Source organism: Nicotiana tabacum, chromosome 22 (assembly GCF_000715075.1).
Source record: "Nicotiana tabacum cultivar K326 chromosome 22, ASM71507v2, whole genome shotgun sequence".
Lineage (NCBI taxonomy): Eukaryota > Viridiplantae > Streptophyta > Magnoliopsida > Solanales > Solanaceae > Nicotiana > Nicotiana tabacum.
In genome coordinates, this window is record NC_134101.1 from 210,722,389 (window position 1) to 210,794,477 (window position 72,089).

Genomic DNA, 72,089 nt, shown 5'->3' on the forward strand with positions numbered 1-72,089 from the left:
TGTATAAATCACCTAGGAAGTGCGAGTAAAAACAGAGAACAACCAATAACTCAAATTCATAAAGTATTTGTACATCTTAAGACAACACGAACCTCGACAAGTCATTATCGCAAGAAGAGCCGATGGCTCACACAACCGAATATAACATAATAAGGTGCAACAAATAACAAGTAAAGACAATAAAGGCCAGCAAAAGCATGAAATAGTAAATACGTTCATTTAACAGGTGTGAAAGCATATAGCAGGTAAAATTAAATAATGTTCAAGAAAGGAACAAATAGAATCATGTAACAATTAATAGCAGGTAACAAGCAAGAGCTTAACTAGCAAGTAAAAACATGTAGCAATTAAATCATGTTACAAGATATAACATGGAATGAATGATGGCATGATGATAATAGCCCACCCCTCATGCTTGAACTCATGACAACGCATATACACTTGTCACCTTGTATATATGCCACTCCTCAACAAAAATCACATAGCAAATAGACCAATCAAGTCTCAATTTTTCTAGCTTTTACCCGGCTGCAGGTATCGCAATTGCAAACTCTTATTAAAAATTGTGATGCCCACAAATACGAACAACTGATCGCAAATGCGAACAATGGCACAATGCATAGATATCGCAAATGCGAAGGACCCTTCTTCGCAAATACGGCCAAAGCTTCGTATTTGCGAAGCTGCTTGCCCAATGTAATTGTTGCAATTTCGACTCTAAGGTTGCAAATTCGACCTCCCACCAGTTCGCAAATGCGATGATTTCTTTGCAAAGAAAAGACCCAACCCCTAGTTCCCGCTTCGCATTTGCGATCCTGACATCGCAAATGTGAGGCTCTCAATTGCAATCAGGTTCTTGCAAATGCAAGCCCTGCAACTTCACACCAGCAACTGCCATATTTCCGCAATTCCAAAAGCAACCAAAACACATCTGAAACTCACCCGTGACCCTTAGGATCCAATACGAACATTCACACAAGTGTAATAACATCATACAAACTAGTCACTACCACAAATCATTAAAACAACATCAAATATCAATAATCGATCATCAAAACTTAGGATTTTAAACTTGAAACTCAAATTTTGTCAATTTTCACATTATGCGCCGAAATGTCCTTGGGTCACTCGGGACTCCAACCGAACATACGTACAAGTCCAAAAAATATCATACGAACCTACCGAAATTGTTAAAATACCGATTCGAAGTGGATTACCAAGAACGTTAACCGTGGTCAATGCAAGCCAAATTATAAGTCAAAAATTGTATTTTCTTCAAAATTCCACATAAAAACTTTCCCAAAAAATGACACCGACTATGCACGCAAGTCATAAATCATCAAATAAAGCTACGAGAGGTCTCGAAACACAGAAGAAGGAGCTAGTACACAAAACGACCGATCGGGTCATCACAATTATTAGCCACGAATTTGGAAGAAATCAGTTGAATCTCTGATTATGTGTGATTGGTTATAATCACTTCAATCGTTACAAATCACCCGCGTAATGGATAATAAATACTAGCAACATGAAGGAATTAAATAGGACAAGTGGTTATGAATGGTACCCTTATATAAACCCCTTTCTGTATCTTGTATCCCAATTGAAAAAGCTACAAAGTCATACTATCAATTGTCAATATTATTACTACTCTCAGCCATAGGAAGATCTTGTTAGTTCTTGTTGGAAGAAAGCAACATCATTAATACGATTTCTATTTCTTTATTCTCTCAGTCTTATTTTCCATTACTGTTATTCTTTTATATTTGCAAAAGTGAAGTAAAATTAGTTGTTAGAAATTCGAATTATTCTTTTGTTTGCATTGACTACAAAACTATTTTTTGATTAAACAACGACATACATATCTTCCTAATTCCTTATAGTTTGAAGAGCATATTTGGCTTTTTATCGTTTTGAAAATATTTATATGTATCTCCAAGGTCTTAATCCATGTATTTCCTAGGGGATTATTAGGTTCATGTATTAACTTTGCGGGAATTATTTATGCGATAAATATTAATAATGAATGAACTGATATGCGATGATTAAAATTGAGAAAGTTATTGCATATGAATTATTTACTTTAAAAGTATATATTTATCTTTAAACAATTTAATCTTGCCTTGCTAATACACATATTTCTATTTTATATTCAATCCGGTATAAAATAATACTATATAGATATACCGCATAACTTAACCAAAAATTACATAAATTTTATGACGCAAAATTATATTTTCTTATATGACTGACTGAGTACTTTATTATCTTATGCAAGATTTTGTTTTTTCTTGCATAGTCTGTACGCTGCTTTACTATGTATCATTCATGGTGCTACCACAGAAAAAAACTTTATTTGCAAACGACAATGGTGCAAATACACTCTATTTAAGGTGACGCAGGAAAACTTGAGTAATAATATTTATGGTTTGCAATGTATATGTAATGACTCAAAAGGTCATCACTTGTTTTGGAAATAAATTCTGTGTTCCGAAGCCTTAAAACCTTCTTTTTATCTTACCTCGATTTGCATGCGCAGTCCGGACGTGTATCCGGGAAGCCATTATGTGAAAATCTGTGAAAAATGATAAAAGTTGCTTTTAAAATGAATTTAAGTTGACTTCCGTCAACATTTTGGGTAAACAAACCCGGACCCATCATTTGATGGTCCCGGAGGGTCCGTAGAAAAATATGGGACTTGGGCGTATGCCCGGAATCGAATTCTGAGGTCCCAAGCCCTAGAAATGAATTTTTAAAGAATATTGTTTAACTAAAATTTTAAGAGTTTTTGGAAATTTGAATGTATTGGAATTTGATGGTATTGGGTTCGTATTTTGGTTCCAGAGACCGGTATAGGTCTTATATGGTATTTAAGTTGAGCCTGTAAAAATTGGTAAGAAACGGACTAGATATGACGTGAATCGGACCATCGATTGTTAAAAATGGAACTTAAGAGTTCATGAGATTTTTCTTTGATTTTGGTGCTAAATTCATAGTTATTGATGTTATTTTGATGATTTGATCGCACGAGCAAGTCCGTTTGATATTTTTGGACTTGCGTGTATGTTTGGTTTGGAGCCCCGAGGACTCAGATAAGTTTTAGATAGGACACAGAGTGAAGTTAGACTTAGGGAAAATAGTTGCAGGTTGCAGGTCTGGTGCTGGCCTCTGATCTCGTAATTGCGAGATCAGGGAATCGCAAATGCGAAGTCTGTGAACTTGGGAATTGCGAGGGGCTCTTCGAAATTGCGAAGTAAGCTCTGGCCAACCTTGCTCGCAAATGCGAATACCCCAGAAATCCCCAGCTGTCACAAATGCGACAATCCCTTTACAAATGCGAGTTTGCAATTGCGAACATCTGATCGCAAATGCGGGGATATCAGGTCCTGAATGGGGTTTGCAATTGCGACATCTGCGACCTGCTAAATCATAACTTAGCCGAAAATCTTTCATTTTTCAAACTTTCTCAAAACCTAAACTCTCTTGGGCGATTTTCTAAAGAAAAGTTCTTCTCCGAATCAATTGTAAGTCATTTCTAACTCATTTCCTTCAATTTATAACATTTTTTTACATGATTTCAACTCAAAATCAAGGGTTTTCATGGGGGAAATTGGGTGTTTTGGGTAGAACTTAGGTTTTTCAAATTTTGGGGATTTAGACCTCAATTTGAGGTCCGATTTCAAAACAAATTATATATTTGGATTCGTGGCTGAATGGGTAATCAGGTTTTGGTTCGAACCTCGGGTTTGACCATGTGGGCCCAGGGTCGACTTTTGACTTTTTGGAGAAATCTTTATAAAACTTATTTTCATGCATTAGAATTGATTCATTTAGCATTTATTGATACCGTTAAGTAAATTGTGGCTAGATACAAGTGAATTGGTGGTGGAAACAAGAGGTAAAGCGGTAGTTGAGGCTTGAATTGTGTTCGTGGCATCGAGGTAAACGTTTGGTCTAACCTTAGCTTGAGAGATTAGGAGTTGTGTCTTATTTGCTATGTGTTAATTGTGGAGTACGACGTATAGACATGGTGACGCGTATCTATACGTCGGTGTCAAGAATGCCCGTGAGTCTCGTATTGTAATTGTTGTGACTCCGTTGTGATCTGTTCATACTTAACATGTTGATTATCATTGTTGGTTCCTTTGTCGGGACATTATTATTTATGATATTGTCTCCCTTGCCGGGATGTTATTGTTTATAATATTATTTCCCTTGTCGGGATGTTATGGTTTATGATATTGTCTCCCTTGCCGGGATGTTATTGTTATACTCTTGTTCCCTTGCCGGGATTCCTTTATGATTGATGTTGAATTAGAAATGGGATCGGGTGGCACGCCGCCACGGTATTACATGAAATGGGATCAGGTGGCATGCCGCCACAATAATATATGAAATGGGATTGGGTGGCACGCTGCCACGATATTACATGAAATGGGATCGGGTGGCGCGCCGCAACGGTAATATATGAAATGGGATCGGGTGGCACGCTGCCACGGTAATATATGAAATGGGATCGGGTGGCACGCCGCCACAGTAATATATGAAATGGGATCGGATGGCACGCCACCATGGTAACATATGAGATGGGATCGGGTTGCATGCTGCAACGATATTACATGATTTGGGATTGGGTTGCACGCCTGCAACAAGAAAGAAATGAAAGTGAATACTGTGTTTGTTTTCCTTATTCTTATTAGCAATTGAATTTTGGTTTCTTTACATTCCTCTTTTTGTATTCTATTGTTATCTGATACTCCGTGCAGCATGCTTTCCCCCTCCCATCTTTAACTGTGAATATAAATTTTTATTTTTCCGTTGTATATGATTTAACTGCACAGGTTAATTTGGTAGTCTGATCCTAGCCTCGTCACTACTTCGCCGAGGTTAGGCTAGGCACTTACTAGCATATGGGGTCGATTGTGCTGATACTATACTCTACACTATGTGCAGATCCCGGTGTTGCAGCTTTTGGACCGCAGTGAAGTTGCTGCCTTCAGTCCATTCAGGCGACCCGAGGTAGTCTTGCAGGCGTCCGCAGGACCTGGCGTCCCCTTCTATTTTTTCCTTCTGTTTCTTTTATGTACTTCTGATACAATGTCGTATTTATCTTTCGGACCCTTATTTGTAGTAATCTTAGACAGTCTGTGAAATTGTGACACCAATTTTGGGTAGTTTTGTTATGGATCTGTATCGAGATTTTTATTAAATTGTTACATTTCGTTCTTTCGCTTATCTATTTTCGCTGCTTATACAATGTTAAATCACAATTGTTAAAGGATTTAAAAAATAGAAAAAGCTAAATAACTGTAGTGGTTGGCTTGCCTAGCTTTCACTAGTAGGCGTCATTACGACTCCCGAGGGGTGGGGAATTCGGGTTGTAGCAAGTTGGTATCAGAGCTCTAGATTGCTTAAGTCTCATAATTCATAGACAAGCTTAGTAGAGTCTGAGGGATCGGTACGGAGACGTGTGTATTTATCCCCTAGAGGCTACAGAGTTAGGAAAAAACTTCACATCTATTCTTTCATGTTGTGTGGTTTGGTTTCTCAATGCTAATTGAATTTCTACTTTGTTCTTTCGCAGATGGCGAGAACACGCGCTTTCTCATCTATTGATCGATAGCCCGAGCCCCCAGCATCAACTCCCACGAAGGACAGAGGGCGAGGCCGTGCTAGAGGCTGAGGCAGGGATAGAGCTCAGCCCAGAGCAGCAGCATCAGCGGCGGAGCCTCAGGTTGAGTTTGATGATGAGGTTCCGGCCCAGGCAGTTTTGGTGGGCCCAGCTCAGGTCCCAGAGGGGTTCATTGCTCCCCCAGTACTCCAGGATGCTTTGATCCATCTAGTGGGCCTTATGGAGAGTGTTACCCGGGCAGGCTTACTTCCTGTAGCACCAGCCGTCTCTCAGGATGGAGGAAGAGCCCAGACTCATGCTACTCGCACTCCGGAGCAGATGGCTCCCCAGTTTCCGACTCTAGTAGCTCAGCCAATTGAGGTAGTTCATCTTGGTGTTGTGGTAGCTCAGACCGGTGATGGAGCAGCTATGTCTGCTGATGCCTTGTGGATTTTGGATAGGTTTACCAAGATCTTCATTACCACTTTCAGCGGTGCATCTTCTGAGGATCCCCAGGATTATTTAGACAGCTGTCATGAGGTTCTTAGGAACATCGGGATAGTGGAGACCAATGGGGTCGACATTGCTGCTTTTCGTTTGTCTGGATCCGCCAAGACTTGGTGGAGAGATTATTGCTTGGCTAGACCAGCTGGGTCACCAGCTTTGACTTGGGATCAGTTCTCTTAGCTATTTCTGGAGAAGTTTCCTCCTATCACTCAGATGGAGAACTATCGGAGGTAGTTTGAGCATCTCCAGCTGGGTTCTATGATTGTTACTCAGTACGAGACCAGATTTATTGACTTAGCCCGTCATGCTCTTCTTATACTTCCCACTAAGGGAGAAAGAGTGAGGAGGTTCATTGATGGACTCGTTCAGCCTATTTAATTGCAGATGGCTAAGGAGACAGGGAGCGAGATTTCTTTTCAGGATGCAGCCAATGTGGCCAGGAGAGTTGAGATGGTTCTATCACAGGGGGGTGGTCACATTCTGGTAGGTTCGGTGGTTCCGGAAAGTTCAGTGGTACCTCATCTGGAGGCAGGGATTCTTTTGGTAGGGGCCATCCTCCCAGGCCGTTTCATTTAGCACTTCAGACTTCACATGGTGCTTCAGGTAGCCGTGGTTCTCACATGCAATATTCTGATCAGCAGTCTAATAGTGCATCATCATTTCCTATCAGTGCACCTTCGCTTCAGAGTTTTCAGGGTCATCAATTCCAGTAGCCGAGAGCTTGTTTTACTTGTGGCGACACAAGGCATATTGCTAGATTTTTCCCTTGAGCACCGAGTAGTTCTCAACACCAAGGTTTCCGTGCCATGGTCCAAGCATCGAGTGTTCCACCGCCCGTTTAGCCAGCTAGAGGTGAAGGTAGGGGTGTTAGAGGTGGAGGTAAAGGTATTAGAGGTGAAGCTCAAGCCAGCTAGAGGTGGAGGCCAGCCAACAGTAGGTCGTCCTAGAGATGTAGTTCAGGGTGGTGTGGCCCAGCCCCGATGTTATGCTCTTCTAGCCAGGCCTGAGGCTGAGACTTCCGATGCAGTTATCACAGGTACTGTTCTGGTTTGTAATAGAGATGCTTCAGTCTTATTTGATCCAGGGTCTACATACTCCTATGTGTCATCTTATTTTGCACCGTATCTGGTCATGCCTAGTGATTCCTTGAGTGCTCTTGTATATATGTCTACACTGGTGGGTGATTCTATTGTGGTAGATCGTGTCCATCGTTCATGTATAGTTATGATTGAGGGTCTTGAGACTCAAGTAGATTTGTTACTTTTGGATATGGTTGATTTTGATGTCATATTGGGGATGGACTGGTTATCACCTTACCACGATATCTTGGACTGTCATGCTAAGACTGTGACCTTACCCTTGCCGGGGTTGCCTCGTTTAGAGTGGAGAGGGATTCCTGATCATTTTACCCATAGTGTTATTTCATATATGAAGGCTCGGCGTATGGTCGAGAAGGGGTATTTAGCTTATTTGGCATATGTTGGTGATTCTAGTACTGAGGTTCCTTCTATGGATTATGTTCCTGTAGTTCGTGAGTTTCCGGAGGTATTTCGTTCAAACCTGTCGAGTATGCCACCCGATAGGGATATTGAATTCTGCATTGATTCTGGCTTTGGGCACTCAGCCCATTTATATCCCACCGTATTGTATAGCCCTGCCTGAGTTGAAAGAATTGAAGGAGTAGTTGCAAGACTTGCTTGATAAGGGCTTTATTAGACCTAGTGTCTCGCCTTGAGGTGCGCTAGTGTTGTTTGTTAAGAAGAAGGACGGATCGATGAGGATGTGTATAGATTATCAGCAGTTGAACAAGGTTACAATAAAGTATAAGTATCCACTGCCGAGGATTGATGATTTGTTTGATCAACTTCAGGGTGCCAAGGTATTTTTGAAGATTGACTTGAGATCTGGCTACAATCAGTTGAGGATTAGGGCATCTGATGTCCCTAAGACAGCTTTCCGCACTCGGTACGAGCATTATGAGTTCTTGGTGATGTCATTCGGGTTGACAAATGCCCCAACAGCTTTTATGGATTTGATGAACTGAGTGTTCAAGCCTTACTTGGATTCATTCGTGATAGTCTTCATTGATGATATTTTGATCTATTCCCGCAGCCGGGAGGAGCATGAGCAGCATCTAAGAGTGGTTCTTCAGACTTTGAGAGATAGTCAGTTGTATGCTAAGTTTTCAAAGTGTGAGTTCTAGTTGAGTTCAGTTGCATTCTTAGGTCATGTTGTATCAGCAGAGGGTATTCAGGTAGATTCGAAGAAGATAGAGGCACTCAAGAACTGGCCTAGACTCGTATCAGCTACAAAGATCCGGAGTTTCTTGGGTTTGGCTGGATATTACCGTCGGTTTGTGGAGGGGTTTTCATTTATTGCAACCCCGATGACTAGGTTGACCCAGAAGGGTGCCCAGTTCAGGTGGTCAGACGAATGTGAAGCGAGCTTTCAGAAGCTCAAGACAGCTTTGACTACGACGCCGGTGTTGGTTTTTGCCCACAGGTTCACAGCCATATACAGTCTATTGTGATGCATCTCGTATTGGACTTGGTGAGGTGTTGATGCAGGATACCAAGGTCATTGCTTATTCTTCACGTCAGTTGAAGATTCATTAGAAGAACTATCCGGTTCATGATCTGGAGTTAGCAGCCATTGTTCACGCGTTGAAGATTTGGAGGCATTATCTGTATGGCGTGTCATGTGAGGTATTCACGGATCACAAGAGTCTGCAGTATTTGTTCAAACATAAGAAGCTAAATTTGAGGTAGAGAAGGTGGTTGGAGCTATTGAAAGACTATGATATCACCATTTTATATCATCCGGGGAAGGCCAATGTAGTGGCCGATGCTTTGAGTAGAAAGTCAGTCAGTATAGGCAGTCTTGCATATATTCTGGTCGGTGAGAGACTGCTTGCTTTGGATGTTCAGGCTTTGGCCAATCAGTTCGTGAGATTGGATGTTTCTGAGCCTAGACGTGTGTTATCTTGCACAGTCGCTCGTTCTTCTTTATTGGAGCGTATCCGAGATCGGCAATATGATGATCTTCATTTATGTGTCCTTAGGGACACGGTGCAGCACGGTGGTGCCAAGCAGGTTACATTAGGAGATGATGGAGTTTTGAGGCTGGAGGGTCGAGTTTGTATGCCTAATGTGGATGGGCTTCGAGAGTTGATTCTAGAAGAGGCCCATAGTTCCCAGTACTCTATTCATCTGGGCACCGCTAAGATGTATCATGATTTGCGGCAACATTATTGGTGGAGGAGGATGAAGAAGGATATTGTTGCATATGTGGCTCGGTGCTTGAATTGTCAGCAGGTAAAGTACGAGCACCAGAGACATGGTGGTTTATTCTAGAAGATTGAGATTCCTGAGTGGAAATGGGAGCGTATCACTAAGGACTTCGTTGTTGGACTCCCACGGACTCAGAGAAAGTTCGATGCAATGTGGGTTATTATTGATAGGCTGACTAAGTCAGCACATTTCATTCCTGTGGCAATCTCCTATTCTTCCGAGAGGTTAGCTGAGATCTATATCCGGGAGATTGTTCGTCTTCATGATGTTCTCGTGTCTATCATTTCAGACCGAGGTATGCAGTTTACCTCGCATTTCTGGAGGGTAGTTTAGCGTGAGTTGTGCATACGGGTTGAGTTGAGCACAACGTTTCATCCTCAGACGGACAGGCAGTCTGAGCGTACTATTCAAATTTTGGAGGATATGCTCCGAGGTTGTGTCATTGACTTTGGAGGCTCGTGGGATCAGTTCTTGCCTTTAGCGGAGTTTGCCTACAATAACAGCTACCAATCGAGCATCCAGATGGCTCCTTATGAGGCTTTATATGGTAGGCGGTATCGGTCGCCGGTTGGATGGTTTGAGCCGGGAGAAGCTCGGTTGTTGGGTATGGATCTAGTACAGGATGCCTTGGACAAGGTCAGGATCATTCAGGATAGGCTTTGTACAGCTCAGTCCAGGCAAAAGAGTTATGTCGACCGTAAGGTTCGTGATGTGGCATTCATGGTCGGCAAACGCGTGTTACTTCGGATGTCGCCTATGAAGGGAGTGATGAGATTTGGGAAGAGGGGCAAGCTTAACCCTAGGTTCGTTGGTCCTTTTGAAATTCTTGATCGAGTGGGAGAGGTGGCTTACAAACTTGCGTTGCCGCCGAGTTTATCAGCCGTGCATCCAGTGTTTCATGTGTCCATGCTTCGGAAGTATCACGGCGATCCATCCCACGTGTTAGACTACAACGTTGTCCAGTTGGACAAGGACTTGTCCTATGAGGAGGAGCCGACAGCTATTCTAAATCGGCAGGTTCGTCGGTTCATATGAAGAGTTTCCTTTCTGTTCATGTTCAGTGGAGAGGTCAGCCTGTTGAGGCAGCGACCTGGGATTCCGAGTCCGATATGCTGAGCTGATATCCCCATTTTTTCTCCGACTCAGGTACTTCCTTTTATGTCTATTCGAAGACGAACGGTTGTTTTAGAGGTGGAGAATGTGATGACCTAAAAGGTCATCACTTGTTTTGGAAACAAATTATGTGTTCCGAGGCCTTAAAACTTCCTTTTTGTCTCACCTCGATTTGTGTACGTAGTCCGACCGTGTATCTGGGAAGCCATTATGTCAAAATCTATGAAAAATGGTAAAAGTTGCTTTTAAAATAAATTTAAGTTGACTTCGGTCAACATTTTGGGTAAACGGACCCGGACCCATAATTTGACGGTCCTGGAGGGTCCGTAGGAAAATGTGGGACTTGGGCGTATGCCCGGAATCGAATTTCGAGGTCCTAAGCCCGAGAAATGAATTTTTGAAAAAAATTATTTAACTGAAATTTTAAGAGTTTTTGGAAATTTGAATGTATTGGAATTTGATGGCATCGGGCCCGTATTTTAGTTCCGAAGCCCGGTATAGATCTTATATGATATTTAAGTTGAGCCTGTAAAATTTTGTAAGAAATGGACTTGATATGACATGAATCGGACCATCGGTTATTAAAAATGGAACTTAAGAGTTCATGAGATTTTTCTTTGATTTTGGTGCTAAATTCATAGTTATTGATGTTATTTTGATGATTTGATCATACGAGCAAGTCCGTATGATATTTTTGGACTTGCGTGCATGTTTGATTTGGCTCTGAGGGCTCGGATGAGTTTTGGATAGGCTACAGAGTCAGGGGATCGCAAATGCAAAGTCTGTGAACTTAGGAATTGCGAGGGGCTCTTCGCATTTGCGAAGTAAGCCCTGGCCAGCTTTGCTCGCAATTGCGAGCATTTCTTCGCAAATACAAATACCCAGATATCCCCAGCTATCGAAAATGCGACAATCCCTTCGCAAATGCGAGTTCGCAATTGCGAACATCTGATCGCAAATGCGAGGATAGCAGGTCCTGAATGGGATTTGCAATTGCGAACCCTGGTCGTAATTGCGACATCTGCGACCTGCTAAATCATAACTTAGCCGAAAATCTTTCATTTTTCAAACTTTCTCAAAACCTAAACTCTCTTGGGCGATTTCCTAAAGAAAAGTTCTTCTCCAAATCAATTGTAAGTCATTTCTAACTCATTTCCTTTAATCTATAACATCTTTTTACATGATTTCAACTCAAAATCAAGGGGTTTCATGGGGGAAATTGTGTGTTTTGGGTAGAACTTAGGTTTTCCAAATTTTGGGGATTTAGACCTCGATTTGAGGTCCGATTTCAAAATAAATTATATATTTGGGCTCGTAGGTGAATGGATAATCGGGTTTGGGTTCGAACCTTGGGTTTTGACCATGTGGGCCTGGGGTCGACTTTTTGACTTTTTGACTTTTTGGGGAAATCTTTATAAAACCTATTTTCATGCATTAAAATTGATTCATTTAGCATTTATTGATACCGTTAAGTAAATTGTGGCTAGATACAAGCGAATTGGTGGTGAAAATAAGAGGTAAAGTAGTAGTTGAGGCTTGAATTGTGTTCGTGGCATCAAGATAAGTGTTTGGTCTAACCTTAGCTTGAGGGATTAAGAGTTGTGTCTTATTTTCTATGTGTTAATTGTGGAGTACGGCATATAGGCATGGTGATGAGTATCTATACTCCGGTGTCAAGCATCCACGTGAGTCTCGTATTGTAATTGTTGTGACTCTGTTGTGATATGGTGATACTTAACATGTTGATTATCATTGTTGGTTCCCTTACCGGGACGTTATTGTTTATGATATTGTCTCTCTTGCCGGGATTATTGTTATACTTTTGTTCCCTTACCGGGATTCCTTTATGATTGATGTTTAATTGGAAATGGGATCGGGTGGCATGTCGCCACGGTATTACATGAAATGGGATCAGGTGGCATGCCTCCACAGTAATATATGAAATGGGATCGGGTGGCACGCCGCCACGGTATTACATGAAATGGGATCGAGTGGCACGCCGCCATGGTAATATATAAAATAGGATCGGGTGGCATGCTGCCACGGTAATATATGAAATGGGATCGGGTGGCACGCCGCCACAGTAATATATGAGATGGGATCGGGTTGCACGCCGCAACGGTATTATATGATTTGGGATCGTGTTGCACGCCTGCAACTAGAAAGAAATGAAAGTGAATACTGTGTTTGTTTTCCTTATTTTTGTTAGCAATTGAATTTTGGTTTCTTTACATTCCTCTTTTGGTATTTTGTTGTTATCTGATACTCCACGCAGTATGTTTTCCCCCTCCTAACTTTAACTGTGAATATCTGCTTTTATTTTTCCGTTGTATATGATTTAACTGCACAGGTTTATTTGGTAGTCTGGTCCTAGCCTCGTCACTACTTCGCCGAGGTTAGGCTAGGCACTTACCAGCACATGGGGTCGGTTGTGTTGATATTATATTCTGCACTTTGTGCAGATCCCGGTGCTGCAGCTTTTGGACCGCAGTGAGGTTGCTGCCTTCAGTCCATTCAGGCGACCCGAGGTAGTCCTGCAGGCGTCCGCAGGACCTGACATCCCCTTCTATTTTTCCTTTCTGTTTATTTTATGTACTTCAGAGATAGTGTTGTATTTATCTTTCGGACCCTTATTTGTAGTAATCTTAGGCAGTCTCTGATTGTGACACCAATTCTGGGTAGTTTTGTTATGGATCTGTATCAGGATTTTTATTAAATTGTTATATTTCGTTCTTTCGCTTATCTATTTCCGCTACTTATACAATGTTAAATAACAAATGTTAAAGGATTTAAAAAAGGAAAAAGCTAAATAACTATAGTGGTTGGCTTGCCTAGCTTTCATTAGTAGGCGCCATCATGACTTCCGAGGGTGGGGAATCCGGGTTGTGATAGTATATCGAGTTAATTATATGGATAGCAACTCAACTTATGGAAATACCCTACAAAAGTTACTTTTCTTTGATTTAGGACAACATAAAGTCACTCAATTATTACCTTTTGATTTAAAAAATAAAAGGCACATATGTTGACATGCCATTAAAATTCTGATGAACTTTAGTGGTTGCGTGATTTTGATGAACTTTCTATGAAGAATTCTACTTACTACCCGGCAGAAGGTCGAGTACACGATTTTGGCTGATAATTCGGGATGTTTTATGAAGAGTTTTGATGTGTGGCTATAATTCATGGTTTAGCACATTATGTGCCTTGCATTTTACATGCTTTAATGGTAAATTACACTTTATTTGCGCGTAATGGAGTCTATTTTGTGTGTAAGTGAATTGGAGATAAAAGTAGAGCAAAAGGGATACTTAAATGTGAAAAGTGTGAGTGAGAATAGTGAAAAGGCGAGGCCAGCCAAAGGCCAGGCTGAATCAGGCTTTCACCTGGCGAGGCCAGCCAAAGGCCAGGCTGAACCAGGCTTTAGCCTGGCGAGACCAGCCAAAAGGTCAGGTCCTGTCCGAGTTTTGAAGACTTTATTTATTTTCCGGCTTGACTAGGATTTGACCTACACGTTTAGGTCTTGTCCTAAACATATAAATAGACCCAAAAATGCCACTTTGAAAGAGTTTTTGCGATCGGAATCAAGAACATCACGTGAACAAATTTTGGAGGAGAAAATCATAGAGTTCTTCATCCCTTTTTCTTTTCTTTGTAAGTTATTTATACAAAATACTTGGAAAATTGTTACTACGAACATGAGTGGCTAAGCACTCTATGTTCTAGGTTTTGGTTGACATGATTATTAACGTTTAATAATTACATCTTCATTAATTCGGATTATCATCTTGTGGTTGTTTCTCTAGTTCTGTGCATAATTGCTTAATTGTCTGGCCAGCAGTTGAGTTCTATTTACTATCTATGCTATGCTTGGGAAAGTCGTATTTAGATTAGAGTAGAATTAGAGAGAGCTTGTTTCTGAACCCGTGGCTCGGAGGAAGATTTTGCGGTTAGGATAGAAATATACCTAACATTCTTGCTTAATTAAATATCGTATTATATTCATTAATGATAGACTCAATGCCATAGGAACATATGATTGATATATTGTGAGCAGACGAGTATTATTGTGGGAACATGCTATTCATATAAAAAAATCTAGTTAATTAGCAACCATAGATTATCTGGATTAACGAGTGTGATTATTGAACTAAGTAGGATTGATAAACCAACCACAACCCTGGAATTTCCATCTCCTCTGAAGTAAAATCTCGTCATACAAAATCGCATTCTTGATAATTTAGTTGTTATTTGTTTAATTTCTGCAATAGTAGATTAATAGAAAAATATCACGCTTAAATATCTTGGACAATTAATTGATTTTAGTTTACTTAGTTGACGATCAATTTAATTTTTGTGGGTTTGACATCCAACTTTCGAGTTACTTTATTACTTGACAACCACGTATACTTGCGTGTGTGTTTGGTCCCAACAAGTTTTTGTATTGTTTAGTTAAGTTAAGCTTTTATTTGTTATTTGTTCAAGTTTTATTTTTTTTAGTTTGCTTTATTTGTGATAACGCAGGCTCTTCTCTTGGATGCGGAGGAGTAAAAGCGCAAACAATCTCCTTCCTCTTGATCCTTAAATCGAGAGAACACTTCATAGAGTGAGGAGGGAAGTTGAAGCTATAACTAGAATTGAAAGAGAGTCGGACATCGTATTTCAACCACAGCCAATAGAGATGGCAGGTAATGAAGAGTGTCCTATGATAGAAGCTGCAAGGCCTAATCTAGCTCTTACGACTCCGGTGATTGTGAAGCCTGACATCACGGGTCACTTTGAACTCAAACAGTACATGGTACGGCTGATTCAATTCACATGGCAATATGTTGGCTTATCTCATGAAGACCCGCATAGGCACATTCAGAACTTCTTGGAAATTATAGACACTTACAATTATCTGAATATTTCCAAGGACTATGTCAGGCTAACATTGTTTCCCTTTTCACTGTTGGGAGAAGCTAAGGAATGGTTACAAAAAGAGCCCGCGAACTCAATCCACAATTGGGATGATCTAGCAAGAAAATTCTTAATCAAGTTTTTTCCCACGAAGAAGACAAAGTCGCTGAGGAGCCAGATTCTTAGGTTTCAACAACGAGATGGCAAGACTCTTTGACAAGATTGGGAAAGATACAAGAAGCTACTCAAAGACTACCCACACCATTGTCAAACTGATGAGGTATTGGGTCACAATTTCGTTGATGGGTTGGACGAGGCGTCAAAGATGAATCTTGACTCAGCATGTGGGGGTAGTTGCATGGCAAGACCGTATAGTGAGATCCATATCCTGCTAAACAATTTCACTGCTAATGATAATAATTAGCAAGGAGATGGTGAACCACGAAGAACACTTAAACAAAAGGCAGCAGGTTTGATCGAGCTTGATGACTTCTCAGCAATGAGGACAGATATAGTGAGACTAGCGAATCAGATTAATAAAATGATAATGAACCAAGCACAACAGATGCAACATGTGAAACAGATGTCTACTTGCTGCGAGTTATGTGGTGAAGGTCACACAAGTGACATATGTCCTGTGAATCCTGAATCAATTTACTACATGGGGCAACAAGCTAGAGGGCCGATGAATCAACATGCTCAATATGGTAACACATACAATCCGAACTGGAGAAATCATCCTAACTTCTCTTGGGGTGAAAATCAAAATATCAGGCCTCAAGCAAATTACAATCATCCACCTCAACCCCTAATGCAAGCAGAAGAGACTTTGACTGACATGATAAAAAAGCTCTTGATAACAATCAGCAATTGCACACAGAATTTAGAAATCTAGAGAGGCAGTTTGGCAGATGGCTAACAATCAAAATACTAGACCTGTGGGAGCTCTCTCGAGTGATACTGAACCTAATCCTAAGGCTCAAGTCAATGCGGTTACCTTGAGAAATGGAAGAGAATTAGAAGAAGTTCCAGAGAAAAGAAGTATACATCTAGACCTGAAGGAGAACTAGTTCTTAAGCCCATTGAGGATAATAAGAAAGAAAAGCCAGAAATTGTGACAAGGCCACCACCTCCGTTTCCACAAAGACTATAAAATCAAAACGATGATGCTATGTACAAGAAATTCTTAGATATTTTGAGCCAAGTGCATGTGAATTTTCCTTTGGTGGAAATTTTGCAGGAAGTGCCTAAGTATGCAAGGTATCTCAGAGATATTGTGGCAAAAAAGCAAAGACATACGGAGTTTGAAACAGTTGCACTTACTGAAGAGTGTAGTGCTAGAGTTCAGAGCAAACTCCATCATAAGTTGAAGGATCTTGGGTGTTTCACAATTCCTCTATCTCTTAGAAAACAAGAAGTTGGTAAAGCCTATGTGATTTAGGGGCCAATATAAATTTGATGTCATCCTCTTTGTTCAAGCAACTCGGATTGGGGGTGCTTAGACCTACTACAATCACTTTACAGTTGGCTGATAGGTCACTAGTTATGCCAGAAGGGATTATTGAGAATGTGTTAGTTCGAATGAAAAAGTTTATTCTTCCTACTGATTTTATTGTTCTTGATTACGAGGCAGATGAGGAAGTACCCATTATTTTGGGGCGACCATTCTTAGCTACTGGTGGAGCGCTTATTGATGTTAGGGAAGGAAAGTTGAAGATGAGAGTTGGCAATGAGGAGATTACTTTTAATGTGTACAAGGCACTTAAGCTCCCTAAGCAGTATGAGGACTTGTGCATGATTACTGCGGTAGAACTAAAGGGGATAGAACAAAGTCTTTATGTGAATTGTAGTGATTTAGGTAGAACGACTGAGTTGGATGAGGCGGTGTTGCAAGCTGAGTGTGTAAGGATGAATGAGAAAAGAGCCCGAGACAAAAGAGGAGATCTTCTGAAAGCGTGTAAAAAGGCTAGGCTTAATGGGATAAAGAAGAAGAGAGAGCACCCAGCCAGAGCAGAGTAGCAGTGTCGTGCCGCGACATTAAATCGGGCGCTTGTTGGGAGGCAACCCATCTTTACTGCTTTCTTTTATTTTTATTTTTATCTTATTATTATTGTAGTGTTTTTTTTGTTTTGTAGGATTATAAGCAATTGGAAGCAAAGTCATTGGAAGAGTGCAAAAACGAGTTAGATGGTGAGAACTAAGTGTGGGGTGCCACACAAAGGACTATGCCTGGGGGAAGTCTGAGTACCGTGAGCCGTTATTGCTTCGGCCTTTGGCCTTTCAGGGAGTTTCTTGTCCACCCTTATTATTGTTTTGCTTTAATTGTGCATTGGGGACACTGCACTCTTATAAGTGTGGGGTGGGAGAATTCTTTAGATGATTAGTAGGATGTAGGAAAAATACTAACTTATTATTTGTGATTTCGTAGTTGTGTAGTATTTTAGTAGCTCTGAAAAAAATTGGAAAAAAATAGAAAAATTGGAATTTTCCCGACGATGGATCTCCTAGACAGTTTTCTTGAGGGATTTAAGTCTATAGGAAAAGGACAAAAATATTTTGTTGTAGGTATTGTCGTAATTCCCCCTTGGTTTTTATTTGTGCCGCGGTTCTTTTCCAAGGGTTTTGTTTGAACCGGGTGTAGGTAGTTTTATTTTTGTAGGAGAGGAGCCATGGTGATGTGAATTGAATTAAAGCAATATCTCTTGACTTTGTTATGCCTTGAGAATAGTGAGTACTTTGGTTGTGACACTTAGGCTCAGTTTTTGACTCTTGTATAAGTACCTTAAATTGTATAATCTTAAATTTACTTAACTTCTTTGACTAGAGTGTCTTGATGAGTCCAATCCTTAGTGAGTTATGTGCCATGTGTGCGAGAGATTTGTATGTTATTTTGTGCATTTCATTTGATATCTAGAACTTGCCCTGTGTGTTTGCAAAGCGAGATAGTAGTTTTGTTCAGTCTTGAAAGTGATATATGGATTTCTTTGTTGAGCTAGATATATATAGTTTACCCGCCTAATTATTATGTATCGTAGTTAATCCTGTTGACCCTGTAATCCTTTTTTTTTGGCAACCACATTACAAGCCTTACTCATTTGTTTGAATTAATCATCTATTTGAACCTTTTCACCTCTCATGAGCACTTGAATTGTTATGAACCGTGTAAAAGTTAAAGTGTGGGGTGATTGGTGTGGCTTTTGAGTGGAACTAATGAAATAAAAAGAAAGGTGCACAGTTTTGGAAAAAGTAAGAGCCACTTAAATTGAAAAAGAAGAAAAGAAAAAAAAATTAGTTGTATTGCTGTGAAAGTATTCTGTGATAGTGGTGACTCTTGATGTAATTGTGCTCAAAGAAATATGGAGTTAATATACATTTATGTGAAGGTGGAGTTATGGTTTGACATAAGTATGAGTTTAAATGTTAAAGTATATGTATTAAAGTGCTTAGGGAGGTATAGTCACTCATATCCAAAGGTATCCTAACCGAACCGTAGCCTACATTACAACCAATGAAATTCCCACTTGATCCTAGACTGAATGAGCTCGATTAGTCGAGTATTACATTACAGACAAGCCTGCGGTGCATCTTTTGTAGCATATGAATGTTATTTCTGAGAATAAGTGAATTCTTTCTATCTTGAATTCCTAATTGTTCTTAAATTTTATTGTGTGTGGAATACTCTTTTTTATTGTGTGAGAGCACTTGGTTCATGAAGAAAAGGTAATGTCATTGACCTCTATGTTAGATTAATGAGTGAATTGCGAAATAATGCATGGTACTTGTGAGTCAAATCTTGAGGTGAAGATGTTACACCTTTGTACTTAGTTTATTTTAAAGATTCTTAGTATAATGAGTTAGGAGGATTGTTTAAAAAGATCGTGTCTATAAGTGTAGTTTGATTGCTCGAGGAAGAGCAATGTTTAAGTGTGAGATATTGATGTGTGGTTGTAATTCATGGTTTAGCACATTAAGTGCCGCATTTTACATGCTTTAATGATAAATTAAACTTTATTTACGCATACTAGACCCTATTTTATGGGTAGGTGAATTGGAGATGAAAGTAGAGCAAAAGGGATATTTATACGTGGAAAGTGTGCGCGAGAATAGTGAAAAGGCGAGGCCAGCCAAAGGCTAGGCTGAACCAGGCTTTAGCCTGGCGAGGCCAACCAAAGGTCAGGTCCAGTCCTAGTTTTAAAGACTTTATTTGTTTCCCGACTTGACTAGGATTTGACCTACACATTTAGGTCTTGTCCCAAACATATAAATAGACCCAAAAACGCCACTTTGAAGGAGTTTTTTGTGACCGGAGGCAAGGACATCACGTGGACAACTTTTGGAGGAGAAAATCATAGAGTTCTTCATCCCTTTTCCTTTTCTTTGTAATTTGTTTATGCAAAATACTTGGAAAATTGTTACTACGAACATGAATGGCTAAGCACTCCACGTTCTAGAGTTGTGGTTGACATGATTATTAACGTTTATTAGTTACATCTTCGTTAATTTGGATTATTATCTTGTAGTTGTTTCTCTGATTCCGTGCATAATTGCTTAATTGTCTGGCCAACAGTTGAGTTTATTTACTATCTATGCTATGATTGGGAAAGCCGTGCTTATATTAAAGTAAAATTAGAGAGAGCTTGTTTTGAACCTGTGGCTCGGGGGAAGATTTGTGATTAGGATAGGAATATACCTAACAGTCTTGCTTAATTAAATACCGTATTATATTCGTTCATGATAGACTCAATACCATAGGAATATAGGATTGATATATTGTTGGCAGACAAGTAGTATTGTGGGAACATGCTATTCATATAAAAGATCTGGTTAATTAGCAACCATAGATAATTTAGATTAACGAGTGTAATTTTTGAACTTAATAGGATTGATAAACCAACCACAACCCTGGAATTTTCATCTCCTCTGAAGTAAAATCTCATCATACAAAATCTCATTCTTGATAATTTAGTTATTATTTGTTTAATTTCTGCAATAGTAGATTAATAGAAAAATATCACTCTTAAATATCTTGGACAATTAATTGATTTTAGTTTACTTAATTAATGATCAATCTAAGTCTCTGTGGGTTTGACATCCCACTTTGAGTCACTTTATTACTTGATGACCACGTATACTTGCGTGTGTGTTTGGTCCCAACAAGTTTTTGGTGAGAGACTTCGAGAAATTTGGGGGGTTAAAGGTGCGAGATCATAGTAATTGAGAAGGAGGAATCCTTGCGGGTTCTACACTATGTGATGATAGCTTAAAGTTAAGTGGGGAGCCCACCGTCTATGATTGGTTCCCGTGGTTGTCTGCTTGTGCGATTTCTGGTCATCGATGCATTGGTGAATTATTATGACTAAGAAAAGAAAATATTAGGGGTAATTCGAGCAAAGGACTTGATGAATGTGTGCTATATTTCGGCTTATCGGTTCATGTGCAAGTTTTGAGGAGACTCAGAGTTTATGCTTCTTGTGGATGTGATGTACAAGAAAAAGAATTCATCTGGTTGCTTTTTTGGGAGTGTTCATGTGCTAGAAAAGCATTAGAGTTGGGTTATATTCGGGACCAGATCAGAGTGGGTAACTCTCAACAATGGTCCTAGTGGATTCAAGGATTCAAGTGCAGTGCCTAAGAATTTCGGGTTCGTTGCGTGGTTAAGGATCGAGTTTTTGTAGTGGATTATAAAAGGGGCTTGGAGTGTTCTTCATTATCATTAGGTCTGCAGTGCAGTATTAGAGGAAGGGGGATTAGCTTGTGATTCGCGAAAGGTCTTGCAGAATGGGTGTACTAGTTGGAGATGTTGTTGTGCGCTTAAAGAGGGTGTGAAATGGTTCATGGGTAGTGAGATGATGTGGTCTCATGATTCGGGTCAATCGGGATGAATGCGGATCGAGTTTGTTATATTTTGAATGGAGCCATTATTATTTTTAAGGTAAGTCAGGAGTAAATTGGAAGAAGTTGGTTCGGTTAGTAGTGGTTGAATTAGCATGATTATGGCAATGATCAGTTCCTTCACGGGTGAAGTTATACATGTGGTTGGTGGTTGTACGTGCGGGCTTGACAACCACCATAACTTGATGAATTTGGGAGATATTTGATTCAAATAGCCTTCTTGTGTAAATGGATTCCGGAAGAGTTATGGCGGTTTAGATCACGACTTGAGGTTTGTATTTTTCTGCGGTTTGGGAATTTAGTTGCATGTTGTAATGGTTCTTCTGAAATGAGTTAAGTGAAAGGTTTCTAGCCAATAAAGTATTTAAATTCTACTAGTAGTTCGGGGGTTATGATAAATTCTTATACTCTTTTGTAGCGGCATGATAGGTGCAATGAGTGTCATGGGAATTGGAAGTTGAGGATCAAAATTGTGTTTTGATGTTGACAAGAATGTCACGAGCTCGGATGAGCAAGGAAGATTCACATGTTCAGAGTAAGATGACATTGTGTCACCTGAGAATGGTATCCTGTGTAAGAGGCTTTGTGTATTGATTTGTCGATTCTTGATTTGCCTTACAGAATTAGTACGGTTGGTGGTATGGAGGAGCAAACTTTGTTACCTGGTGCAGAAGGCCGAATGAGCGTATCCCGCGGGAAAATTTATGTAAGTGTGACATGTTAGACACTTGATTGTTAAGGATTGAAACCAAGTATGAAATTTTTTGGTACTGTCGCTAATATGAGAGTTGATTCCTTAAAGGCGCTCTATTTATTTGGTTGTGGACATTGAAAGTTTGTTCTAGATTGGACAGTTGCTTATGTGTATCATGAATATGGCCATTGGGGATCCTTGAAAGGTTATTGGCCCAGTATAGTAAGATTAGGATCGGTTTGAGGTTCGTCGGTGGATCTAATGTGAATATGTGCTCTATATCATATCGGATATGTTCACTCGTCATAGCATTGCTTAAGGAGGAGGAGTCGGGCATTGGATGTTAATCCTGTCGTCAGCTATTCTGTGTAATACTCTATTGTGCTATGTGGGTTGTGACGCGAGTTGATTATTCACATATGTGTTGAGGTCCCGTGTAGCTTGTGGTGTTATATGAGCAGGAAGGCTCTCAAGATACAGGTCATTTATCGTACCTTAGTTGTGCTTGGGTTTTGTAGTGTATGGCGCTATCCGTCTCCCCAGGGTTGTATTTTTACACTTGGCGTGCTTGTGGTCGATATTCAGTATTTCATAAGTATAAGCATTTTGGCTTGATGGGTATTTCTTTATTTATTGTTATGTGTGGATCGGGTGGCATGCTGCCACGGGTATGTTGTTTGGATCGGGTTGCACGCCGTAACAGTATCGTGTGTGGATCGAGTCGCACGCTGCAACAGTAAGATGCTGATTACAATTCCCTATATCCATTCTTGTGTATTTTGTTCTCATTCTCTGAGAAGGGTTCATAGCGTCTGTTCGATCGTTTTATTCATTACGCGGGCTGGGTAGTTCTTTTCCAGAGTTCGTTCTTCCTTATGTGTCATATTTAAGTTGTAGCTTGTTGGCGCATTGATGGCGTCATAGGAGATTTTGGTCAGTGTTTGAAGTGGCTCATTACCGGAGCAACTTGTACTGGTGAGACGAGGTTATTAGGTCTGAGATCAGTGCGATCAGATTTATGTAGGGTACATTAAAGATAAATATCGTCATTCGGTTCAAAATGAGGTAATGATTCTTGTCAAGTGAGAGACTGCATGATTTATTGATTTGGCAGGTGGTTAGGAGTTTCTACATATCTCTTTCGTCGTGGCGGTATTGTGAGAGTTGGAACAAGGCTTATAGGTGTCATGAGGTGTATTACGTGCATCAGATTCGTGGGATTTCAGCTATTGTGTCGAAGGATGTTATTATGGGCAAACGACTTATGTGGTGCATGGTGCGATTTCAGCATAGGTGCATGATTAGGTTTTGGTACAATGTGTAGGGATTGATGCGATGTTCGTATGTTAGAATCGGGTGTCGTGGAGAATTCCGAAAGTTGGAATTTGGTTCTAAGGCTGGTTACCTAAGGTTATAGGGAGGATCTTCAGTCTAGCTCGAGCCAGTTTGCTCACATGTTAAATACTACTTATGTGTTTTTTATTTTATGAGTTAGAGAGAATAGTTATGTGACTTTGTTGTTATAAAACAAACAAAAATGACTATTATAGGATACTTTCATAAGACGAGTAACCATTATCGTCTGAATATCATGACTAACTAATGTATGATTTTCTTTCATTAATTGCTTAGTTATGTTAAATTGAATTGATCTGATTTAAATAACTTATTCGAATAGGTATATACCTATCAGTGAAGAAGAGTGCTAGGGTTGTCGAAAGTCAAAAACCGTCGAAGCTTTAAAGTCATGCGTTGGTTTTCATCATTCAGAAAGGGTTCTGCTCTCCAGAGAGTAGAAAGAGGTGCAAATGCATTAGTCTTGAAATCTGAGTGTCAAAAAACATGTCTCATTTCTGACTTGTTTGTTTGTTTTTTCTTGTTGAATTGCTTATTGAAATCTACTCGTTATAATCTTCCAAAACTTCCATTGCATCTTAAAGAAATTAGTCGTTAGTCAAATACTTAGATGCTTTGAAATTCTCAAGTCTAGAAGCCCTTATCACAACCAACTCACCAGGTGCTCCATGTGGGATTAGAGTTTATTTGAGATTCCTTGAAGAAGAACGTTATTTTGTTTTATCAAAATGGGGTTTCTGTTATGTCAAAACAAATTATCACATGTATTATGATTCTTTTTTGAACTGTCCATTCATAAAGACCTAAAACTCACGATTTTCACATCACAAATCGCTATCGTCGAGATTTTAGGTCGGCCAACCACTTCATGTGGATCATTTGCTTCGACTTTTAATACGTGGAAAAAAGACTTCGACTCATTGGCAAATTAAAGGGGTATTGCATTCCTGCTCCTTATAAATATAGTTTATCCCTTTCTCACCCCCAGTGACTTTCCAATTAATTGGTCTTCCTCATTTGAAGGTTCTTGTCAACAGACATTCATTGCATGGGCTTTAATCTATTTTGGGCTTTTGGATTAGGCTTGAATTGAGACTTATATGTGAAAATAGCACGGGATAATTAGTTTTCGAACTAGTAATTAAAAAATAATCACTATTTGTAAAGTTACTATTTTGCTGCAACACGAAAAGTTCCAGCATAATATACTGGAGATTGGTGCACATGTATATGAACGTCCTGCATATTATGCTGGAACTCCAACATACGGAAAGTTCCAGCATAATATACTGGAAATTGGAGCACATGTATGTGAACTTCCAACATATTATACTGGACCAGTATATTATGCTGGAACTCTAGTATATTACGCTGGAAGTTCACATGTAAAAAATTTGAACTCCAATATATTATGCCGGAATATTTTTCGGATTTTGAACAGTATTTTCGTTAAAACTTATCTTTACATGAAAAGTGGCTAAATTTCGATTGCTTTTGAAATTATGACTGTTTTTCAATTATCACTTATAAATTTGGCTATTTTTGAATTTCACCCGACTTATCTGTCTTTCATCTCTTGGGCCACTCATTTGGGCTTATATAGTTCTCTTGACCCATATATAATAGTGAGGTTCTACTAGGGATCAACCTGAAATACCATATTTCTTTACTCTCTGTTGTGGATCAACTAACCAATTATATATGGCGAAGCTGCAAATTGCCATGTTACCTTCAAATGAAGTTATGTTATCTGACGAAGTGACGAAGTGAATGTTAAGGGTCATTAGATAAATACTCCCTTCATTCACTACGTTTTGACTTTTCACGCCCCTTAAGAAATAATAAATGAAGTGCATAATTTACTATGATACTCATATTAATTGATGCATATTTTATTAGATTTGAAAAAATAATTTGAAATGAGTAATAAATATTGTGAGTTTATATGAAAAAAAAATTGTCTTCTCTTAATATGCGTAACGTGACAAGTGAAAATAAAAATTTATTTTTAATATACATGCCAGGTAAAAGTGAACGGAGGGAATATAAGTAAAACAAGATATACTGCAAATTTAGTTTCCATAAGAAGAATGAAACTGAAGTGAAATTAAATGCGATGCTACATTTAAATGCTGACAATTCAAATATCTGGACTTAGTAACTTAGGAGAATGACATGATAGATACAATTGGCAAACTTATGACTTTCCACTAAGTCGTAGATAACTAACTTATAGTTTTGACTGATTTTAACTTATAAACATTTGATTTTTAATCACTTTAAGTGTTTGTCTAACTCGTATTTAAGCTAAAAATACTTATAAATTAGTTTAACCACCTGATAACTTGACCAAATAACCTCGTATAGTTGACTGTAATTTAATTGATTGATCAGAGAAGAGGCGGAGCCATAATTTGAAGTTGATGAGTTCCGAACCTGTCACCAAACTCATAATTCATTTAATCACTGTGTTCGCAGTTAAATATTTATATATGTTTAGTGAATTTTCTAATACAAAACAGGGTCTAAGTAAAATCTATTGAGTTCGTCCGAACCCGTTAATGATACACTCGGGCCTGAAACTATTGTAATTAAAAAAAATAAAAAAAATAATCCTTCCATAAGAGAAAAGATAAACTTTTTCAATCCAAATCTACTTATCTAGAACTGTCTTTTTCTTTTATCAGTGAATTTATTTTAGTAGAATTATTAATTCGATAAAACAAATAAAATAAAGGAACCCATTACCAGTCTGTTAAGTCTATTCCAGCCTGTACAACTACACCCACAGCAGCAATGTCTTCCCCTGTTTGAAAAAACAAAACTCCCAACTAATACCCCAAAACTGTTCCCCTTTCTTCCAATCTCTTCTCAATTCATTTCCTTTTTTCTTGTTGCATTCTTTGATCTGCCTATTCTTCGTCGCCATTTGAGATAAGCTGAAATCTGAGCAGATAAAAGATTCAAAATGAGTGTAATCGACATTCTTACTCGCGTCGATTCAATTTGCAAGAAATACGACAGGTACGACATCGATAAGCAGAAAGATTCAAACATCTCCGGCGACGATGCGTTCGCTCGCCTTTACGCCGCCGTCGATGCCGACATTGAAGCTGCTCTTCAGGTCACTTCTATTTTCACTGCTATTCAATTTTGTCAACAAAAGCAAAAAATAGATCGAGTTTAGTTAGAATTATTTGAAATTTTTGAAGCAATTTGCGGTTACAGAAAGCAGAGACAGCTTCGAAGGAGAAAAATAGAGCGTCTGCTGTGGCGATCAATGCGGAGATTCGAAGAACTAAGGCTAGATTAGTAGAGGAGGTTCCTAAATTGCAGAGACTGGCTATGAAGAAGGTGCATTTTCACTTGATTTTATGATCTCAGTAGTTAGCACATTGTCCAGCTTGTCATCCTTCTTAATTTGGTCAATTGTGCCCTTTGAGAATCAGATTTTAACTTAACTAACTGAGATACTTTTTTGATGTATCAAATTAGAGATTTTTTAGTATTTGTTTTTTTGGGCTAATATTTTCTTTTCAGATGTTAAGTATGTTCTGATACAATGTAAAAGAAGCAGAGCCATGATTTTAACTTGATAGATTTAATTTTTAAAGTTCTTGTCACTGTACTCACTATACTTTTGTAATTTTGAGTTCAAAATCTAATATTTGTTGAAAATTTGATGGTTTTCACATGTATATCTGTGTTCCGTTTCAAAAATACCGGGTTTGGTTGAACCGTAGCACTAAGGCTAGATCTGTCACTGTAATGTAGAGCGACTATGACCCGTCAAGGATATACGGAAAAAAAAAACATAATTGAGCTTAGTCTAGTTTGTGTTTTACTCTACTGAGTTTTCTCTGATGCATTTGTCTGCTTCAGATTTATTGGACGCACTTGTTATTATGGTTGGATAATGTAGTAGCTCAAGAGATCGGAGATTCATAGCAAGCATATATTGGTAGAAAGTGCCATATGAATGCCAAATTGCCCGAGGCTATGTTTAGGTGACTCGATGGTTATGGGTTCTTAGACTTTCATAGAACAGCATTCCTTTTATATATGTCCTCGTACTTATAAATTATATTAGCCCAAGTTATTTTCTTGTTGTCTTGGGATAGGGTCTTTCAGTTGACTTGTTAAAGTTCATTTATTTGAGGGAATTCTGATGGTATTCAACTTGCATTTTCCTCACGCTTGTAACCAATGTACCTGTGGACAACAAGATGAAATTACATGAAAAAGCTCATTTTTGAAGTAGAACCACAGACGAGATTGTATTATCCAGATTTTTATCAGTTTGAGTGAAGTTTTTTAAAACATTCTATTCTAGCTCATGAAAGGGGGTTTACGAGTATATTTTGCTATCAGAGGAGGGTTATGAATGCCAATCTAAAAATATGATGTCATAAAATGTAATTAACCCTAAGAAGTTCGTATGTTAATAAATTAGTTTTAGTTTATGTTGGGATTTTTTGGTCATTTATCATGCTTGCTTATTTTACCTTTAGCTTCTTGAAGTGTTGTTATTTCTTATTAAAGATTTGTACGTTTTTTATTGAAATCCTGATGAGGTTTTAGTTTAATTCTAAATAGGTTTATTTGCAACTTTCCACGTTTAACAATATAAAAAGAAAATGTTTATATGCAACTTTTTCACAGTAGCCATGCTGGAACAATGAAGCCTTCTTCTATCCCATAGTTTTTCTTGCACTTCATAGTGATGTATTCTGCATTACCTTGGCATCTTTAGTTAGTTTTCTCTCTCTGATGTATGTATGACAACATTTTCATTACTTTTGTTTTTATAGGATGATAACATTTTCATTACTTATCAATATCAAACAAAACCCTTGTGCATGAAAGGTTAATGCTAAGGACAGTGGATGTGTGGTTTATTTGTAAGATTTAGATATAAAACCATTTGTGTGTTTTTAACTAATCATCCATTATGTGTCTCTAGATGATTTTATAAATATTTTGTTTCTCAAAAGAGAACTATTAGTAACATAATAATTTGTAATACTGGAGATATCTGTGAGATAGATCAGGAAGAGGGACAAAAATGTACAATAGTCCTAGAGTTTACTTATATGATTTAGGTATAGAAGCCAATTTGTGGACGAGTCCAACTTCCCATTATGTTGTGTACTCTATGTTACATGGATCCTCCATTTGTCTCATCATACCCGTGACCGATGGGTGTGGATGGATGTGGCTCTTTTATGTGCAGATTCTTCAAAATACACTAGAATTTAGCTCGAACCCCTTAGTAAAACAAACCTTGCATATAGGATACAATTTCCATAGCTGAGTTCATGTAACATGGGTGCTCGTGTTCATAAAAGTGGGTGCAAATGACCATATCTTATTTGGAGTCATATCTTAGTATGTTTTGTTTCCCTGTCTTATTGGAGTGACATGGTCAGTAGCACTCTGGCCAGATTCTTTGTTTTCTCATCATTGGCAATCTTCTGTTCAGTTCTATTCTATGAATGTCATTGTTGCTAAAACATGGGAAAAGAGGTCTGAGTGACGGTTGAACGATTTAAAATGAGTTTGTTTTTTTTAAAGATGGGCAGATACTTTTCTGGAAAAGAAATTGTGGACATTAGCAATCTTAGTTGCATTTTTATGAGAAATACTAATTGCCCTAATAATTTGATGTGACATACAATGAACTCAGTGTAATCTTGGCGACACACATCCTAACATATTAAACTTAAAGAGATTAGAGAAGCTTAAGAAAAATGTAAATTAATAAAAAAAGAGAAGTGCTGCAATTGAAGATCTTCACAGTGCTGGGTTGGGGGAGAGATGGTAACAGTGAAATTTTATCTCTATTTCGGGAGCACCGTTCCACATGTACTTCGCACAGATTTGCAGTTTCTTGTCAAAGAGTCTTAAATTAATGTCTTTGCCTTCGAAGACCAAAACGATTTTTTACCTTAGCCAGGAAGAAAGAAAGAGTGAAACCATTTGAACAGCATTTTTAGACTTCAATCTCTTGAAAGGATTTCTCTATTGTTATACTATAAGACATCGGTGCTAGGATTTCTCTGAATATTGACAAGATTGACGTGGAATACAATACAAGAAGGAACATTTATACATTCAGTAAACATGACCAAGTGCATGTTTAACCAAGTTCTTGGTAATTTAATTGGCATTTGCTGGTTATTAGTACTTTATCAGTCTATTAGGAGATCAACAATTCTAATATCTGGCAGTATAATGACTAAGTTAAGGACGAGCTATTTTTATTTTTTTTTTGGTTTAGTTTTTTGATAAATTAGGTCCTAGATTGGTTGAGGGAATGAGTAGTGGTCGCCTTATATGATCTTGGGCAATCCTCCTCTCATGAGCTAGCTTTTGGGGTTGAGTTCGGCCCAAGGTTCAGTTCTTCACATGGTATCAAAGTCAGACCATTGATCCCTGTTGTTGTGTTCTCAATGTTGAACCCCCCTGTTATCCATGCATTAGTTGTCCAGTCCTGGAACTGGGCATGTGAGGGGATGTTAAGTCCCACATTGGTTGAGGGAATAGGTTGAGGTCGCCTTTTATGGTCTTGAAAGCAATCTCCTCTCATGAGCTAGCTTTTGAGTTGAACTAGGCCCAAGACCCATTTCTTCATTGTAAGTAAATAAATTTATTGTGAAGATTAGAAGGGCATACAAGATTATACAACAGTCATAACATACTACCAACAACCGGAAGAAGTCTACTAAGAATCACTGCAATTTGAGCCATACTTGTCTCTGTTGTCAAGTAGTCAGTACTTCAAGAATTATGCTGTTTTACAGTTCCTTTCTGGAAGCTGTCATGTCGTTAAATTCGATTTCTTGTTCATCTTTTGTTATATGCCTGGGTGGTGGGGATGGAAGGCGGAGTTCAGGGGGTATTCGAGGTCAGAGTTGGTAGTGTTAATTGATTTAGGTTCTGGGATTTCATGAATACTTTTTTTCCTTAGATGCTGTTGCAGCTCTTCCTGGGGAACAAACTCCTAAGTAAATTTAAATTGATTTTCATCTCCTTTACTTTTTCTTCCACAACTTCTTTCATGCCCAGTCAGTTTTAATATCAGTATTCATTAGCATAGGTCTACTTATAGAAATCATTCACATCTTGCTAGTAAAGAGCACAAGGACCACTAAGTTGTGTGATTAGTATAAATTAAGTATATGTAAAATAAAGAGCAAAACTTGATTGGAAGGGCGTGATAGTTTGTAGATCTCAATTCTCTTATGAGCCGGTGTCGTCCAATCTCTCACTAGGAGCCTGTTTGGATTGGCTTAAGAAAGGAGTCTTTTCAGCAGAAATAGCTCTTTTAAGACAAAAAGCAATAAGTTGGGTTGCCCTGGTTATTGCTTTTGGCTTGTTTTAAGCAATTTTTAACTTATTTTAAGCACTTTTTAACTTTGCCAAACGCTGAAAAAGCTAAAAAAAAAAAGAACTTAAATGCTGATTTGACCAGCTCAAAAGCCAATCCAAACACGCTCTAGGGATGATAGTTATTGACTTCTTGCTGTCTTTCACTCTGTAGTTGCAGCATGCTTTTCTGTTTAGAAGATACAGAATTATACCGTCATTTAGGAGCTTTGTATGTGCAACTGGTGCTTGTCATTACCTCTCTTACCCTCCTTTTTCCGTTATTATGAATATTACAGATGTCTTTGGAACTGTTTTCTTTCTGCTGTTGTCCAATTAGTATTTGCCCTTTCATCACCAGAAACAACCTAATTCCATTTGGTTTGTGTTAGATATGTACATAATGTAGTCTTGTCCCACATTGGAATAGGAGTAGTAGTAAGACCTCTTAGTATAGCTATCAATAAGGACCTCTTGTATTGTATTGAACACACAATATCAATGTATCATATTTTCTCAATATATCATATTTTCTCCCGTGCCTTTTCACATGGTATCAGAGCTATCGTAAGATATTTATCGTTGTGCATAAATTCCAGCGATTCCGGGAAGTGAAATCAGTCACCAGAACCTTTTTTTTTCGGCGATTTTTCAAAGTTGTTCTGCGTCGGCTTTGTCTCGGTCAGTGTTGCGCAAAATCCAACACTACCACAAGAGTAGTCATTGTCCGGCGACCAAACCCCAGCGAAATCTTTTTCGCTACTGTAGCTGTCGGAAGAAACTTTTCTGGCGAAGTTCCGACGTCGCGTGGGCCACCTTGCGGCCATTTTTTGGCGACGACTCTTCAGGACAGATTGTTCCCCTTGTAATTTCGAGCTTACCCATCCAGGTTACACCAAATTCCGACCACTTTTATATTTTTCCGGCGTGAACAGTGATTTCAAAAGTGGACTTCCGGCCATTTTTTGAAAAAGTTTCTTCAGAACAGTTGGGTTGTCTGGTAATTCCGATCCTACACCTACTGTTTTTATTTCATTCTGGTCACTTTGAATTTTTTCCGGTTGCTACAGTATTTTCTGGCGTGAACCGTGTTTTCCACGCAGAACAGTGTTAAGTTTCCGGCGTAGAAACAGTGTTTTCTTAGTGATCTTCAGTTTTCCCAAAGGAGTTACTAATTTCCACTATTTCAAGTTAACCCTACTATTAATTATAGCGACATGGGAATCGATACTTCGGATAGTCGGATGGTTTCTTTAGCGGATTATTTTGAGTTTCTTCAGTACAAAGCAGGTAAGCAGATATCTTCTGAGATAGCTTCCGTTGTTCAAACAGGTAATAGCGTGACTTGTGTCTCTCAATTTTCATCCTCTGAGTCTTGGGTCATTGATTCAGGTGCATCGGATCATATTTCTGGTAACAAATCTCTTTTCACTACTATTTCGTATTTTCAATCTCTTCGAAGAGTCACAATGGCCAATGGGTCTCAAACCATGGCAACTGCAATAGGTCAAGCAAGTCCAATTCCTTCCTTACCTTTAGATTCAAATTTTTATGTCCCTAATAGTCCTTTTAATCTCATATCTATTAGTCGCCTAGCTAAATCACTTAAATGTGCCGTTTTATTTCTTGATGATCATGTTTTTATACAAGAACGCATTACAGGGAGGATCATTGGTACCGGGCGTGAATCAAATGGACTTTATTACCTTATCCTTGCTAAATCACATGGACTTACATCTTGTCTTCCATCACCAACTTGTCGTGTTACTGATTCACCAGCTTTATTACATAAACGGTTGGCACATCCCAGTTTGTCAAAACTTTAGAAAATGGTACCTGCTTTATCTCACTTGTCAGCTCTAGAGTGTGAGTCATGCCAGCTCGGTAAGCATACTCGCTCTCATTTCCCTCGATGTATTGATAATCGAGCAGAGTCACCTTTTACTTTAGTCTATTCAGATGTTTGGGGTCCTAGTCGTGTCAGTTCTACATTAGGATTCCGCTACTTTGTCAGTTTTATTGATGACTATTCTAGGTGCACCTCGATATTTTTGATAAAAAATCGATCTGAGTTGTTTTCTATTTTGCAAACCTTTCACGTTGAAATTCAAAATCAATTTGGGGTTTCTATTCGCACATTTCGTAGTGATAATGCCCGAGAGTATTTGTCTTCCCAATTTCAGCAGTTTATGAAATCTCATGGGATTATTCATCAAACATCTTGTCCGTACACATCTCAACAAAATGGGGTAGCTGAAAGAAAGAATAGACATCTTATTGAAACTGCTCTTACCCTACTTATACAATCATGCTCCGTTGCGTTTTTGGGGGATGCAATTCTTACATCTTGCTATCTTATTAATCGTATGCAATCTTCAGCTATCCAGAACCAAGTTCCATTCTCAGTCATGTTTTCCCACTTACCTTTGTTCTCTCTTCCACCCCGTGTCTTTGGAAGCACCTGTTTTGTCCATAACCTTACTCCAGGAACAGATAAGTTAGCTCCCCGTGCTCTTAAGTGCGTATTTCTTAGTTTCTTGAGAATGCAAAAGGGGTATCGATGTTATTCTCCTGGCCTCCAGCGGTACCTTATGTCCGCTGATGTTACCTTTTTTGAAACCCAATCATACTTCACAGGTCCAAGTAATCACTTAGATATTTCTGAGGTACTACCAGTCTCTTCTTTTGGAGATTCAGTCACTATCTCCCATCCTTCTTCCTCTACATCTCCAGCTCCACTATCTATAGCTCCCGTTCCACCATCTATAGCTCTAGTTCCTCCACATAATCCAGTTCAACCTTCTGCAGTTTCGCCACTCTTGACTTATCATCGTCGTCCACATCCAGCATCAGGCCCAGGTGATTCACGTCCTGCATCAGGTTCTGCACCTACTGCTTACTTGTCTCCTCTTAGTCAACCAATTGCAGTCCGCAAAGGTGTACGGTCCACACTTAATCCTATTCCCACTATGTTGGTCTAAGTTATCATCGTCTGTCGTCACCTCATTATGCAAAGTCTATAGGTGAGGCACTATCTCATCCTGGATGTCAACAGGCTATGATTGACGAGATGTCTGCTTTACATGCGAGTGACACTTGGTCTTCCTGCAGGTAAGTCTACTGTTGGTTGTCGTTGGGTTTATGCAGTCAAAGTCGGTCCGAGTGGCCAGGTTGATCGGCTTAAGGCTCGTCTTGTTGCAAAAGGATATACTTAGATTTTTGGGCTTGATTATAGTGATACTTTCTCTCCCGTGGCTAAAGTAGCATCTGTTCGTCTTTTTTTGTCCATGGTTGTTGTACGTCATTGGCCTCTTTATCAGTTAGACATTAAGAATGATTTTCTCCACGATGATCTTGACGAGGAAGTTTATATGGAGAACCACCTGGTTTTGTTGCTCAGGGGGAGTTTAGTGGTTGTGTATGCAGATTGCGCAGGTCACTATTTGGTTTGAAACAGTCCCCTCGAGCCTGGTTTGGTAAGTTCAGCATAATTATTCAGGAGTTCGGCATGACTCGTAGTGAGGCTGATCACTCTGTGTTTTATCGGCATTCTACTCCGAATCTGTGTATTTATCTGGTGGTTTATGTTGATGATATTGTTATTACTGGCAACGATCAAGATGGTATTACTAATCTGAAGAAACATCTCCTTGAGCACTTCCAAACTAAGGATCTGGGCAGTCTGAAGTATTTTCTAGGTATTGAGGTCGCTCAGTCTAGCTCAGGTATTATTATTTCACAGCGGAAGTATGCCTTAGACATTCTTGAGGAGACTGGAATGATGGGTTGCAGACCTATTGACTCTCCTATGGATCCAAATGCTAAGCTTCTGCCTGGACAGGGAGAGCCTCTTGGAGACCCTACGAGATATAGGAGGTTGGTTGGAAAATTGAATTACCTCACAGTGACTAGACCTGACATTTCTTTTTCGGTGAGTGTTGTAAGTCAATTTATGAATTTTCCCTGTGATAGTCACTGGGATGCAGTTGTTCGTATTCTTCGGTATATAAAGTCAGCTCTAGACAAAGGATTACTCTTCGAAGATTAAGGCCACGAGCAGATTGTTGGGTACATAGATGCTGATTGGGCAGGATCACCTTTTGATAGACGATCTGCATCTGGATATTGTGTTCTAGTAGGAGGTAATTTGGTCTCGTGGAAGAGCAAGAAACAGAATGTAGTTGTTCGATCTAACACTGAAGCCGAATATCGGGCCATGGCTATGGCAACTTGTGAGTTAGTTTGGGTCAAGCAGTTGCTCAAGGAGTTAAAGTTCGGAGAAATCAGCAGGATGGAACTAGTGTGTGATAACCAAACTGCTCTTCATATTGCTTCAAATCCAGTGTTCCATGAGAGGACTAAACACATTGGGATCGACTGTCACTTTGTCAGAGAAAAAATACTTTCAAGAGATATTGTTACAAAGTTTGTAAAGTCGAATGATCAACTAGCAGATATTTTCACTAAGTTTCTTACTGGTTCTCGTATTAGTTACATGTGTAACAAGCTCGATACATATGATGTGTATGCACCGGTTTGAGGGGGAGTGTTAGATATGTACATAATGTAGTCTTGTCCCACATTGGAATAGGAGTAGTAAGACCTCTTAGTATAGCTATAAATAAGGACCTCTTGTATTGTATTGAACACACAATATCAATATATCATATTTTCTCTCGTGCCTTCTCACAGTTTGTTTTCTCAATTAATAATACTTCCTCTTGCAGGTTAAGGGGCTTTCAAGTGAAGAATTTGCTGCACGTAATGATTTGGTGCTTGCATTACCTGATAGGATAAATGCAATTCCCGATGGTGCAGCAGCTGCACCCAAACAATCAGGAGGATGGGGAGGTTCAGGTTCTCGTGCAGAAATTAAATTTGATTCAGGTGATTGTAAAGTTTCATCCCTCTCAAAGTTTTTCCACTACAGGCAATTTGACTATCAACTTCAATATTATACAACTCCTTCATAGTAGCATTATTTTGTTTTTTCCTTTCTGTATTTGGATTGGATACAGATGGACGTTTTGACAATGAGTACTTTCAACAAACTGAAGAATCAAGTCAATTCCGACAAGAGTATGAAATGCGCAAAATGAAACAGGCATGTATTTCTTTTGGAATATTTAATCATGCACTTGTTCATGATTCATTGGAAGTTTTTGCATTTTGTTACGTGTCCATGCTGGCTTGCTGGTTTGTTGAAGATGCATGATTTTGTCTCAACTTCTCACAGGACCAAGGTTTGGAGGTCATATCAGAAGGTCTGGATACTTTGAAAAACATGGCCAGTGATATGAATGAGGTCTGCCTTCTTTTGTGATCTATTTTGCCCCTTGTAAAGTAAGGATATTAATGATGCTCCAATGTATGCAGGAGTTGGATAGGCAAGTCCCTCTGATGGATGAGATTGACACTAAGGTTGGGAAATCTTACTGCAATTCTTTAGTCAATTAAATGACAAGAGTTCAGAACTTGTGCTCATTCGCTTTGATTTGTGGACAGATCGACAAGGCTTCATCTGACCTTAAGAACACAAATGTTAGGCTTAAGGACACAGTTAACCAGGTAAACTGAGCTGCCACTTTATTATGTCCTCTTTAAGTTCAGGCAGTCTGCAGGGTAGTACTCCTATCATTTGATGTACCAGATTTGACGATTTCCTTTTTTTTTGTGTGTGTGTGTGTGTTCCAGCTGAGATCTAGTCGAAACTTCTGCATTGACATCATTTTACTGATCATAATTCTCGGAATTGCAGCCTATTTGTATAAGTAAGTTCTCATTCTAACAATCTTTTAGAACCCAGTTGTGTAACCCACGCTGGTTACTTTCGAGGATATTCAATAATTATATCTATGAATAGCACTATCCACAATCACGAGGCATTGGTCAAGGAACTAATGCATCATAACTTTGAGGGTTGCATGTCACAAATTTTAGTTGGTAGTTGATACTTTGAACTCTAAGAATCGATCTGATTGCTTACTTATGACTGATATTCTATTGCAGTGTATTGAAGAAGTAAGTTTTCGTCCGCGGGCATTCCCACTTTTTTACTAAAATGGAGGATTTGATTGGATTTGGTTGTAGAAATTTGTGTGCTTGTGTATACACCTTGATAATTTGCTTCTTTTGTTCTGACTTCTATTGTCGAGGCATCAGACGTGTCTGGATACTATCTATTCCTTTTCTTCTAGCATTGGTTGCGAAAGACCTTACTATTCTTTGTCTCCCAAACTCTGTATCCCCTCCCCCCGCCCCCACCCCCACACCCAAAGGACTAGTTTTTTGTTTTTCAAAAACAAGGATCAGAGATTTTCCAGTCGTATTTGTGGTAGCTTTTCAATGTATTACACTATCCTTTCTACTATTATGAACTTTTGTCGTTGCATTATTTGGTATTTCTTTCTTGAAGCAATCTCAAATTCATCTTGTAACATATGTAGGTACTGGTTAAGCATTATGTGAGCTCTTCATAGAGGAAAATGGAAAAAAAAAAAAAAAAACTTAAGGGACTGATTAGAATAATAGATTGGTACAAGTAGTATAATATCCAAAGAGTAATAGATAGTAAAAGAAGTACGATGTCTGTAAAATGTGTTTATAAAGTCATTGAACGTGGTGCGTGCATCTAAATCGATCTGCCAAGTTGATCCACTTGCTTCTGTTCAACTTAAGCACAATGCAGAGCTCAGCTCTACATTTAGTACTTGGTTTTATCTACTCCATTTGTTGGTTAAGATATGTTATTCAGCTTTATATTCAAGTAGAATACAGTTTGGTCTTTAGAACCAAAGGTGCAAAGCTTGATGAGATTTACGATAGGAATTATTTAAAGTAGATGCATGTAAATTACAACAAGCCAATAGAAATAAAAATGTATTTTTCTCATGACCTAAGGTGTGTGAATCATCTTAAATTTTGTGAATTGAGAATGTTTTGCGCTTTGTTGCACGTTTGGAGAGCATGACACCCAAGGATGTGACCTAGTGGTGTCACACCTCCTTTTTGCGCGTCCGCCCCGAAGGGTAAATGCGCGAGGGAGTTTTTCCAATTTAAGTGACAATATTCGAAATGAGATTATTTATTTAATTCAGAGTCGCCACTTGGGAAAGGTTTGACTTTTGGTGTCCCAAGTCACCGGTTTATCTTGAATCCCAAATCGAGGAAATTATTCGACTTTCCAAATGAAGTCCGCGAACCAGAAATTCTAAGTAAGGAATTCTGTTGACCCGAGGGAAGGTGTTAGGCACCCCCGAATCCCGTGGTTCTAGCACGGTCGCTTAAATTGTTATAATTGCTAAATATCTGATTTTAATACATGTTATAACTTGTGTGCTTTTATTAAGTTTAAACCACTTTTATTATTATTTTTTAATAGAATTGCAACGTCGTGAAAACGTATCTCGAACCACGTCACAATCAATGCACCCGTGGTTGTTAACACATTCCGACTCCGTTGAGATTTGAATTTGGGTCACATAAATGCGCACCCGAATTTAAGAATGTAATTTAATTAAGTCGCGCCTAAAGAGTCTAACGCGTTATTATCTTTGGGGAGAACAGTGAAATTCACTAAACAATCCATCCCAAATTCTAAGTATTTTATTTTTTGACCAATTATTGAGGGCCCCGCAATTTGCATTTTTTATTTGGCGAGGCTCGTCTCATTTTTTTGAAAGGATAAACCTACAGCGACTACATTTTTTCTATTATGTTTGTCTCTAAAATGAAAGAAAGAAAAATATACGCTAATTAAATTATGAGCTTGGCAAGTTTGAACCTTTTATCAATTATTGGGTTACCAAAATGCTAAACGCAAAATCGCAATCGAATTTACTCAAAAGAAAATTATTTCATGCTTTATTCTATAATTGAACACTACTAAAAGAAAGTGTAATTATAAATAAGATATAGAATTGACAAACGCTATCGTCAAAACAAACCCATTATTCTTTAACTAATTTAAACATCACATTATTAGACAAATTGAACCATTGGAGCTAATTTTTTATTTATTTGAAGACGGACCAAACTTGACTACCAATACTTTCGAAAGTTGTTAAACTTAATCGACATTTTGAAAATCTATTACCTTGAAAGAATTCTCACAAACCTTGTTCGAAATCAACTCATGCCTATTAAGTTCATAACCTTAGCCCTAATACATCGAATCAAACTTCAAATACGGCAGACTTAACGATTCTGCGAAATTACTCGCTTAATGTCCTACTAGTTTTGCGTCAAAGTTTAAACATGTTTATTTTTCAAATCAACAACTACGGGACATGACCTTTATAAACTATCTACATAATTTAAATTTCTGTCACAGAAATCTACACACCTAACAGTTTCAATTAAACAGTCATGTTTCCAATATTCATACAAAATATAAAACAGAACTAATATTAGATGAATCTACTTCATTTGACATCTGTGAAATTGAAGGCGATAAATAGCATCCAAATGTACAGATTCGATGCATAATCCCGTTTTAACTTCAATTCAAGTTACATCAAGTGATTCGAAGTATGTACCTGGATGTTGAAACGCAAAAAGAAGAAGAAGAAAGTAGAAAATCAACAGCAGCAAAAATGGCAGTAGCAACATCAAACCAACAGCAACACGACCAAAGCCCAGGAAATCGAAATATGGCCCCAAAACACTTGGAATTAATCGAAACCAGTATGCTCAACAATGAATCCAGCAATTACAATTGAACCCAAACGAAACAGAAGAACAAATTGAATATCTCACTACTAATGTTCAAATGAATCCAAGAGTTTCAAACTACAAGTAATGGACAGGATTGCCTATTCCAAACTTATGCTTTTGTTCTTTTTAGAGATGTTGAAATTGAAATTCAGTTTAGAAATTGGAAACAAACTCAGAAGAAGAGGCAATGAAACAGTGCTTTTCTCTTTAGCTCTCACAACCTTAAACTTTTCTGTTTTTCTGATCCCCTTCTTCACTCCTAATCTCTGCCTCCCTTTTTACTCTTGGCTGTGCCCCTTTTTATCCCTATAGAAAGGAAGAACCTCCCTTTAAAGACAGGTTGCCCAGGGCTTAAAATAAGCCTTAAAGGCTGTCATCTCCACTTAGAATTGTCTAGGCATGGGGTTTTCTTCTACTTTAAACTGCTGAAATTCAGAAAGGCAGTGGATACCCTACTGTACAGCAAGTTCCACTACTATTCTCATGTGCATCTTCAGCCTTTTATTATTAAACTCATGTTGTTACTGATTTCCAGCTATTAAAGGTGCTTAACATATCATCAATCCCACTATTGGTCAATTAATTCCATTAGTTGAATTAATATTTTAGTACTTTACTGTCAGCCCACTTGCCCTTAAGCATTTCAGAACTTTTAAAACCCCAAACTACCCCTTTTAAAACCCCTGGTTATTACTGTTTTATCCTAACTTCAACAAACTGAAATTTAAACTTATGGAAGTTCAAATTCAACAACTATCCTAATAGAGTTCCAGCTATTATACTGCAGCTAATAAACCATTCACAGATAGTTTCAAACAATCAGCTAAACGACAATGGTTCGATCAATCATATGAAGCTTATCAGAATCAGGACATTTGAACATTCGGTCCTATAAAACTAATCGACGACGTTTATCTAATTGACTATACTAATTATAATGTAGAACAATCAGTCGATTAAACAAATAATATGAACAGGGCCCCAAATGGCCTCAGACAACTTTGCACAAAACAGAAGAACAGCATGAATGGAACACTTGACGACACTGATCAAATCGAGTATGTATATCACCATACGTATTTAACAATAAACAAAAAAAATAGTCGACCAAATAAAAGGGTCTTACGAAGATGGAGGGAATTGAAAGAACATATCAGAAATATCAACAAACTAAACTAAACATGTTAACAAACTCAAACAAACATTCGAACCAGAAGCAGAAAAGGAAAAGAGAACTTACTCTGGAAGCTCGACAACAAATGACCCAAGCTTTGACTGGACTTGACCATTTGAGGTCGAACAGACTTTAATCGAGGTGTTCTCAACTGAGAACACTTCGATTAAGGTCTATTAGACCCCAACCCTCCATTTAAACTGACCGGATTCCCAAAGTTCTTGTGTTATAGGGTTCGAACAGTCCGATTTGGGGTTTGAGGATTTGTGGGTAGATTTGAACCAAACCAAACTTGGTTTGGTCATAAGTGAGGGCAGGGTCATGACTGGTGTGAATCTGGGGTGGGTTGGTGTAGATCGGGGTTTTGCTCGAACCTTAAAACGAAGATTCGAGACGATGGGGAATGATTTGAGGCCAGCTGCTAACAGATTTGTGTTCAGGGTGGTTGGGTGCATCAGGGGTGTTATTTTGGTGGTCACCGGTGTCGTGGTTGCCGATTTTACGGCGAGGGTGAAGGGTGGTGGCTAGGGTTTGTTAGGTTAGTCTCTTGAGAGAGACGACGGAAGGGGGGATGTTCGGATGGGGGGCGCGGGGTGTGATGAGGGGTTTATATATGGGACGTGGCAATTAACTTGAGCCGTTAGATCAGATGATCTCAACGGCTTGGATTAATTGGTAAGGGACAGGACGGGGTCGTTTGGTGTAGAAACGGGGTCGTTTGGTTTTAATGAGGGGCTGGGTCGACCCGGGTAAGCAGGTCGGGTTATGGGCGTGATCGTGGACCGTTGGATGAGTATAGATGAGCGGCTCAGATCAAACGCCCTATGCGTCATCGTTTGGGGGCATTCCTGGAAGGCCTGGTTTCAGACTGGGTCATTGTATTGGTTTGGGCCTGGTTTCAGTTGAATTTTTTGGCCCAAACCCAATATTTTCCTTCTTATAATTGAAAAAAATTCCTAAAAACCAAAATTAAACTACACAAATATTAATTAACACCTAACAACAGTTATCACGCGAATTAAAACATTTAATAAAATCACCATGACAACAAAAAATAGAATAAAAATGCATATTTTGTGATTTTCGCTTTTTTTTTAAAACCAAATAATGGTTAATTAATTCCTAAATGTATCATGCATGCGACATGTATTTTTGTATTTTTATTTGACAAAACTAAAACAATCAGAGACAAAACTACAAATAACTACCAAAAATGCCACGCAAATTCCAAAAAGTTGTACAACAAAACCATTTGTTCTTATTTTTCGATTTCTTTTGGAGTAATTGTCGTGTAAACAAAAATAACGTGCTCACAGCTGCCCCTCTTTGTTTGAAAACACGAAGGATTTTCGTGCAAAGATAAAGTGAGCGGATATGAGCAATTTTTGCCTGTTGGAATAGTCCGTGTGAAGCACATTTTGAAAGATTTGACCGAATCTTTGCTTCAAAGATTTCCTACATATCCTGGGCTAAACAGGAATCAGGTCAATGTAGTTCGGAAAGTTTTGGTAGCTGGGACTACCATGGGATTGCAATGCTTACTGTTACTACTGTTGCTGTTGCCACTACCACTTTACTCACCTCCTTATTACAACCAAAGAAAATTGAAACTGAATTAACTACTTATGCCTGTCAACCGCTAGTTACAAGATTCTTATCTATAATTCTTTTGCAACTTGATCTTGGGTCTTAGCTGATTTTGCTTGTAGACTTCGATCCGAATCTTGATGCTCGCAAGTTGTAGGCGCTTGTTTATTTCTGCAGTATTGAGTGAAACGGGATTGGCGGAGCTCGAGAATTTGATCAAACTTTGAGCGACCTGCCCTTTGTTTGTTCCAATATTTGGGAACATCTTCCTTTTGTTCTTTTCTTCTTTTCTTTATTCTGGATTGAGACTCAAACCATAGGTCATTTCGATCCATGCGCCTCGAGGTCAGACCTGCTGAGACAACAAAACAAACGAACGAAATTTTCTGCCTCAGTTTCACTAGGAAAATTTCGCAAGTTAATTGCCATAAAAATCTACAGGATTGATGAGGGGGTTGGAAACCTCTAGTCTAAAAGGCGCAACTCAGGGATTGGAGCCCTAATGTCGCAAAAGGTAAGAATGCGCAACTCAAGGATTGGAGCCCTAATGCTGGCTAAAGAAAATTGCTCAACTCAGGGATTGGAGCCCTAATGTTGGCTAAAGGAAAAAATGTTCAACTCAGGGATTGGAGCCCTAATGCTGGCTAAAGGAAAAACGCTCAACTCAGGTGTCACACCTCCTTTTTCCGCACCCGCGAGGGGGCAGGGGAGTTTTTCCAATTAAAGGACAATCGAAACGGGATTTGTTTATTTATTTCAGAGTCGCCACTTGGGAGATTTAGGGTGTCCCAAGTCACCAATTTTAATCCCGAATCGAGGAAAAGAATGACTCCATATTACAGTCTGCGTACCAGAAATCTAGATAAGGAATTCTGTTAACTCGGGAGAAGGTGTTAGGCATTCCCGAGTTCCGTGGTTCTAGCACGGTCGCTCAACTGTTATATTCGGCTTGATTATTTGATTTTATACAAATGTGAACTTATGTGCCAATTTTATCTTTTAACCGCTTTTATCATTCACTGTTATTTTTATAGGACTTGCAACGTCGTGAAAACATATCTCGAACCACGTTACATCAATGCACCCGTGGTTATTGACATATCTCGACTCAGTTGAGATTTGGATTTGGGCCACATAAATGTGCACCCGAATTTAGGGAAATATCATTATTAAAGTCGCGCCTAAAGCAACTAGCGCATTATTATTTTGGGGTAGGGCCGTGAAATTTGCTAAACGGCCCGTCCCGGAATCTAAGTGTTTAATACATATATTTTGTGAGGGCTCCGCAATCTGTACATTTTTATTTGGCGAAGCTCGTCTCGTTTTTATTATTTGAGGGCAAACTTAAGGCAACTACGATTTTCTACCAATGAAATCATCCGAGGTTAAACAAAAAAAAAACAACGATTCTAACAGGTAATAACATCCATGGTAAAAATGAAACATAGAATAACCTCGTTCATATGCTCACATTTACTTTAGGCATGCAGTAACTAAACATAGAATAAACATTTTTAACACAACAACAAAAATTGCATTGTTGACATTCATAAATATCGAATATTCTCATTTTTTGCCTTGAACCATAAGATGCAAAACGAATGAAATGAAACAAAGGACGAAGAACACCAACCTTCGAACCTCGACAATCCTAGAGCGACAAACAGTGCCTCCTACGGAACTCGAACCGGACCTTGTAAGCACGTGATTTTTGACCCTCCCCGGGAATTTTTACGTTCTTAGCTTAAATATTTAATTCAGGACTAATATAGCTATTTTGACTATTTTTACTTTATTTTTCTCGCAAAAGAAAAAAAATTATTACAAAAAATATATATAAATTTTAGTTTATGTATCCCTCATAAACTTGAAAAATAAATCAAAAATTGCACTTTATTTTTGTACTTTATATAATTTCGAAAATTACAAAAAATATAATTCTATTAAGGTTTTGTAGTCATTTTAATTTGGAAAAAATGCAAAAATATTACTTTATATTTTATCTTTATATAAAAACGAAAATTACAAAAAAAAAAGTTTTATTAATATTTTGTAGCTATTTTAAATCTTGAAAAATATTAAGAAAATAATAATATAGTTTTGTTTTTAAATGATTAGTCTTATTTTAGTAGCTATTTTGTTTATATAGGACTAGTTAAGCAACGTCGTGTTCCTATTTCTCGGGTCCGGGCAAAAAAATAATATTCGGGTACAAACTACCCGGTTTTAAGCCTAATTTCGGACCTAGCCCATAATAAACCGAGTCCAGGACACATAGGGAACCCCACCACGCGTGGGGGACATAAGTCTCGAACCCCACCACGCGTGGGCTCATTTTTCTAGGCAAACCCATTACAAAACACGGACAAACATTTTGGAAAGGGGGGGATTTTTAAAAAAATGAAAAAGGAGGACTTTTTAAATTTGGGAACGGACAGAGGGGATTTTGAAAAAAAAGAAAAACTTTGAACACAGGACTTTGGAAATTTTTTTGGAACCAATACTGTTCATCTTCTTCTTTGAGAAGAAGATGAAGAAACCCTAACGATCCCTTCCCTCCGTCGACCCACTGTCGTAACCAAACAGGCCCGTCGCCTTCACCATCGTCAACCTATCAATCCGTCAGCTTCCTCCAACGTCCGAATCACCGGCGACCATAACCACTAGCCCGTTCGTCGCCCCAGCTGCCGGAACCACCGGAGCCCCGTCGAGACCCACCACTGTTTCTGCCTCCTCCATCACCACCATCAACAAACCACCATTGTTACCCATCTAGCGTCGCCACCAGCTTCACCAACACCACGACCAACACCTTCCCCGACACCCCTACTGTCCAAACCACCTACTGTCGCAGGTCCAGCCATGAACGACCACCCCTCCTCCTCATAGCTCCAACAAACCAGTCTGTCAGCTTCCTCCACCGCATCCAGACTCCTTCAAGCAGCGACTGCTGCTACTTTTCCGGGCGTCGCGCTGCCCAGTCGACCCACTGCCACCAACCGGCGGCCTCTTTTTTGGTCCAAACGATCCCTTCTGCTCCATCTCCACGTACCAGTTGTTGCGTCGGAGATACAGCAGCAACCAACAATCTCGGGTCGTCGACGGTTTTGGATCCGAGCTTTCGTTTCCGTTGAGGTCGTCGTTGTTCGTCGATGTCCGTTACGTTGAGGACAAAGAAAGGTCCGTTCCTATCACTCTCTTTTATTGATCCATAGATATATTACACGATTCCATGAGTTTCGAAATTTGCTATGGTCCTAATGTTGGTCATTGATTGTATTTTGTTTAAGTTGGGTTTTAACGGTCGAACTATGTGTTGAATGCTATATTCAGCATGTTTCAAAAAAGAAAAGAAACGAAAACATTGCAAGTTTGAGGTCCAGTTTTATTCTCTCTTTGTTCTGTTCTTGCATGATTACATTTTAGCCGGAGTGATACTTGAATCTCGAATGAATACGTGATATTGCTTTAGTCGAAAATTTCCATCTTTGGATTCTCTGTTTCGGGATTTTCCCTTAGCATGCCTCTAAATTTCTATGATTGAAGGGTGTAGCGTGAATTTAGTTTGTGTATGAATTATGAAACTGTTAGTTCTCATGAATGAATGAGCCTTGATCGTGATTTTTATTAATTGTTTTGGTCGTTATGAACATTCGTAGCTTACTGTAATCATGCAGGCAAATCATCATCGTGATTATATGTACAGTTCTCGTAACATGGTTACAATGCCTAAATGCGGGGTATATTTTATGTAACCCGATTATAAGGACTTTAAGATAATCTTAGTAAATAATTTAGGATTTCTAGAGGCAAATGAAATAGATAATCATAGTTGTTTTTAGGTTTGCTTTTAATAAAATGAGACGAGCCTCGCCAAACAAAAGGGACAAATTGTGGGGCCCTCACAAAATATATGTATTAAACACTTAGATTCCAGGATGGGCCGATTAGCCAATTTCACGGCCCGACCCAAAATAATAATGCGCTAGTTGCTTTAGACGCGCCTTTAATAATTCATCCTCCCTAACTCGAGTGCGCATTTATGTGACCCAAATCCAAATCTCAACGGAGTCGAAATATGTCTCTAGTCACGGGCGCATTGATTGTGGCGTGGCCCGAGATGCATTTCCATGACGTTGCAAATTCTTTAAAAAATAATGAATGAGACGAGTCTCGACAAACAAAAATGCACAAGCTGCGGGGCCCTCTAAATGTATATATTAAAATACTTAGAATTCAGGAGGGCCGCTTAGCAAATTTCGCGGCCTTCCCAAAATAATAACGCGATAGTCTCTTAAGGCGCGTATTTAATAATCTACTTTCTTAAACTTGGGTGTGCATTTCATGTGACCCAAATCTAAATCCCAAAACGTCAAATAAAATATGTTCCGGATTGTGGGTGCATTTCATGTGACGCAGTCCAAAGACATGTTTTAAGCGATGTTCACATTCTTAATAATAATAATTATGAAAGCGGTAAAAAGTTAAAATTTACACATAAGTGCATATTTGTATAAAATCAGATAATCAAGCCGAATATAACAATTGAGCGACCATGCTAGAACCACGGAACTCGGGAATGCCTAACACCTTCTCCCGGGTTAACAGAATTCCTTATCCGGATTTCTGGTACGCAGACTATAATATGGAGTCATTATTTTCCTCTATTCGGGATTAAAATTGGTGACTTGGGACACCCTAATTCTCCCAAGTGGCGACTCTGAAATAAATAAGCAAATCCCGTTTCGATTGTCCTTTAATTGGAAAAAACTCCCCTGCCCCCATCTGGTGTTGAAAAAGGAGGTGTGACAGCTCTGGCGACTCTGCTGGGGAAGAAAATCAGAACCACTGGTTCAGGGTTAAGAATTCGAGCTTAAAATAATTGTTATTATTTGGCTTTATTTATTATCTGATTTTTACATGTTTGAGCCTAATGTGCTAAATGCTGCTTTTACTGCTTTGATATTACGTGAACTGTATATAAACTGTGCCGGAACCCATATCCTTTCTGAGTTTTCTAAATCATGAAGAAGGGCGTACTTCGTACGACTTCTTTTCTGTATAGTGTCAAATCCCAATTTAGAACGAGGTTCGGATAAGTTGCTAAGCCGGTGAAGCTTCTGTATTCCCGGTACGCTGCCCCCCCTCGACTCGAGCTGTCCGCTCGGGTAAGCTAGGTCTAGAACAAACACCCAGGTCTGAACCTAGTATAACAAAGCCACATGCCGGATCCCTAGTAGGAACGTTTATTTGCATCATGTGCATTTGACTTAGGGGACTCAACACAGGGGTTGGGTCCGTCTAGGACAAGCAACCTGAAAATAATAGACCAGCTTTTGGCATCCTATGTGCTACATGTTGTATTTAGTCAAGGGCGAATGGGTCATTTGGTCATTTCCAGCATGGTGTTATTTTAATCAAAGCATGGGGAACATTTGTGGAATCCAAGAAGCCTTGGAATTCCCTATGTCCCCCACGCTTCATTTTTGGGAAAAGCACCTAGGGAACATTTGTGGAATCCAAGAATTCTTAGAATTCCCTATGTCCCCCACGCTGCATTTTTGAAAATATAATAAATATAAAAAATAAAATATATATGTATATATAAAAAAATAAAATGAATTCGAAAAAAAAGATTGTGTATGTTTTCATCATCATCCACAAATTAGAAAATAGTGGAAAAGAGGAGAAAATAACAGTGTAGAGATATAACTACTTATTGTTAGAAAAAAAAACAAATGTCCAAGTAGTGTCGAAACTCTGCCGAAATTTTGAGAAAATAAAAAAAATGTGTTAGTTTGCTTTATTAAAAGCAAAGGGAAAAAAAGTCGTCGCTCTATTTTGTTTTTCAAAAAAAGGGAGAAAAGATATATAGTTTGTCTTGCCATGAAAATGAAAATGAAAAAAGAGTCTTATTTAAAAAAAATGGCTTTTTTATTATTTATTTGCTTATGAAAATGCAAAAAAAAAAAAGAGCCTTTCATTATTTGTCGCAAGTATGTATATATATAAAAAATCCAAAAAGTTTTTCTTTATTTCCAAAAAATTATATATATCTTTATCTGTTGCAAGAACATTTGTCTTGCCAAAAGTTTTTAGAATCCCAATTCTCAAAACAAATAATCCAAAAATATTTTCCATTATTAACTTCTTTAGAAAGTCTTTCCAATTGTTCTTTTTTTTTAAAAAAAAAATAAACAAAATAAAAAAAATATATAAAATAAAAAAAATCCGAGAATATTTTGATTCTTCTTTCAAAATTGAAGAGAAAATTCAAAATTCAAAAAAAAAACATTTTTAAAAGTATTTCTTTTATTAAAGGTAAAATTTCAAAAACTATTTTCTTCTTCTTCTTTAGAATAAAAAAAAGCAAATGAAATTCAAAAAATAAATCTTAGAAGTGTTTCTTGTAAAAAGAAAATCAATCAAAAAATGCTTCCTTTCTTCTTTTAAAGTAGTTCTTTTGCCCGAACTACGCGGGTTTGATTCTCACCGGATGTGAGATACGTAGGCAACCCTCATCGGGTCCAACCCCACCTTTTGCAAAAATAGCCAAAAATCAAAAAAATGTGATCTTGTCATAAATAAGTCGGGTGATGTCCAACCCACCTTTTGCTAAAACCGCCAAAATCAAATAAATAAAAAATATATGTCAAATTTTAATTTTGACATAGCTGAATGTTCCCGAAAGGGACGCCGGAAGGCTGACTTTGCATAAACAACCACCTTTGGGTCATTTTTTAGGATTTTTGGTCCAGTTGACCCACACAGCCTTAAAACATCTTCGTCCCCGAGGCGCTGAAGGGCCGTGTTTGCAACACTACGTTTTTACCGTAATTTGAAAAAAAACAAAGAGTCAACGGTCAGGTGAATACCGTTCGAATTTTGTCATAATAAGCCGAGCCAGCTTCGGCCGCGTCTTAAACCGTTCTTGCCGAAATAGCCTTAGAGTATCTTTCAGTTGTCGAAAGGTTATTTTTGTAAAATAATGGACAAGTTTGTAAAGTGCCAGAATAATCCTCCCCGACCTCAAAATTCATATGAATTTGGAAGAGGCCACATTTGCAAAAATAACCGTTTGGTTGCATATGTCAAACGGAGAAAGGGAGCTGATCATCTGTTTTTGGAGTTTGTAAATCTTTTAATTAGAATATGTGTGTTGTTTGATTTTTTTTCAGTTGTAGGTCATCTTCAGACCTGTGAAACCCAGTTAGTTTTAATATAAAAATTGAAAAAATTGTTTGTTATTGTTTATCTCTTATAGCACGAACTACGCAAGGTCTGATTCATGCGGGGTCATGATACGTAGGCAATCTCCATAAGATTCGACCACAACAAAAAAATAAAAAAATAAGAAAAAAAATTTTGAAAAAAGAGAAAAAAAGAGAAAAGAAAAAAAATGAAAAATCTAAAGAAAAAGAAAATACAAAATATAATAAAATACAGGGGTTCCCAAAGTACTTCAAAGGGGCAAATAAGCAAGCCGGGATGACGCATGTTGTTTGAAGCAAAGCATGTTAGGAACCGTTAACTGCCTAGGGGCATTGCATCCTCAATGTGTTGTTATCAAATCTTTTAAACTCTAAACACTAACAAGTTTGTTGTTTTCTGAATCTCAAACAGTTAGTTGTTAAAGAATTCTGGCAACACACCCTTACCAAACTAGATCCAAAGGACCGATAACAACAAGCATGACTACTTCAGAGAATAGTACCGAGGAAGAAAGGCCGATGAGCCAGTTGTTAAAGGAAGCCATGGGAAAGATAGAAAGGATGGGACTAGAGATGAATGCAATGCAACTAGCTCTAGCCAAAGCACAAAAGAGCCCTGAGCCATTGGGGCACATGCCGGAATACCCTCACTCCGGCCCTTCAACAAGCCTCCCAAATCCCCGTTACCATCAAGAAAGAAGCCCTCATGATTCCCAGGCTCCACCACCCCATCAACCTCTCCCCACACCCGATATTCCCACTTTTGTGGGACCCACACCAGCCCCCTTGCACAGAACGACCAGTGAGCCATTGTTTCAGGCTCACGATACGCAATACTATCCCCCTGAGCCTACATTCCATGCCCTCGAACCACATGCTTACAATCCACACTTGGAGGTACCGGCAGAGATCGAAAAGCCGGTTAAAGCCCCTGAACAGGATGAGGTGTTGAGAAAGTTCAAAAGCCTGGAGCAGTCCTTCAGGAACTTGCACGGATTGGGCAATCAAGTCAGCGTAGCATACAAAGATCTGTGCCCTTTCCCAGACGTCCAACTCCCGGCTGGGTTCAATATGCCTAAGTTTGATTTATATGAAGGGCACGGTGATCCCATGGCACATTTGCGGGGATTCTGTAGCAAAATGAGAGGGGCAGGCGGCAAGGATGAGCTGCTAATAGCTTATTTCGGCCAGAGTCTGAGCGGATCTGCACTAGAATGGTATACCAGGCAGGATTCCAGTAGGTGGTATACTTGGGATGATCTGGCGCAGGCTTTCGCAGGTCATTTCCAGTACAATCTCGAGATAGTCCCTGACCGTCTCACATTGCTGAGGACTGGAAAGAAGCCTGGGGAAAGTTTTCGTGAGTTTGGTTTCCGCTGGAGAGAACAAGCGGCCAGAGTTGATCCTCCCATGAAAGAGGGAGAAATGGTGGACTACTTCTTGCAAACACTTGATCCAACTTACTTTGGTCACTTGGTGACAACGGTTGGGAAATCCTTCAATGAAGTGGTAAAGATAGGGGTCATGATAGAGGAAGGCCTAAGGTCTGATAAAATCCTAAATTACTCAGCGCTCAAGGCGACGACCCAGGCTATTCAGAGCGGCGCGGGAGGTGCGCTCGAGGTCGCATCAGTCGAAGCAGGTACTGGGTCCAAATTCAGAGGTCCTTCCCCTCACTACCAGCTCAGGCCCAGTCATCCAAATTATCCACACACTCCATACAACCTTCCACAACCCTACTACCCACCATCAGATCCACTCTTTTCAGACCATCATGCCCAAGCCTGCCCCCGAGCTCCATATAATCCACCTCAGTATTATCCTCCGAACAAGGTCCGGTCGCGGGGTCAACCATCAGGTCACCCCCGCTGGCGAGAGCAAGCACCATGTAATGCATTCTTGCCTTCACAACGTTTTCAAGCACCCAACGACCCTAGAAAACAGGGGCATGGGGGAAAACAAAGGCAAGGAAACAATTTCACGCCAATTGGGGAGTCCTACGCAAGTTTGTTTGAAAAGCTAAAGCTTTCAGGACTGATTGAGCCGCTCCTTGGCTATACTCCAGATCCATATGCAAAAGGGTTCAATCCTGCTGTACGATGCATGTACCACTCTAATGTCCAAGGACATAGCATTGAAGATTGTCGTTCTTTGAAAAAGGAAATCGAAAGAATGATTCAGGAAGGGGCAATTGTGATCGACGACAGTGACAGGGAGCAGGCGAATCATCTTTAGAACTTGTTGATTGATGTTGATAATACTGAAGTTGGGGATGGTCTTGGCAATGTTGATATAGAGCTCAATGGCTAAAATGTCATGCTTTGCAGTTGGAAGATACTCCATTTTGGGTCAGCCGGAGATGCCGTGCTTGGATAGTTGGAAAGACACTCCATTTTGGGTCAACCGGAGAGGATCTTTGATGGTCTATTTTGTTGTCATTTCCGTTGTTCGGATTATTAGGATTGTAATTCGGATTTGTTTTGTGTCAATATCTTTCCGCTTACCTTTCCGTTTTGTCATAGCGGTTTGTTTAAGTTTTGTCCAAGTTGTTTAGGATTTTATTCCGGTTTGCTTTGTTTTTAAAACCATTTGTTCAGTCCAATGCAAAAAATTCAGTATTTGATTATTCCCAGTCATCTTTCTGTTTAGTCATTATGTCATTTTTATTCAGCACCGATTCTAGTGACATGACATGCGCACACCTAGTTTGGGCCTAATCTTAAAAGTTAATCATAAAACCCCGAAAAGGTGATCAGACCATTTAAAGGAAATAAGGACGGTTGAGATTATTCAGAGCTCGAGTCATATGGAACTGGGGTAAGTAAAATATGAAGAAAAACCGTTAAAAGCAAGATTCGCCAAATTGGCATGAGGGGCGTTCATGATAATGAGAGTATCGCCCAACGGTGCTTTAGAAAGGACCAATGAAAAAGCAAATGTTGAATATAATTGTCAAGTCCAGCACCCTCAAAAGAGAGTACAAATTTAAATTGTGTTGTTTGCACTTGGCATGTTTTTAAAGACTGGAATGACGAAGGCATTTTGTTCTGCTACCTAAACACTTTATTTTTCGTTACCCCTTTTGAGCCTTATTTATTTTCTTTCATACCCCTCGTTTGGAATCAGTAGCAACGAAAAAAAAAGGGAAAGAGAGAAAGAAAGAAAACAACAAAACGAAAAAAAAGAGAAAAAAGAGAAAAAGAAAAGAAAGCAAAATGATAACAAAGAAAAAAGTCAAATGAAACAGAGGAATTGGGAACTACGTTTGACCTGATTCCTCAAAGAGAATACGTAGGCGCTTCACGGCTCGGTCATAGTTTTGAAAAAATGAAAAAAAAATCAATTAAAATAATCCCCAAGCAAGAAACTGGGGCAAAGGTTGCGTTTGTTGTAAATAAATCTAGTTCCGAAGGTTGTAATTAATAACCCAAAATCCATTCATTTTTGAGCCTTTAATACCCTTTCTTTCTAGCCCTATCCAAAACCCACATTACGGTCCAAAGAAATACCTTCTGACCAGTCTTCAAAAGATGCCAAGTCAGACAAATAAGAGTCTTACCGCGAAGATAACATTCTGTTCCACAACAGAAAGGACTCTAATCTCCAGCAGAAAGAGTCATACCGGCGACACTCCAAATCCCCAGCTGGAAAGTGATACAAATGAGAGAGTCTTATCGGTGAAAACCTTTACAGGCACCATAAGGCGATGAAAGCTGAGAGAAAAACCCAAATGAGAGAGGCTTGATAGTGAAAACCCTTCGGACACTACAAGTCGAATAAGATTGGGAATCAGATGGGGAATCGTCACGGGAGGGTCTTGAGAGACGGTTGACGGCAGAGCATAGGCCACATGTGCATGTCATGACCATTAGAGTCGGTATCGGCGTTTGATAGGCTTTTATTTATAGTTTCTTTTGTTAAAGAGTCATCTTTTTCCTTTGTCTTTTATTCGGTTCCCCTTTTGTTTATCTTTCTCCTTTCATAGAAACATTCCCCAGTAGAGTCTGTTTGGTCAGAACCAGTGGGAAATGACTTCAAAATAGGCCATCAGCTTTCCAATTATGCAAGACGGGATCTGACTAGCACACCCAGGTGGTATAAGTCAGGAAGGAGCAGGCGCAAAACCTGTGTCAAGAAGGGTATCCCCATCAAGATGAGATTGATAAAAGGGATGGGCCAGTGTCAGTAATTAATATCATCCCCAGCAAGTTTTGATAGCATAATGGAACACAAAGCTGGGAAAGAAGAAAGAGGAAACCATCCCCAACAAGAGTGGCATGACCGCTTACCATGTTTTTAAACTAACAAAATTTTCTTTGATTTAGAAACAGGGAAAATGAACGTTATTGATGGCGGAAAGACAGGCCATAAAGAAAATCATCAAACCGGGGCAGAAAATTTTCTCATTGTGAAAATTTTCTTGAAGGCAGGTACCCATTTGGTTAAAAAGAAAGATAACACCAGTCTCAAGGGAGCTGATCTTTGAACCAGTGTTATCCCCAAGTTTTAATAAAGGAAGCTGAATCCTCAGCGGACCAAACAAAAAGATTGAAACTTGCGTTTGGAAAGGCAAAGGGCCAGTATCGCTCCCACCAATTTTGAAGGAATGAAAATCCCCCAGCAGTGTTATCCTCAACAGTGTTATCCCCAGCTGATAACATTTTATCCCCCAGCAGGTAAGTAAATAATCCCCAGCAAGTATTGAGGTAAGACATTTTCAAGTTTTAAGGATATTTCGGGTTCATCCGCCCTCAAAACAGGATATATTGGGTTCATCCGCCCTCGAATAGGATATTTTGGGTTCATCCGCCCTCGAATAGGACATTTTGGGTTCATCCGCCGGATATTTTGGATTCATCCGCCCTCGAATAGGATTTTATTTTCTAAATTGTTGTTGAAGACAGGCGCCCACCTGAATAACGAGAGGAATACTTTTTGTCTGTTCATTTCATATATTAGGCGCCCACCTGTATAACAAGGGAATACATTCCACGTCTTTATCAATAGGAGACACACTTCCTAAGTTTTAGTTTCACCTATAGGAGATGCATTTCCTCCTAAGTTTGTTTTAGTCCACCCATAGGAGATGCATTTCCTCCTAAGTTTGTTTTAGTTTCACCCATAGGAGATGCATTTCCTCCTAAGTTTGTTTTAGTCCACCCATAGGAGATGCATTTCCTCCTAAGTTTGTTTTAGTTCCACCCATAGGAGATGCATTTCCTCCTAAAGTTTATTTTTACCAATAGGAGACGCACATCCTAAGATAAGTTTCACCATTAGGAGACGCACTTCCTAAGTCAATTTCACCAATAGGAGACGCACATCCTAAGTAAGTTCCACCAAGAGGAGACGCACATCCTAAGTTAGTTTCACCAAGAGGAGACGCACTTCCTAAGAAAAGTTTCACCAATAGGAGACGCACGTCCTAAGGAGACGCACTTCCTAAAAATAGTTTCACCAAGAGGAGACGCACATCCTAAGTTAGTTTCACCAACAGGAGACGCACATCCTAAGTTAGTTTCACCAACAGGAGACGCACATCCTAAGTTAAGTTTCACCAAGAGGAGACGCACTTCCAAGAGGAGACGCACATCCTAAGATAAGATTTACCAAGAGGAGACGCACATCCTGAGTTAGTTTCACCAAGAGGAGACGCACATCCTAAGTTAGTTTCACCAATAGGAGACGCACTTCCTAAGATAAGTTTCACCAGTAGGAGACGCACTTCCTAAAAATAGTTTTACCAGAGGAGACGCACTTCCTAAGAATAGTTGTACCAATAGGAGACGCACGTCCTAAGCAAGTTTTACCAGTAGGAGACGCACTTCCTAAGGAGACGCACTTCCTAAGAATAGTTTCACCTAAGGAGACGCACTTCCTAAGAATAGTTTCTCCCATAAGGAGACGCACTTCCTAAGCAAGTTTTACCAATAGTAGACGCATTTCATAAGAACAGTTTTTCCCAATAGGAGACGCACTTCCTAAGTATTGTACCCACAGGAGACGCACTTCCTAAGTATTGTACCCACAGGAGACACACTTCCTAAGTTTATTGTACCCAATAGGAGACGCACTTCCTTAAATTTTAGTTTTGCCCACAGGAGACGCACTTCCTAAGTTTACTTTTACCCCATAGGAGACGCACTTCCTAAAATATTTTCATTCATAGGAGACGCACTTCCTAGTTTAAAATCATTAAGGTTTCACCCATAGGAGACGCACTTCCTAAGACTATTTTACCCCTAGGAGACGCACTTCCTAAGTTTAATTTCATGCATAGGAAACGCACTTCCTGAATTAAGTTTTTATTATTAGGAGACGCACTTCCTAGTCTGGTTCTCTCAGGTTATACTTTTTCTTTAGGAGACGCACTTCCTAGTTTGGCTTTTTAGATTATATTTTATTTCAGGAGACACACTTCCGGAATTGAGATTTCACCCTTAGGAGATGCAATTCCTAGTTTGATTCATTTTAAGTTCGACCATAGGAGACACACTTCCTAGTCTAGTTTATTGAAGTTTACCCGTAGGAGACGCACTTCTTAATCAAGGTCTTTCAAATTTTTAGGAGACGCACTTCCTAAATCGAGATTTTATTCATAGGAGACGCACTTCCTAGTTCTAGTCACTGAAGTTTGCACCCTTAGGAGACGCACTTCCTTGTTTAGCTCATTCCGATTCAACCATAGAAGAAGCACTTTCTAGTTTGAGTCAGTGTGGTTTTTATTTTAGCAGATACTTTTGCTAGCAAGAGTTTTTGGTTTTACTCGTAGGAGATGCACATTCTAGTCTAGTCTTTAGTTTACTAAGTCATTGCATCAGTAGTACAGTGGGCTACGATTTTGCTAACGACTCACAAACCTTCCCAGTGCAAACTGGGTTAGGAAATTTTGTTTGTTTTGATTGTCAGGGACCCGCCTGTAAAATGGAGTTTGTGGTATGTCAAAGATCGATGAAGTCAGGAGTCCGCCTGTCAAAGATCAAGCAGTGACCCACTGGAAAGCAGAAGGTTACAACAGAAATCCCCAGCATTCAATCCAAGTTAGAAATAATAGAGGCTCGCCTCAAGAATGCGAGTCAACGGTCTGGGATGATCAACAGAAGCTGGTCACAAAAACAAAAACAAGAAAAAAAAGAGAAAAAAAGAACCCAAATTACGGAAGTGGAGAACAAATGCGGTCTGCTCAAGAACTAGCACCTACAACTAGCAAGTATCAAGGTTCAAATCCGAAGTCTGTATGAAGCACCATTCAAGACTCAAGATCAAGTTTCAGAAGACTTAGAGATAGGAATCCTTGTAACTAGTAGCTGATAGGTTTAGTTAGTCTTTTTCAGTTATCATTTTTGATGTAATGACAGGACCACAGACCGGAACCTCAACGGAACGGAACCTCGATCGGCTCTTCACCTCGGTACACTTTACCATCTCTCTCATTCCCGAACTACACGTGGCCTGATTCCTGTATAACCAAGGATATGTTAGCAGCTCAGATACCAGGGCTCGGTCACATTCCCTCCCTTTCCTTAAGTGTAGTCCGTCCAAGTAATGGTCGGGTCAAAAACACGTCTAGTCGTTCTTTGTCGGAAAACTCTTCATGTTTCCAGTCAAAGAGGGGCAGCTGTAAGCACGTGATTTTTGACCCTCCCCGGGAATTTTTACGTTCTTAGCTTAAATATTTAATTCAGGACTAATATAGCTATTTTGACTATTTTTACTTTATTTTTCTCGCAAAAGAAAAAAAATTATTACAAAAAATATATATAAATTTTAGTTTATGTATCCCTCATAAACTTGAAAAATAAATCAAAAATTGCACTTTATTTTTGTACTTTATATAATTTCGAAAATTACAAAAAATATAATTCTATTAAGGTTTTGTAGTCATTTTAATTTGGAAAAAATGCAAAAATATTACTTTATATTTTATCTTTATATAAAAACGAAAATTACAAAAAAATAGTTTTATTAATATTTTGTAGCTATTTTAAATCTTGAAAAATATTAAGAAAATAATAATATAGTTTTGTTTTTAAATGATTAGTCTTATTTTAGTAGCTATTTTGTTTATATAGGACTAGTGAAGCAAAGTCGTGTTCCTATTTCTCGGGTCCGGGCAAAAGAATAATATTCGGGTTCAAACTACCCGGTTTTAAGCCTAATTTCGGACCTAGCCCATAATAAACCGAGTCCAGGACACATAGGGAACCCCACCATGCGTGGGGGACATAAGTCTCGAACCCCACCACGCGTGGGGCTCATTTTTCTGGGCAAACCCATTACAAAACACGGACAAACATTTTGGAAAGGGGGGATTTTTAAAAAAATGAAAAAGAAGGACTTTTTAAATTTGGGAACGGACAGAGGGGATTTTGAAAAAAAAGAAAAACTTTGAACACAGGACTTTGGAAATTTTTTTGGAACCAATACTGTTCATCTTCTTCTTTGAGAAGAAGATGAAGAAACCCTAACGATCCCTTCCCTCCGTCGACCCACTGTCGTAACCAAACAGGTCCGTCGCCTTCACCATCGTCAACCTATCAATCCGTCAGCTTCCTCCAACGTCCGAATCACCGGCGACCATAACCACTAGCCCGTTCGTCGCCCCAGCTGCCGGAACCACCGGAGCCCCGTCGAGACCCACCACTGTTTCTGCCTCCTCCATCACCACCATCAACAAACCACCATTGTTACCCATCTAGCGTCGCCACCAGCTTCACCAACACCATGACCAACACCTTCCCCGGCACCCCTACTGTCCAAACCACCTACTGCCGCAGGTCCAGCCATGAACGACCACCCCTCCTCCTCCTAGCTCCAACAAACCAGTTCGTCAGCTTCCTCCACCGCGTCCAGACTCCTTCAAGCAGCGACTGCTGCTACTTTTCCGGGCGTCGCGCTGGCCAGTCGACCCACTTCCACCAACCGACGGCCTCTTTTAGGGTCCAAACGATCCCTTCTGCTCCATCTCCACGTACCAGTTGCTGCGTCGGAGATACAGCAACAACCAACAATCTCGGGTCGTCGACGGTTTTGGGTCCGAGCTTTCGTTTCTGTTGAGGTCGTCGTTGTTCGTCGATGTCCGTTACGTTGAGGACAAAGAAAGGTCCGTTCCTATCACTCTCTTTAATTGATCCATAGATATATTACACGATTCCATGAGTTTCGAAATTTGCTATGGTCCTAATGTTGGTCATTGATTGTATTTTGTTTAAGTTGGGTTTTAACGGTCGAACTATGTGTTGAATGCTATATTCAGCATGTTTCAAAAAAGAAAAGAAATGAAAACATTGCAAGTTTGAGGTCCAGTTTTATTCTCTCTTTATTCTGTTCTTGCATGATTACATTTTAGCCGGAGTGATACTTGAATCTCGAATGAATACGTGATATTGCTTTAGTCGAAAATTTCCATCTTTGGATTCTCTGTTTCGGGATTTTCCCTTAGCATGCCTCTAAATTTCTATGATTGAAGGGTGTAGCGTGAATTTAGTTTGTGTATGAATTATGAAACTGTTAGTTCTCATGAATGAATGAGCCTTGATCGTGATTTTTATTAATTGTTTTGGTCGTTATGAACATTCGTAGCTTACTGTAAGCATGCAGGCAAATCATCATCGTGATTATATGTACAGTTCTCGTAACATGGTTACAATGCCTAAATGCGGGGTATATTTTATGTAACCCGATTATAAGGACTTTAAGATAATCTTAGTAAATAGTTTAGGATTTCTAGAGGCAAATGAAATAGATAATCATAGTTGTTTTTAGGTTTGCTTTTAATAAAATGAGACGAGCCTCGCCAAACAAAAGGGACAAATTGTGGGGCCCTCACAAAATATATGTATTAAACACTTAGATTCCAGGATGGGCCGATTAGCCAATTTCACGGCCCGACCCAAAATAATAATGCGCTAGTTGCTTTAGACGCGCCTTTAATAATTCATCCTCCCTAACTCGAGTGCGCATTTATGTGACCCAAATCCAAATCTCAACGGAGTCGAAATATGTCTCTAGTCACGGGCGCATTGATTGTGGCGTGGCCCGAGATGCATTTCCATGACGTTGCAAATTCTTTAAAAAATAATGAATGAGACGAGTCTCGACAAACAAAAATGCACAAGCTGCGGGGCCCTCTAAATGTATATATTAAAATACTTAGAATTCAGGAGGGCCGCTTAGCGAATTTCGCGGCCTTCCCAAAATAATAACGCGATAGTCTCTTAAGGCGCGTATTTAATAATCTACTTTCTTAAACTTGGGTGTGCATTTCATGTGACCCAAATCTAAATCCCAAAACGTCAAATAAAATATGTTCCGGATTGTGGGTGCATTTCATGTGACGCAGTCCAAAGACATGTTTTAAGCGATGTTCACATTCTTAATAATAATAATTATGAAAGCGGTAAAAAGTTAAAATTTACACATAAGTGCATATTTGTATAAAATCAGATAATCAAGCCGAATATAACAATTGAGCGACCGTGCTAGAACCACGGAACTCGGGAATGCCTAACACCTTCTCCCGGGTTAACAGAATTCCTTATCCGGATTTCTGGTACGCAGACTATAATATGGAGTCATTATTTTCCTCGATTCGGGATTAAAATTGGTGACTTGGGACACCCTAATTCTCCCAAGTGGCGACTCTGAAATAAATAAGCAAATCCCGTTTCGATTGTCCTTTAATTGGAAAAAACTCCCCTGCCCCCATCGGGTGCGTAAAAAGGAGGTGTGACAGACCTCACTCGACGAGGAACAATGATGAAACCTCGTACGAACACCTCGACGTACCGGACCTCGACGAACCAAAGTCGACCTCGACGAAAAACAGAAAACTCGGCCAAGCAGGATCGAAGCAACCCACCGTTGCTCGGAAATGCAGCTACGACTGCTTGACATGCAACAATAGCTGCTCGTTGGACTGAAAATGGCGGACTGGTTCTTGGCTACGGCGAAGGAGAAAAATGGTCGTGGGGATGCTTGGTTCAGCAGGTGGTGATGGAGGTGGGAGTTGGTTGCGACGGGCTGTCGACGATGGAGCTAGGAGGAGGAGGAATGGTCGTAGGCAGTTTGGGTGGTTTGACGATATTGAGGAAGCTGGTGGCGACGTGAGGAGATGGTGGTTGAAGGGTCGTTTGGTGGTTTACTGGAGGGGTCGTGACGGAGAGGGGGTCAACTGGAGCGACTGGTTTGGAGGTGGAACGAGGGTGGTGGTGTTTGGTGGGTGTGACGACGAGGGAGTTGGGCTGTTTGGTGGTGGTTTTGGGGTGTTAATGGTGGTTTTGGGCAGTGTCGTTTGGGTGGTGGCTATGGCGTGGAGCAGTTGACGGTGGTGATGGGAGCTGAAAGGTTTGTTGATGGAGGTTTGATGGACTGGTTTTCGAGACGACGAGGAAGATGGTGTCGTCGGAGCCGGTGATCGTTTGGACGTGGAGGAGTGGCGTCGCGACTGGTTTCGGGTTACGACGGGTGTGATGGAGTTGGGAGTTTTGGAGGGGACGGGTGGTGTTCGGACGGTGTCGAGGAGTGGGGTTGGTATGAATATGGTTAGGTGGTTTTGGGGTCCGTTCTCGCTAGGGTTTCTTCTTCTTCTTTTGAAGAAGAAGAAGATGAACAGTATCAAATTTTCCCACCTCCTGTTCCTTCCCCTAAAATTTCCAAAAATCCCCCCCCCCCCTTCAAAATGTTTTTGTCCGTGTATTTAGCATGGGTTTGCCCAGAAAAATGAGCCCCACGCGTGGTGGGGTTCGAGACTTATGTCCCCCACGCGTGGTGGGGTTCCCCATGTGTCAGGGACTCGGTTTATTATGGGCTAGGTCCAAAAATTAGGCCTAAAACCGGGTAGTTTGAACCCGAATATTATTCTTTTGCCCGGATCTGAGAATAAGAAAACGTTGCTTAACTAGTCCTATGTAAGCAAAATAACTACCAAAAATAAGACTAGTATTTAAACAAAACTATATCTTTTTAAATATTTTTCAAGATTTAAAATAGCTACAAAATATTAATAAAACTTTTTTTTTTGTAATTTTCGTTTTTTTTAAATATTAAGATAAAATATGAAGTAATATTTTTTGTATTTTTCAAAGTTAAAATGACTATAAAACATTAATAGAACTATATTTTTTTGTAATTTTCGAAATTATAAAGTACAAAAAATAAAGTGCAATTTTTGTATTTTTTCAAGTTTATGAGAGATACATAAACTAAAATTTATATATGTATTTTTGTGATTTTTTCTTTTTGCAACGAATAAAGTAAAAATAGTTAAAATGGCTATATTAGACCCAATTACCTAGTTATGCTAAAAAAATGTGAAAATCCTCGGGGAGGGTCAAAAATCACGTGCTTACAGCTGCCCCTCTTTGACTGGAAACACGAAGAGTTTTCCGACAAAGAACGACTAGACGTGTTTTTGACCCAACCATTATTTGGAGGGGACTACACTACGGAAAGGAAAGGAATGTGACCGAGCCCTGGTATCTGAGCTGCCTACATATCCTTGGTTATACAGGAATCAGGCCACGTGTAGTTCGGGAATGAGAGAGATGGTGAAGTGTACCGAGGTGAAGAGACGATTGAGGTGCCGTTCCGTTGAGGTTCCGGTCCGCGGTCCTGTCATTACAACAAAAAATGAAAACTGAAAAAGACTAACTAAGCCTATCAGCTACTAGTTACAAGGATTCCTATCTTCAAGTCTTCTGAAACTTGGTCTTGAGTCTTGAATGGTGCTTCATACAGACTTTGGATTTGAACCTTGATACTTGCTAGTTGTAGGCGCTAGTTCTTGAGCAGACCACATCTGTTCTCCACTTCCGTGCTTTGGATTCGTTTTTTCCTCTTTTTTTCTTTTCTTTTCTTGTTTTTTTTTGTTTTTGTGTTTGTGACCAGCTTTTGTTGACCATCTCAGCCTATTGACTCGCATTCTTGAGGCGAGTTTCTGCTATTTATAACTTGGTTGAATGCTGGGGATTTTTGTTGTAGCCTTCTGCTTCCCGGTGCTGGGGATTTTTTTTTGCTGTAGCCTTCTGCTTCCCGGTGCTGAGGATTTTTTGCTGTAGCCTTCTGCGTTTGTGAGCGGGCTTTTGACTTCAATACTTCAATTGTATTCCCTTATTTTCCAGGTGGGTGCCTGATTTCTATTTCTCTTCTTTATCCTTGTTCTCCAGGTGGATGCCTGATTTCTTCCTTCCTTTGTCCTTGTTCTCCAGGTGGACGCCTGATTTCTTCTTTTCTTTGTCCTTGTTCTACAGGTGGATGCCTGATTTCTTTTTCTTTGTCCTTGTTCTCCAGGTGGATGCTTGATTTCTTTTTCTTTGTCCTTGTTCTCCAGATGGACGCCTGATTACTTCCTTTCTTTGTCCTTGTTCTCCAGGTGGACGCCTGATTACTTCCTTTCTTTGTCCTTGTTCTCCAGGTGGACGCCTGATTTCTTCTTTGTCGGCCTGCGTTTTCCTCCGATGCTTTTATTTTGTGAACTTGAGGGATGGTACGGGCCTTTTGCTCCTCTGAGTACCAGTTTTCATTTTGCTTGATCCGCTGGGGACATGGCCTTCTTCATCAAGCCTTTCAATGGTTCCTTCGGCGGTATGGCTCTCTTCATCAGATTTGCCACACTGGGCATGACTCAATGTTCACAAACTGCTTCTTTCAAAATGCGTCCTTACGCATCCTTTTGACTCGTGTGCCTGAGTTTGCCGCCTTCTGCTTCCCGGTACTGGGGATTTTTATTGTTCCCTGCTGGATATTCATGTTGTAACCTTCTACCTTCCAGTGGGGTTACTGCTCTCAAAACTTGAAATATTTAAACTAAAACATAAAAATATTCCTCTCGTTATACAGGTGGGCGCCTATTTAAACTAAGACATGAAAATTATTCCTCTCGTTATACAGGTGGGCGCCTATTTAAACTAAGACTGAAAATTATTCCTCTCGTTATACAGGTGGGCGCCTATTTAAACTAAGACTGAAAATTATTCCTCTCGTTATACAGGTGGGCGCCTATTTAAACTAAGACTGAAAATTATTCCTCTCGTTATACAGGTGGGCGCCTATTTAAACTAAGACTGAAAATTATTCCTCTCGTTATACAGGTGGGCGCCTATTTAAACTAAGACATGAAATTTATTCCTCTCGTTATACAGGTGGGCGCCTATTTAAACTAAGACTGAAAATTATTCCTCTCGTTATACAGGTGGGCGCCTATTTAAACTAAGACATGAAAATTATTCCTCTCGTTATACAGGTGGGCGCCTATTTAAACTAAGACTGAAAATTATTCCTCTCGTTATACAGGTGGGCGCCTATTTAAACTAAGACTGAAAATTATTCCTCTCGTTATACAGGTGGGCGCCTATTTAAACTAAGACTGAAAATTATTCCTCTCGTTATACAGGTGGGCGCCTATTTAAACTAAGACTGAAAATTATTCCTCTCGTTATACAGGTGGGCGCCTATTTAGACTAAGACTGAAAATTATTCCTCTCGTTATACAGGTGGGCGCCTATTTAAACTAAGACATGAAAATATTCCTCTCGTTATACAGGTGGGCGCCTATTTAAACTAAGACATGAAATTTATTCCTCTCGTTATACAGGTGGGCGCCTATTTAAACTAAGACATGAAATTTATTCCTCTCGTTATACAGGTGGGCGCCTATTTAAACTAAGACATGAAATTTATTCCTCTCGTTATACAGGTGGGCGCCTATTTAAACTAAGACATGAAATTTATTCCTCTCGTTATACAGGTGGGCGCCTATTTAAACTAAGACATGAAAATTATTCCTCTCGTTATACAGGTGGGCGCCTATTTAAACTTAGACATGAAATTTATTCCTCTCTTTATACAGGTGGGCGCCTATTTAAACTAAGACATGAAATTTATTCCTCTCGTTATACAGGTGGGCGCCTATTTAAACTAAGACTGAAAATTATTCCTCTCGTTATACAGGTGGGCGCCTATTTAAACTAAGACATGAAAATTATTCCTCTCGTTATACAGGTGGGCGCCTATTTAAACTAAGACATGAAAATTATTCCTCTCGTTATACAGGTGGGCGCCTATTTAAACTTAGACATGAAATTTATTCCTCTCTTTATACAGGTGGGCGCCTATTTAAACTAAGACATGAAATTTATTCCTCTCGTTATACAGGTGGGCGCCTATTTAAACTAAGACTGAAAATTATTCCTCTCGTTATACAGGTGGGCGCCTATTTTCAATGCTTGAAATGTAAAGACTGAATGTATGCCTCTGTTATCTGGGCGGGCTCCCAACTTCAACACTTGAAAAGCAAAGACTGAATGTATTCCTCTGTTATTATGGGCGGGCTCCCAATTTCGACACTTGAAAATGAAAAGACTGAAATGTATGCCTCTGTTATCTGGGAGGGCTCCCAACTTCAACTTTTAAAATAAACACCATTCCTCTCTTCAGGCGGGCTCCTGATTTTAACAACAACTTTTTGAAATAAACGTCATTCCTCTCTTCTGGCGGGCTCCTGGTTTTAGGAAAACTAAACATTGATAATTTTAAGAAAACTAAAAATGACTCTCTTTTTTCTTTTTCTTTTTTTTGACAAGTTAGGAGGAAATGCATCTCCTATGGGTGAAACTAAAACAAACTTAGGAGGAAATGCATCTCCTATGGATGAAACCAAAACAAACTTAGGAGGAAATGCATCTCCTATGAATGAACTAAAACAAACTTAGGAGGAAATGCATCTCCTATGAATGAACTAAAACAAACTTAGGAGGAAATGCATCTCCTATGGATGAAACTAAACAAACCTAGGAGGAAATGCGTCTCCTATGGGTAAAAGTGAAACAAACTTAGGAGGAAATGCATCTCTTATGGGTAAAAACTTTAATGATTTCAAATTAGGAAGTGCGTCTCCTATTGGAAAAGACATGAAATGTATTCCCTTGTTATACAGGTGGGCGCCTAAAATATGAGATGAACCCAAAATATCCTATTCGAGGGCGGATGAACCCAAAATATCCTATTCGAGGGCGGATGAACCCAAAATATCCTATTCGAGGGCGGATGAACCCAAAATATCCTATTCGAGGGCGGATGAACCCAAAAGATCCTATTCGAGGGCGGATGAACCCAAAATATCCTATTCGAGGGCGGATGAACCCAAAATATCCTATTCGAGGGCGGATGAACCCAAAATATCCTATTCGAGGGCGGATGAACCCAAAATATCCTATTCGAGGGCGGATGAACCCAAAATATCCTATTCGAGGGCGGATGAACCCAAAAGATCCTATTCGAGGGCGGATGAACCCAAAATATCCTATTCGAGGGCGGATGAACCCAAAATATCCTATTCGAGGGCGGATGAACCCAAAATATCCTATTCGAGGGCGGATGAACCCAAAATATCCTATTCGAGGGCGGATGAACACAAAATATCCTATTCGAGGGCGGATGAACCCAAAAGATCCTATTCGAGGGCGGATGAACCCAAAATATCCTATTCGAGGGCGGATGAACCCAAAATATCCTATTCGAGGGCGGATGAACCCAAAATATCCTTAAGACTTGAAAATGTCTTACCTCGAATACTTGCTGGGGATTGGGATGAATTTTCCCTTTCTACCTTCCCCATTTTTTTTTTTATTATTATTCTTTTTTTTATTATTATTATTATTATTAGCTTCTTCCTTCGAAGACTAACCGCTGGGGATACCGATTTTCACCAAACTTATGTTGGACTCCTCGAAACTACTAGGGATAACACTGTTGGGGAATTATTTACTTACCTGCTAGGGATAACACTGTTGGGTAAAATGTTATCAGCTGGGGGTACCTGACTTCCAGAAAATTTTCTAAATGGAAGGAAAATTTTCTGCCCCAGTTTGATAATATCCCTTGTGGCATGCAGTTCTGGCATCAATGCCATTTCCTTTACCTGCTTCAAATCAAACAAAATTTTGTTAGTTTAAAACGCGGTGGTTGGTTGTGATACTCCTACTGGGATGGCTTTCCCTTTCTCCTTCCTTACTCTGCGTTCAACAACTTGTTGGGGATGATATTATGTGCTGGGGATAATCCCTTCCTGCTGGGGGATATCCCTCTTCTTTTGTGGCATAGCTTGGAAACTGGCATTTCCCCGACCTTTTAGTCTAGTATGGATTTCGCCAAATCATGCTCACTGCTCTCCTTGCTTTGTTCACGGGCCTTGTCTTTGAGGTTTATAACCTTGGTTTTGGCAAGGATATCCCTCTTGACGCTTGTCAATCCTTTTGTCAATTCCCTTTGCTGGGGATATCTTTTTTTGACACTGGCCTCGCGCTTGTTCTTTGCTGACTATACCATTTGGAGGTACTAGTCGGATCTCATCTGGCATAATTGGAAAGCTGATGGCATATTTTGAAGTCAATTCACTTGTTCTGACCAGACAGACTCTATTGGGGATTTTTCTATGAAAGGAAAAAGATAAAAGGGAACAGAATAAAAAGACAAAGGAAAAAATGACTCTTTAACAAAAGAAACTATAAATAAAAACCTATCAAATGCAGATACCGACTCTAATGGCCATGACATGCGTATGTGGCCTATCCTCTACCGTCAATCATCTTTCAAGATCTTCAATTGGCGATTCCCCATCTGATTCTCAATCTTATTCGACTTGTAGTGCCCGAAGGGTTTTCACTATCAAGTCTCTCTCATTTTTGGGTTTTCTCTCAGCTTTCATCGCCTTATGGTGCCTGTGAAGGTTTTCACCGATAAGACTCTCTCATTGGTATCACTTTCCAGCTGGGGATTTGGAGTGTCGCCGGTATGACTCTTTCTGCTGGAGATTAGAGCCCTTTTCTGCTGTGGAACAGAATGTTATGTTCGCCGGTAAGACTCTTCATTTGTCTGACTTGGCATCTTTTGAAGACTGATCGGAAGGTCTTTCTTTGGACCGTAATGTGGGTTTTGGATAGGGCTAGAAAAAAAGGGTATTAAAGGCTCAAAAAATGCATTAATTTTGGGTTATTAATTACAACCTTCGGAATTAGATTTATTTACAACAAACGCAACTTTTGCCCCAGTTTCTTGCTCGGGGATATTTTAATTGATTTTTTCATTTTTCAAAACTATGACCGAGCCGTGAAGCGCCTACGTATCCTCTTTGAGGAATCAGGTCAAACGTAGTTCCCAATTCCTCTTTTTCATTTGATTTTTTTTCTTTCGTTATCATTTTTCTTTTCTCTTTTTCTTTTCTCATTTCTCCTTTCTTTTTGTCGTTTTTTTTCTCTCTTTTTTTCTTTTATTCTTCTTTTCCCGTTTTGTTGTTTTCTTTTCTTTCTTTTCTCTTAACTGTCATGCTTGCGTATTCCATTCGTTGCTACTAATTCCGAACGAGAGGTATGAAAGAAAATAAATAAGGCTCAAAAGGGGTAACGAAGGATATTTGGGTAGCAGAACAAAATGCCTTCGTCATTCCAGTCTTCAAAACATGCCAAGCGCAAACAACACAATTTAAACTTGTAGTCCCTTCTGATGGTGCTGGACTTGACAATTATGTTAAACGTCTGTTTGTTCATTTGTCACTTCTAAAGCACCGTTGGGTGATACTCTCTTTCTCATTATTGTGAACGAACCTCATGCCAATTTGGCGAATCTTGCTTTTAAACGGTTTTCTTTTTGTTTAACTTGCCCCAGTTCTACATGACTCGAGCTCTGAATAATCTCAAACCGTCCTTATTTTCTTCAAATGGATTGATCGCCTTTCTGGGGTTTTATGATTAACTTTAAAGACTAGGCCCAAACTGTGTGCGCAGGTCACGTCCCTAGAATCGGCATGGAATCACAAAATGATAAAAGGACTAAACAAAAAGATGACTGGAAATAAATAGAAGACCGGATTTTGTATTAGAGTACCGGTGAAATGGTTTGAAAAAATAAAAACAAACCGGAATAAAAATCCTAAACAACCTGGACAAAACTTAAACAAACTGATATGACAAAAGGAAAAGATGAGAAGGCTTGACACAGGACAAAATCCACATTGCAACCTTAATAATCCGGACAACAGAAATGACAACAAAATAAGCCACCAACTGCTTCTTTCTTGTTAACCAAGGAACGGAGCGTCCTCCCATTTTATCAAACTTGGCATCGTAGCCACTGAGCTTTGCATTAGTATTGCAATGACTTCAATATCATTACTCTTAATCAACAAGTTTCCAATAGGACTCGAATGCTTCTGTCATCAGGCCTGATCCCCGCAGAGTGTGCATCATGAGGTGCAAGTAAAGGATTCCGGGTGTCATTGTCCGTCTTACCACAAACCAACCACCTTAACTTATTTGCAAAACAAACAGGTTAGAATGGACTCAGTCGGTCCTCATTATTGACAACATCTTTTCTTTTTCTTTTTCTTATTTTCTTTTTCCATTCTTCTTTTTTTCTTTTAATTTTTTCATTCTTTTTTTTTCATTCTCTTTTCTTTTTGCTTTTTTTTTCATTCATTTTTTTCGATTTTTTTTCTTTTTCATTCTCCCCTTTTTTTGCCTTTTTTTTTGTTGTGGTAGAATCTTATGGAGATTGCCTACGTATCATGACCCCGCATGAATCAGACCTTGCGTAGTTCGTGCCAATAAAAGATAAACAATAATAAACACATTTTTTTTTGGTATTTCCAACTTTCAAATTAAAACCAACTTGATTGCAAAAGTTTAAAAACTAGCCACACTATTGACAAGAGACAACAAACGGACTCGAAAATCAAACTAACTTGCATACTCTAATCAAAGAATTACCAACTCAAAACAGATAGCCAGTTCATTTCCCCGCTTGCTAAATGCAACCAAACGGTTATTTTTTGCTAATGTGGCCCCTTCCAAATTTCATATAAATTTTGAGGCCGGGGAGGATTATTTTACGACACTTTACAAACCTGTCCATTCTTTTACGAAAATAACCTTTTGACAATTGAAAGATACTATAAGGCTATTTCGGCAAGAACGGTTTAAAACGCGGCCGAAGCTGGCTCGGCTTATTTTGACCAAAAATCCAAACGGTATTCACCTGACCGTTGACTCTTTGTTTTTTTTTTCTTTTCAAAATTACAAAAACTGGTGTTGCAAACACGGCCCTTCAGCGCCTCGGGGACGAAGATTTTTAAGGCTGTGTGGGTCAACTGGACCAAAAATCCTAAACATGACCCAAAGGTGGCTGTTTATGCAAAGTTAGCCTTCCGGCGTCCCTTTCGGGAACATTCGGCTATGTCTTGGTAAAACAGCGTCACCTGACTTCTTTATGACTCTTTTTATCATTTTTCAAATTAGAAAACTCAATATTGCAAGCACGACCTTTCAACGTCTCGGGGACGAAGATTTTTAAGGCTGTATGGGTCGATTGGACTAAATCTTAAAAAATGACCCAAAGGTGGCTGTTTATGCAAAGTCAGCCTTCCGGCGTCCCTTTCGGGAACATTTAGCTCTGTCTTGATAAAACAGCGTCACCTGACTTCTTTATGACAAAATTAAAATTTGACATATATTTTTTATTTATCTGATTTTTGGCTATTTTAGCAAAAGATGGGTTGGACATCACCCGACTTATTTATAACAAGATTAAATTTTTTTGATTTTTGGCTATTTTAGCAAAAGGTGGGGTTGGACCCGATGAGGGTTGCCTACGTATCTCACATCCGGTGAGAATCAAACCCGCGTAGTTCAGGCAAATAAACTATTTTGGAGAAGACCCTTTTCCATTTTCTATTCTCTTTTTTTTTTATATAGCAAACAAACAAACTATTATTTTTCGTTCATAACAAACAAACTAACTAACGTAAAACATAAAACATTCCTTCTTTTTCATTTTTCTTATTCTAAAGAAAATGTTTTTTTTTTGGAATTTTTTCCTTTAATAAAAGAAATGCTTGAATTTTTAAAGAAGAATCAAAATATTTTTGATTTTTCTTTTGAATTATTTTTTTTGGATTATATATATATTTATTTCGGAACAAAAAATAAGATCACGTTCAACGCCCGACTCTTTTTGTTTTTATTTTTGGCATTTTCACAGACAAACAAAATAAAATAAAATAAAACATTTTAAAAACCCGACTCTTTTTCATTTTCATTTTCATGGCAAAACATGCTATTTTCTTTTCTATATTTTTGAAAAAAAACAAGATAGAACAATGATGATTTTTTTCTATTTTTCCTTTGCTTATAATATAACAAACTAATAAGACATTTTTTCTTTTTCTCAAAATTTCGGCAAAGTTTCGATACTACTCGGACATTGGTTTTTTCTTCTAAAAATAAGTAGTTATATCTCTACACTGTCATTTTTTCTCCTCTTTTTCATGATTTTTTTTAATCTGTGGAAAATAATGAAAACATACAAAATCTTTTGAATTTTCATGCTTTGTTTATATATATATATTTATTTTTTATATTTATTATTACTTTAAAAAATGTGGCATGGGAGACATAATGATTTCCAAGACTTCTTGGATTCCGCAAATGCCCCCCATGCGCTTTTCCCAACATATGAAGCATGGGGGACATAGGGAATTCCAAGACATCTTGGATTCCACAAATGTTCCCTAGGTGCTTTTCCCAAAAATGAAGCGTGAGGGACATAGGGAATTCCAAGGCTTCTTGGATTCCACAAATGTTCCCCATGTTTTTTGATTAAAATAACACCATGCTGGAAAAACGTGCAACCTTCTTATTAAACGTGGTCAACATAACAAAGCGTGTCATTTGTCCGCCACTATCATTGGTCCGCCAAATGACTCATTCACCCTTGAATAAATACAACATGTAGCACATAGGATGCCGAAAATGGTCTATTATTTTCAGGTTGCTTGTCCTAGACGGACCCAACCCCTGTGTTGAGTCCCCTAAGTCAGATGCACATGATGCAAATAAACGTTCCTACTAGGGATCCGGCATGAAGCTGAGTTATTCTAAGTTCATAACCTGGGTATTTGTTCTAGACAGTGTACCCGAGCGGACAACTCGAGCTGAGGAAGGAGCTCCTTTCCGGGAACCAAAAGGCCAGCCGGCTTAGAAACTTTCCGAGCCTCTTTTATTTAGGGTACGACACTAACAGAATAGGGAGTCTCAACCAGTAAGCAACATCCCCGGAGGTAAGAAGAGAAAGGTTTCGGCACAGTTTATATACAGTTCAAATAATATCAAAGCGGTAAAAGCATCATTTAGCACATTAGGCTCAAACATGTAAAAATCAGATAAAACCAAATATAACAATTTATCTAAGCTCGAATTTCTAACCCTGAACCAGTGGTTCTGGGTCATCATCCCCAGCAGAGTCGCCAGAGCTGTCACACCTCCTTTTTCCGCACCCCACAGGCGCAAGAGGAGTTTTTCCAATTAAAGGACAATCGAAACGGGATTTGTTTATTTATTTCAGAGTCGCAACTTGGGAGATTTAGGGTGTCCCAAGTCACCAATTTTAATCCCGAATCGAGGAAAAGAATGACTCCATATTACAGTCTGCGTACCAGAAATCTAGATAAGGAATTCTGTTAACTCGGGAGAAGGTGTTAGGCATTCCCGAGTTCCGTGGTTCTAGCACGGTCGCTCAACTGTTATATTCGGCTTGATTATCTGATTTTATACAAATGTGAACTTATGTGCCAATTTTATCTTTTAACCGCTTTTATCATTCACTATTATTTTTATAGGACTTG

The 72,089-nt window shown here is 39.2% G+C and overlaps 1 protein-coding gene across 1 annotated transcript; it reads left to right on the forward strand.

Annotated features, from left to right (window-relative positions):
- The first annotated feature begins 26,124 nt into the window (after positions 1-26,124).
- LOC107772775 (syntaxin-71-like) lies at positions 26,125-37,121 on the forward strand. The gene is made up of 9 exons (XM_075243928.1): positions 26,125-26,486; positions 26,591-26,716; positions 35,458-35,617; positions 35,749-35,834; positions 35,967-36,035; positions 36,107-36,151; positions 36,236-36,298; positions 36,425-36,501; positions 36,740-37,121. Exons 1-9 carry the CDS (start codon positions 26,331-26,333, stop codon positions 36,753-36,755), a joined length of 798 nt encoding a protein of 265 aa, XP_075100029.1. The 5' UTR covers positions 26,125-26,330; the 3' UTR covers positions 36,756-37,121.
- The last annotated feature ends 34,968 nt before the right edge of the window (positions 37,122-72,089 follow it).

Excerpts from the sequence above, each read along its gene's own strand:
- LOC107772775 (XM_075243928.1), top strand. The coding sequence starts at position 26,331 with ATGAGTGTAATCGACATTCTTACTCGCGTCGATTCAATTTGCAAGAAA. Across the intron at positions 26,717-35,457 it reads AGAGACTGGCTATGAAGAAG|GTTAAGGGGCTTTCAAGTGA; the intron begins GTGCATTTTCAC and ends TTCCTCTTGCAG. Across the intron at positions 35,835-35,966 it reads AAATGCGCAAAATGAAACAG|GACCAAGGTTTGGAGGTCAT; the intron begins GCATGTATTTCT and ends AACTTCTCACAG.